This window comes from Poecilia mexicana, unplaced genomic scaffold, assembly GCF_051168715.1.
Source record: "Poecilia mexicana isolate PSO_F unplaced genomic scaffold, ASM5116871v1 scaffold_20, whole genome shotgun sequence".
Lineage (NCBI taxonomy): Eukaryota > Metazoa > Chordata > Actinopteri > Cyprinodontiformes > Poeciliidae > Poecilia > Poecilia mexicana.
The window spans coordinates 25,119,421-25,191,509 of record NW_028263389.1 but is presented as its reverse complement, the minus strand read 5'-3'; the positions used below and the strand labels follow the sequence as shown (position 1 = coordinate 25,191,509).

At 39.5% G+C, this 72,089-nt stretch overlaps 1 long non-coding RNA gene across 1 annotated transcript; it reads right to left on the bottom strand.

Annotated features, from left to right (window-relative positions):
• Positions 1 to 48,878: 48,878 nt before the first annotated feature.
• On the bottom strand, positions 48,879 to 50,486 carry LOC148153523 (uncharacterized). The gene is made up of 2 exons (XR_015761682.1): positions 50,160 to 50,486; positions 48,879 to 49,922 (listed from the first exon to the last, which is right to left on the bottom strand). It is a non-coding gene; the product is annotated as an uncharacterized LOC148153523 (long non-coding RNA).
• Positions 50,487 to 72,089: the final 21,603 nt, after the last annotated feature.

Genomic DNA, 72,089 nt, shown 5'->3' with positions numbered 1-72,089 from the left:
TTATCTTTAAAACTGATTACACAGGTGACATCAAGACCCAACAGTAGAGTCAGATGGTAATAAAATTAATCTGGTTGTGTGTGTTGTTATTGTGTCCTGCTTTAATTCTACTTTTTTCTATTTAATCATAAAAAATCATAATCAGGCAGAAAGACAGTTATGAAACAGGAAGAGCAGGTTTCCTGGAGAAAGAGGAAGTTTCCAGCCTGCAGTGAATAAAAATAGTTCAAACTGCTCATTTTGGGCATTAAAGGTTTAAAGAATAAAATCTAAACATTTTGAATAATTGGATAAAACCCAGAGTAAAATACTTGAATTAATAATGATAACTTATAATTAAGCTAATAATTAATATTGGTTGATGTTGGTTTGATTATAAGAATATTTAACACTTACTCTTACACTTATGGAAGTACTTAAAGGTGAAACAAGTAACTGTAACATGGTGTCAAATGATTAGAATAATGAATTATTCTTGGTTTCTTTTCAGAAATGTCTGTAATAACACATTATGATTATAAGAGTAACTAATAAGTAATGGTTATTATAATATTATAAGTGAATGCTAAATCAGAGAAACTAAAAGGTTATAAATGTGATTTTGACATTGAACTTGAAATGGTGTAAAGTGTGTAACTGTAACTAAAGGTCACTGATGTTGTGTTGGAGGTAGATGGTAGGTGAAAAGTCAGGGGGAAAGAGGAACTGATGGGAGAGCGGAGGTGTCTTAAGGCCTTATTGCTAAACTTTAAACGTACCTAAGAGAAGGTTAGACACAAGAGGACTGTTGAGCAACTTGGGACATTAGAACAGACATCATGTCATGTCCAAAGATGGTGATGGATATGAGATTATCGGTCCAAGCAGTCAGCCAATGAAACAGGCACAGCAACAAAGCTAGCCAATGCAAATGCACCAAAAGGGTGGATAAACCCTTTATAAGGTGAGTGCAAAAGAGGAATCTTTGGTTGGATCCTTCAGGCAGCTTCGAGCCAAGATCGAGATGGACAAAGAACTCTGCAGCTGAAGAAGAGCCGGGGCCACAGAGCCGAAGACTGTTCTGCACATGGGGACCAACCCGTTAGCCCCGCAACATGTGGCTTCAAATTGCACTTCTCTCATCAGCTGGGTTCGAGACCCCAAAGAAAAAGACCAAGGCAAAGATGAAGACAAAGACAAAGACCAAGGCAAAGATGAAGATAAAGACAAAGGCAAAGAACAAAGGCAAAGAGGAAGAACTGGTGTGTGCCTTCTGTGAGACCAGCTCATCTACATCTCGAAGGACCAGAAAGATCGTGAGACGAGGAGAAAGGAGCTACAGAGCTGCAAGACAAGAAGGAGAGGGCCGCTACGCGCATGAGGAAGTCACCCTGAGGCCCGAGATCTGCCGCTCTGACTCAGTACTCTTCCTGTACTGGGAGCCTCCTGCTGCTGCAACACCTTTTTCATCATCAGGCCAGTTCTGGGGTTCAAAATGCCAAACTCCGTCCGTCTCTCTCAAAGTTTTCCTTTTTTAGTTCACAGTGTCAGCATTAGGGAAAGATAGGCTAGATTATTGATTTTACTTATTTGATTATTTCTGCTACTGATTTAAGCTGTACTGACCCTTGCAAAATTGCCTTACTAATAAAATACTTAGCATTAAGAAAATCTAAAAGATGTTGTGGACATTCAGTTAATGAGTCACCTTAAAGTTCTTTGATGGTTGTAAAATAGCTATGAAGTTTGATTCTGGGAGGAGAAGGTGGAAAATGTTTTATAGGTTGCTTTTAGCCAAAACTAAAACAACACCCTTGGGACTCGCCCGAGTCACTAAAACCTACCTGGTTCAATAACAAGTGCAAGTTGTAATAAGAGAAAGAGCGACTGTTAACAGGTGTGCTCTGTGAAACTAGCTGATTCTGGGCTACTCTATCTGGCTAGTTCACAGGGTGAAAAAGGGTGGGACATCTGGATGGAGGTCGTTAGAAACCAGGCTAGTCTTTCTCGCACCCAGCTTAAACAGAGTTTACTTCAGTTCTGGGTAGGGTAAATCTCGGCAGATTTAGGAAACTCAATTCACCCGTTAGACGGAGAGCTGGGAGCAACATCTCCCTCCTCTCAGAAGAGGAAGTAGAGAGAGAGAAGGGGGGGGAGGTGTTGTGCAACAACAAAGCTCAAATTGTAATGCGGACCTTCCAAATAAGGAACACAAAGAAAAAAAAGATGCATCTTTTTATTATTTATTCAACAAAAGTATTTTATCTGTCAAAGACAGAAAATCTGCCAAGTGCAAAAGTATGTGAACTCTTTCAGTTAGTACCTTGTGGCACCGCCTTTTGCAGCCATTACTTCAACTAAATGTCTTCTGTAACCACAAACAAGTGTCTCACATCTGTTTTTTGGGATTTTTGTCCACTCCTCCTTGCAGAACTCTGCCAGTTGAGAGAGGTTGGAAGGACATCTGGCATGTACTGCCCGTTTCAGATCTTGCCACAGCATTTCTATGGGATTGAGGTCTGGACTTTGACTGGGCCAATCCAGAGTGCAAATCTTCTTTCTCTTAAGCCATTCTTTGGTACTTTTGCTGGAATGCTTTGGGTCTTTGTCTTGTTGCATAATCCATTTCCGTCCCAGCTTCATCTCCCTGGCTGATGGCAAGAGATTCTGATCAAGAATTTGTTGATAGCCCTGGGAATTGATGGTTCCCTGGATAATATGGAGTCGTCCAGGTCCAGAGGCAGAAAAGCAGGCCCAGACTTTCACATTTCCACCACCGTGCTTCACTGTTGGGAGGAGGTTCTTCTCTTTAAATTCAGTGTTTACTTTTCTCCAAACATGGCGCCTGTGATTGTGGCCAAATAATTCAATTTTGGACTCATCTGTCCAGAGAATGGACTTCCAGAAAGCCTCTGGTTTGTCCAAGTGTTCTCTGGCAAACTTTAAACGTGCAGCTTTACCTGCATTATTATTTTTCTGGTGCTTCTTTGTGAAAGTTTTGACGGCCGTCCACATCTGGGCAGAGTTGTAGTGATGCCTAGTGCCCTCCATTTGTAAATGATTTGTCTTACAGTGGATGGATGAAGCTGGAATCTTTTGGATATGGTCTTATAGCTTTCCCCAGTCTGATGGGCTGTCACCACCTTCTTCCTGACGTCCTCAGATGTCTCCCTTCCTCTCGGCATTGTTGATCTGGTCTTTATGCCTTGACACAACAGTGGTTTGTTTGGTTTCGTCTCCCTTTTAACCAGTGCACCTCCAAACTTTTCCCAGGGACGTCTCATTTGATTGGTCTGCTTAATTGATTACTCAAGCACTCACATGTGCTTCACCTGAGTCTTTTACCTGATTGTCTTTATCAGTGCAGCTGTGGTTCATTTACTTTTGCAGATGCTCTGATTCTGTTTTTCATTTAGTTTACTTTCAACTCCCACATTTTCCTCAAAACAAATGAATGGAATTGATTAACATAAACCTGACATTTCATATACAAAAACTGGTGATGAAAAAATAAGAAAATCATGGTAAAAATAAAGAAAAATCTAAACTACTCAACTAGTTCACAAACTTTCAAGCAGCACTGTAGATATTGAAAAGAAGAGGTCCTAGGATTGAACCTTGGGGTACCCCACATGTGACCTTTGACCTCTCTGATGAGAAGTTCCCAATGGAAACAAAGAAATCCCTGTTCTTTATGTAAGATTCAAACCAGTTGACCACTGGACCGGAGAGTCCGACCCAACTCTCCAGTTGATTCAGTAAAATATCATGGTCAACAGTGTTGAAAGTTGCACTGAGGTCCAACAGTGCAGCAAAACATGTCCTTCAAGTTAAAAATAAAAGTAAGAAAATCTCCCGGTCCTTAGGTTTGAAGTAATCCACTTATGATGTCGATAATGTAAATATAACTATAAAAATTGTGAAAAATAATTCACAGGCAAAGTTATCAGTAAGGACGAGAGAGCAGGATAAGCTGTTCCTCCTTCTGTAACAGTCTTCCCTTGATACGACCACCATCAACAATCCCCTTGAGCTTGTGCTGAATGCATGCTACTGTGTGTGTGATTACGTGTGTGTGTTAGAGGTTGTCGGGCAGCAGAAAGAGAGGTCACAGTGGTAATGGAAAGCTGGAAGAGATTGACAGGAGTGTGCATGTGTACATAATCTATTAATTAAAGGAGAGGCGGCACAATAAATTGTGAACCTTTTTTCCGTTATATCACCCCCACCCCCATGCACCCACACACTCTACATCCCTCCCTTCCCCCAACTGCTGCTCCTCCTCACTGACGCACACTTTGACGGCAGGCAAAGAAAACATATAGCGAGTTATTTATTGAGAGATTAAAACAAAATCTTCTAGATTGCCAAATAAAAGGGTAATTTACAATGTTGAACTGACTTTTATCTACATGTAAATTAACTCGTCTTCCACAACCTATTTTAATATTTTTTGTGATTGGTTTTGGAAAAATAAAGTGATGCCTCTCTCCACATAAAATCCCCAGTTATGCTATAAAAGAAACTATCAAACTTCCTCCTTCTTTCCCTTCATCTTTATTTCTTAGAGTTAATTTCTTTCAATTACACCAATTGCCTTCCCTGCAGGTGGTACAGTGAGGGGTGCTAACATTGACAGCTTATTGAGCTACTAACTTGATTTTTTTTTTCCATCCTGCAGGGCTTATGCTTAGCTTTTCTCTCTCTTTAGCCATGGAGTACAGTGGCAATCATGTGCAACAGGCTCCTCCGGGCTCTGTCCTGCTGAATCTCTCTCAAGAAAAATGTCATTTCATTTCATCTCCCATGCTCATTGCTGCTGTTTGTTGTCATTCCTTCTTAATGGGTGCGACTATCATCATTTGTTTGTGGACTGCCAGTCTGGTACCTACTGATCCGAGTCAGAGCAGCTCCACTTTTTGGTGACTGATCAGATCTCTGCTATCTTTGTAAATAGCTGCAATTTACAGACTCAGAGCCATCAGTCTAAATCTTCTAGCTGATACTAACTACTGGGTACAGTTTGATTCATATTAGGGTTGCCACCCGTCCCTTAAAATATGGAATCGTCCCATATTTGGCTGTTAAATGTTGCGTCCCGTATTGAACCGATAGGTGACGCAATTTGTTCCGTATTTCTATAAATGTCCGATAGACACGCCTATCACACACATATCAACACTAAGTGTAACAATAATGACCAAAATAAAACACAGGAAATATTAAGGTCAGCTAAATTCTCGTTGCGGGAGCTAAAGGACCCCAGAACGCTACGGACCGACGCTGTTGTCACGGTTGCCTAGAGACGGACACTATGTAGCCGCGGTGAGCTGCTGTCAACCCGGATCTTTTTAAAACATCCTGACCCGATACTCCACCTCCTTAGAAGCAAAACCTCTCGTAAAGATACAGACGTGAGAAGGAAGACACAAATCCCAGGCTGAATAATGTTAGTGAGGATGAACACAGGCAATGAAAAAAAAACAGTATGTGTCCATCTTGGCGCAGTGTGATACTAGACAGAATAGATCAGGAGAGGAAGACAGCAGATCCTGATATGGTAACATTTTGCTATGATTAAGTTTCTTATTGTGCTTTTAGTCGACTACATTGGTTTGATTATTTGCTTATTTAATGTATAATAATATCAGCCAAAATAATACAAATGATCATTTGAAGAACAAATCATTATTATTATCATTATTATTATTAATGCACCAGATCCAGACCTGCAGCCAGAGGCGGTTCTAGGTGGGGGCCAACGGAGTACCAAAGAAGTTACACTAAATAAATGTCTTATGTTAATAATCGGTGGTGGATCACTTTTTTTTAACCTTCACAATTTTACTTTAACAATGAATTAAAAATTCTAGTGCTGCACTTTTAGCTGCTGTATAGGATCACAGTTTCATCTGCCAGGGATCAGCAACCTGGATCTCTGAAGATGCAACTGGCTCTTTGGCTCACTTATTATATTAAATGATGAAATATTGCTCTGTTTTTTATTGTTTCTTTTTTCATTCTTTTTCAAGTGTTGCCATGAAAAACATTGACTATCCTGGTCCCTGTGGTAAATCTGGTCTAGAACCAGCCTCCAAACCTAACACCTTATTTATATAAATATTTTGGTAATACTCTGTAAAATATCAAAATGTTCACATAACTTTTAGAGTTTTCGTTTGTCTGAGGACACATTTTGAATATTAAATCAGGTGTTATGATCAGTTACTCAGTGGTTTACCAAATACGTTTTACACTTGCTTAATTAAACGTATGTAAAGTATACTACTCTGATTGGAGTGTAATTCTGAGGTACTCTAACCGACCTCTATGCATGAACAATTGCTCTATGGATCACTTTTAAAGACAAAAAAACACTGCCATAAAATATTATCTATCACTGTAGCAGACGTCCCACCACATGAGAGTAGGACGACACCCCGTGGTGGGCGTCCCTTATTTGGATTTCTGAAAGGTGGCAACCCTATATCATATGCATGCAGTGTTGTGGATAATGTGGATAATGGATAGCTCCATCTCCATCAAAAGCATATCAGTCACAGCTTGGGATGTTAAACTTGAGAGTTTTGTACAAAAATAGGTCAACAAACACACTGAGCCATTAACACTCAACTAAACTAAGTACAAGATTAAAAAACATAATAAAAAACAATAAACTACCAAATGTTAAAATAATACAAATACACAAGGGAAAAACATACTTATAAAAACTAGAAATTATGTCTCAATTTTATGAACTGTAAATGTTTAAAACCCAAGTTTATTGAAGAGAATTTTGGAATTATGAACAATTTGATCTTTAACTAATTTAGATTGGATTCCACCATTAATATATTGTATTAACATCTCGCATGGTGGCATCATTAATATATAAGATTGGTGATGGTCAGGAGTCTGAAGACAGGTCATACAGGACTGACTGAAGGTAGAGGCAACTATTGAGGACAGATGATCTCACTGGAGTCACTGCAGAGCAAGAGTATACAGTATATGCAGCAGCCAGCAGGGACAGAACGTACAAAAGAGCAGAGCAGCATGAGACATGGCAGGAACGGAGAAAATCATGACAGACATTACCTTCTCCTTTCTCTTCCTATCTATATGGTGTGATCCTACCCAGGCAGAGGCAGAGACAGCAGGAAAAAGTATTTTCCCTCAAAAAAAGGAAAAAAAAGAGAGGAAGATGAGATGTCTCTTTTTTTTTTTGACAAAATAGTTGTTTAAGTGAATATCTGTAGCATAGTACACAATACAGACAAAATGAATCTGTCAATAAAAAAGAAAGCCCTACACAGACATGAACATCAATCTTCAAGCAACCTCATGATAACATTGACTGACATTGTTATTAAAACAATGCAAGTTTGTATTGATAGCTGAGATTAGCTGAACCTGGCTATGAGCCGGGTTAGCCCAGGTGAAAAATGAGTGTACTAAGTATGTTAAATTTTAACACACTTAAGTATACTTTTAGTAGGACTAATCATGAACATAATTCAAGTATACTTAAAATGTGACGTTTTTGAAATACCAATTTTGTGCTTAATGTACTTAAAGAGTATTTAAGTAGTACTTAAGCACTATGTAAAGTGGACTAAGCATACTTCAATGTACGTTTTTTGGACAAACTTAAGTTGTACCTGGTGTACTTTAAGTGTACTGTTTTAAATGTACTAAAAACATGCTTGATTAATGTATTTTGAGTGTACTATTTTAGTGATTGAATTAGCTTTAACATATACTTAGATTGTATTTTAAGTGTATTGTAAATACATATTTAATATTAGTAGTGTGATTACAATATGCTACAATTACACTTTTGGTTTATTATAATTGCTAATGAAGTACACTTTTTAGTTACTTTATGTCTTTTATTATTATTCTTTGCCACTTTGTACATTACATGCTTCATACACACATCAGTACTGCCAACACCAGGGCCGTGCAGAGCCCACTAAAGGGGCAGGTGCTCAACAACAAAAAAAGGGCACATCTAACCTCCTTCTAGGACAGAATATTAACAAAGCCACACAGCTTGCAGAGTTTAATAAACAATGATAAATTACAAAATTGTGAGATATACAATCAAATAGGGCTGAAACGATTCCTCGAATGATTCGAGTACCTCGATTACTAAAATTCCTCGAGGAAAATTTACCTGCCTCGAAGCTTCGTTAATTTATGTTTTATTATTTAGCGCACCGTGTTCCGGCCGGGACTTCATTTGCGTTGCGCGGAGCTCTCACTTCCGCCTCTGAGTTGTTGACAAAAGCTAAGTCTCAGCGGCATAAAGTCCAATCTTCAAGATTGGCCCGTGGGGATTTTATTGATTGATGATAATGCCCGACTTTTTATCGTTTTTTGGGGAACCAATAAGCATCCTTAAAATGACTTGGGAATGCCTGGAGTACGGCAGCATTTCTCCTCCGGGGCTGCTGGTTGAAAGCGAACGGCGGGAAGAGCGCTGAGGTGAGCGGATAGACTGAACAGGGCGGGCGGCTGAGTAGCTTATGCTTACCGTGTAAATTTAGCTTTACCGACGAACAGCACAATAAATTTCATATCCCGGTCAGAAGAAACGGGTGGCGGAGCGCATCGTACATGGCTGGTATTTGAGTTTCTGAGTGTGACCAGTGAAGGTGTCGTAAATATCCCGTATTGCTTCCCCCCGTGTTCGTCCCCCGGTCTAACGGTTCGTCAGTCCGCTGGTCTATTTCCTCCACCCCATCTTACGTTCGTTCATTCGCCCTCTCCTCCCACTCCAGGCGGCATTTCCCGTATTTTCAAACCCAAAGCGTGACAGGTTAGGTGGCAAGGTGAGTTTAATTAATCTATTAAACTCACTGAAGATGAATACATAAACTAAAAGCTGGATTGTAGACATTTTTTATAAGCATATTTGTGAGCCTGCCTCTTTGTTATTACATTCAATATAATTTCAGATTTTTCTATAACTTTTCTTCTGGTTAACTTAGAAAGTGAGCTATTATTGTTACAGGTTAGTTTTCTAAACTACAAAAAAGCAACTGTTAGGGATCCTCAAATATGAAAAATTGGACTGATATTGATATCTCATAGTAACACCGGTATTATGCCAGATTTACCAATATTTCATTTTATAATTTTTTTTTTATCCGATTACTCGATTAATCGTAAGAATAATCGATAGATTACTCGATTACTAAAATATTCGTTTACAACAGCCCTACAATCAAAGCTAACGAACATCTCTATATAGAGCATACAACTATGCATATGTAAGATATTTTATTAGTAATTTCTTTCTGCAGGTCTATTTTGTTATAGGAAAGTACTGCAATATTCAAACCCACAATTTAGCAAGATATGTAAATCAGAGCTGGACCACCAGACATATTTTGTCTTTACAGAATTACACTATTAAAAATAAAAACAAGGGCACAATGCAAACTTTTAGTGAACAGTACTGTATAAAAAAGAGCTGCCTGTTTGCTGAAGTGGAGATGAAGATGGTCCATTCAGGAAAGCAGAGCTGCATCAAACTTTAACGTGGAACTGCAGAAAAACGAGAAAAAAAAAAAAAAAAAAAAAGTAAAAATTGAATTGTTAATGCATGCCACCATGAAAAACCTACTGAGTTTTGCTTAATTTTTTTTTATTTAAATCACACATTTTTGACTCATGAAGTTAACTTTCTTTTTTGCAAAATAAACTTTTTTGCGCTTGTCACAAATCTTTTCTTGCTATTCTAAGTTTTTGTTTGTGATTCTCACATGATATTGTGGGCAGGGCCTAAAATCACAACAAAAGATTTCTGATGTGTGCAAATAAATGTTTATGTTTGGTAAAAATGAGTTATTTAATTAAAAAAAGTATTTTAAAAAACTTTTTTTTAAAGGAATCATTACAATTCCAAAAGTTTTGATTACAATTTTATTTTACTTAACTGAGGTTAGTTTTTTTTTTTTTCATTGAATAATTGGGGAAAAATTTAACTACATACTCTGTGAACCAGACCCTAAACTTAAAGTCTGGGTTGAGTTTTTTCCCCTTCATTAATGACATACATTATATCCATCATGGTAGTTCAGGGTGAGTTATTTTTAATTCTAAATTAATATCCTTGTTGGACTTTTAAGTGCTATTCTCCTTCAAGATACATTTACCTAAAGCTAGAATAAATGCAATGTACATTATGCAGCAAAGGAAATTAGAAGATCAGATATATATCCATTATGGAGATGATCGGTTTTGGATGGCGATGTGCCTCGTACACAGGGAAGAAGCTTTTTAGTTATCTAGCTTTGCTAGCAAAGTCGTTGGCTAGCAGCTAGCTAATAGCACAACAACAACAGCCTAATGTCTGTATGATAAAAATACTGAATCGATAGATAAGAACAGTTTTTCCTCACCTGTCTGTCTCCTCCCCTCAGTAGTTCTTCAGAGAAAGGCGGACTAGAGGCCTGTCGGTGTCTGTTGTATTTCATTACCTCTCTGCTTAAACCGCTACTCCGGGCTGAAGCAGAAACGATACTTCAACGTTTTCCGTCATCTGACAAGAAGCAAGTCTACTCCACTTTATTCACCAAAAACGTTTTAATTCACCAAAAACTGATCTGTAATCTGGAACGTTCGCTACGTTGAGATCCAGTTAGCTGCCTTATCTCACAGCGTGAGAGACAGCTGCGTCATGCGTCACGGGCAAAAGGTCAAAGGTAACAAGGTTACCGGCTTATTATGTTGTACAAAAAAGAAACAAAAAAGCAAATAATTTTAGTACATGTTTTTATGTGTCAGAAGAAGGCTTATGAAATAATAATACCAAAAAAAAAAAAAAAAAAAGAAAAAAAAAGAAAAATTGACCAAAAGGGCACTTGGGGGCAAGGAGCAAAAAGGGCAGGTGCTCAAGCACCTCCAGCTCCCCCCTCTGCACGTGCCTGCCGAGCTCAAAGGATGAAAAAAGAGACCACCTGTGGAGGATGAGAAGGGAATTATATATATATATATATATATATATATATATATATATATATATATATATATATATATATATATATATATATATGTTTTTCAGCCGAGGAGTCCAAAGATGTGAGATTCATCCGTGCTGCAGTGAATCCGTCTCTCTTTATAGATTTCTCCCTCTTCTTCCTCACATTGTGTCTTTAGGAAACCTTCAAAACAAAAACGGAAGATTTAGGATGTATCTTACTTTGGACAGAGTGAAAGAATATAAATAATAGTCTTTACCACCTGTGTAAACTTTGCTGGTGTATGTTATAACACATAATATAAGTTTTATAATATGTGTTATATTGTTTCATTTCTAATATAGACTCTTGTGTCAGATAATCTAAGTCAATGTTACAGAATAATTAATTTTTTTAGATTTATGGAATCTCAGTTAGCCTTCATAGCGGGGCTGAACCCGTATTACACCAAGCACTGTAGCTAATATTAGCTGGTATCTCGCCGGTGGACATAAATACAGTAAAGTAATATTCTAATCACAATATATACACAATAATATGTCCATCTTACTTGTGAAATGTTGTCTGTGGAGCCCTCACATCAATAATCCATAGATCCGAACAACAATATTCCTCAGTGCTGAGGCATCTTCTACTGTTTTGATTGAGCAAAGTAGGAGGGACGACCGCTCCAAGATGGCCGCCGTATTTCCTGCGCCGGAGGGCCAATGCGGGGTCTACTCTTATATTATGTCTGGTTGCTGCTGTCACTGTGGCTAGCTGCTTGTCTTGGCGTCTTCCAAAATCACGGAAGAATATGGCTGGATCGAGCCTTATTAACACAGCCGAAGGATTATATTGGGTGTTTTCTGGCAACAGCTCGACGGTGAGTCGTTTGTTTTGTTTTCTTTTTCTTAAATAGAAATGCGGTGGTGACACGCCACCTTATTCTATGTATTAGTGATTTAAAAATGGTCTTATTGATTAAAAGGTCATTCTCTTTTTGTTAATTTTGTGGCCGAATAGAGAATATGTCCTCAAAATATTAAATAGTCCCTTTGATTTTTGTAAATTCATCCTTTTAGGATAGTTTTAGTTACTTTTCATTGATTTTGTTGACGGCCTATAGAACTCTGGAATTGGTTAATTTCTTTGGAGTTGCGCAACAAAACAAAAGAAACAATTAATTGTTTATTGAAACAATACTCAATTAAACTTAGATACAACTTGAAAGTGCACTTTAATTTGATCTGTAACTTTATTTGGATCTGTAACATTAATGTGATCCTTAACTTGAAATTCATTTGAATGATTCCTGAGAAATACTTTATGGAATATAGCTATTTTTTTTGTAATTATTGAATGTTTAGTTATTTTGGATAACTGTTTAACCCTGTTTAAATGTGAACGCTAATTTGTTTTTATTTTTATTTATGACCTTGTTTAGGTCAGGTTTTTTTTTTTTCCTTTTTCCACCCCCTTTTCAACCCAGGATGGCGAGCTACCGGATCACCGCAGCTTTGCGGTAGGACTTAATTGAACCAAACTACTTTATTCATTCTGGACTTATTTACCTTGGATCATGGACTAAAAACAGTCAGATTATTGATTGATGGACTATTAATCACCCTGGGTTCAAGAACAGATTTAAAATGGCGAACAAAAACTCTTGGGTGTCATCAGGGTTTATTATTTTGTTGTTTTGCTTTTTCTTGTTGTGTCTTTTGGTTATATTCATAGGAAATCACTATTATTATAAATATTATTGCATACCTTCCTAAATATATAAAATATAAGCTTGAATACAATAACTTGAACTTATTTTCTGTCTAATGGTGTTTTATTCGCACACACAGGCTCCACAGCCGAACTTTTCTGACTGCCGTAGTCAGGCGCCTAGCCTTAATTAGCGTTACATCAGGGGCGCCGCCAGAAATCTTGAACCCCCTGACAAAAAAATAGATTGGGCCCCCCTGTGCAGCTGCTGTTACAATTTTTTGAATCTTTTTGATCCGTCCAAGTAGAGAGACACATGTAGGAATCACATTTAGGGGGTGAACCACTTAGATTTGTGTCATAATCTGTAGGGATTAATAGAAAACAACAGAAAGGTTGTTTCTTTGGTTCAATTCTGATAATTAGCACAATATTTACTGCTCATGAATCTTACATCCAACAGTCCACATCCAGTATGCAAGTAGGTTGCTTAAATTTTTTTCTTAGTTTTAGATACTGAAATGTCTCTCCCCATGAGCAACAGTCAAAAGCAATGTGCAAAATACACATAAAGCAATCCAGACTTCTCAAAAATGTAATCTATGTAATTGCATTTTATTCAAGCTGCATTACATAACTTTAATAAAAAAAACTATGTTTTCTCCATAATTGTTGAAGCTGTCACCAAGTTGTAGCAGTTTGTTATGAGACAGATAATCTGTGAAAACGATCAATCTCCTCCATCTCCTTCCTGAACTACTATTACTGGTTATAGTAATGCACCGTTCTGACCAAAACAACCAATTAGAACTATGACGCTCTTAGCGCTGTCAATTAGCCTCATTCACTCACTGCTAAATGTGCTAATGGTGGAGAAACAACTGATCATTACAAGAAACCGTTTATCTGCCGTCATTGGTAGCTATGCTAACTAGACTAAGCATTTCTAACAGGCTATGCTAGCTACAGAATGGCACAGAGGAAGGATGAGCCACATGAGATTGTGACTGACGGCACTAAAACTCTTCTGCCACTGACTGGTTGTAAATTAACACTCTTGCCTATGAGAGGCCCCATGGGCCAAAACTTACAAACTCTCTCACATTCACTATCACAATGGAAGTTAACTTAAAATTTCAGTTTCTGATTGGCCCCCAGGCAGGAGTAGGCGGGTTTTCACGGACAGAAAAATAGCTGAGCAGCAGCGACTAACAGAGGCAACTAATATTTTAAATGACATCGTTAGCGCTCCTACAGTAATGTCAGCATTATCAGAAGTGTTTAGAAGCCGACAGCCAGCATCGGAAACCCCATCTATCAGTGGGATAAAGCTAGCCATCTCTTCGGAAATGGCAGTAAAGCCAGCCTGCACTCGATTTTAATGTGCGCGACAGCACAAGTTATGGCGCTCTCTTTTCAAAATAAAAGCGGATCTCCAGTTTATGTTTGATTCACACATCAAGTTTCTCTCCTGCGGCTATAACAGGCTAAAGCTTTGTGTTAATTAACCCTCTATGGCATGACTTTTTTTTTTTTTTTGGGGGGGGGATATTTTCCTGCATTCTTTGGGAGCTTGTTGGTCCCTAATTACATATCAATCATAAAATCGGACCCTGACACCTCCCGGAACCGGATTTGGGTTTGTTGCCTCAGGGCAACATTGAGCTACAAGGGGTCTAAAACACCAAGTTTCCTACAGTGATTATGAGAAATGAAATACAAATCAAACAAAAACTATATTCATAAAAAAACTTTTTTTGACAAAAATAAATCAGACATGGTTCCAACTCACCAAATATAAAATAAACAACTAACTTTCATTAATGATTGGTACATTTGCACAAATTACTAAAACGAGCATTTGTGTGTTTGGCAGAGTTAGAATCACTAAGGATGTTGAAATTAGTCTTTTTCCCCATTATATGTTAAACATCAGGAAGGAATTGCTTGCTGATGTGAAAAAAAAGTGTGCATCACATTTTTAGCACTTGATTATTGGCGTACCTGGGAATCACCATCTGTTTATCTGATTATCTATGGGTTGTAGTGACCAGATTCATATCAGTGACGGGATATAGGGCTGCAGGTTCTTTTTTATAAGAGTTTGTAGTTCTGATTTTTTGTTAGAATTTGAGTCAAGCAAAGGACAACATTTCCACCAGCTCCCATATCTGGTAGATTTGGCCCTGTGTAGATTTTCAAGTTGTAAGGAACACCATCTGCACCAGCCATATGAAGTTCCCTGCAGACCCGTATATTTGGGTTTAGCAGGTATTGCTTCAGTCTTTGCCTGCCTTGGAATGGGGTCATTTGTTCACTGATGACCAGCTCTTCACCCTTTGGGACTGAAGTCAGTTTTGAGGATAAACAAACAATGAAATAATAGTTTTACAATGGATCCTCATGTTTTCATTGGGAATGACCCCAGCTTATGAACCATGCAAATTTTGTCCATGAAACGATCTTGCATCCATCTCCTGTTGCTGTTAGTCAATAATAAAGTAAAAAAATTGGCTTTGATAATTATTTTGTAATCAATTGCATATCATCACATTAGAATAATGTCTGAGCAAAAAGGCCCTAACTGTGCAATGTTGCCCTGAGGCAACAAACAAAAAAAACACAGTTTTAGCATATAAATTATAAAAAAAATTGTCTTGAAATGATCTATAATGCTTCTTTACATACTCACAGATATTAAAATATTTTTAGAGTGGCCCAAATTTAAACATGAAGAAAAGTGATGTATAACTTACAAGTAGGAGGCAAGGTGTAGCATGCACCTCTGTGTCATAAAAAGGACTGCTCCTCTTCTAAGTAAAAGGTCACATGAACCTCAATACCTCTTTTATTTGGACAAAAATATGTCTGGAGGTATTTTAAATCATTCCCCCAAAAAATAGAATAAAGGAGCAACGTGAGGTACAGAAATGTGGTTTGTTGCCTGAGAGCAATGCCATGCCATAGAGGGTTTTAATTTGCAAAACAACATTATGTATCTGAAAAAAAGTATTGTGTGGGCAAAAAAATCCTGTAAAGCACATATGTGCAACCTCAGTTAAAATTGGTCTTATAGGTGTCCCTGTGTCATCCTGAAGTGAGAGAAGTACCTGGTAAGGTATTGTTTATGTAATCTGAAAGATTTTTTGCATGTCAAATGTCAGCAATTTTGATTGAGGTAGCACATATGTGGTTTACAGAATTTTTTGCCCACATAATATGTTTTAATTTATTTTCAGATACATGATTTCCTTTAGCAAATCAATTAACACAAAGTTTTACATTTTTAAAGCCGCAGGAGAGAAACATGAATCAAACATAAACCGGAGGTCCGCTTTTATTTTGAAAATCCTGTCTGGGGTCCAACCAGAAACTGAAATTTTAAGTTAACTTTAGTTGCAGAGACTCTGTCAGAGAGTTTAATAGCGAATGTGAGAGTTTGTAAGTTTTGGCCCATGGGGCCTCTCATACTTGCCTTTTTATCTCTCTCCCTCTCTCTATTTTGTTTTTGAAAACCTGATTTTATAATTTTTCTTAGCAGCATAGTAACTGGGGTAACATAAAATTTTTACTGCTAAAAACAATCTTTGAAAATACAATCTAATTAATTTTGTATTTGACAGGACCCTGATTTTTTTACATTTTATTTCTATAAACAAAATATAAATAATTAAATTGTGGAGGGCCCCCTGTTGGTCAGGGCCCCTAGAATTGTCATCACTTTTCACCCCTGTACCGCGCCCCTGCACACAGATGAAAGGTTGGAGGTCAGCCTGTAATTCTGTAGTGATTTGTCCAGATTGTTTTTATTTTTATAGGTTTGCTAACGGCTGTTTTTGGAGTTGCTGGTATATTCCCCCTCTGTTTTTATGTCCATTGGCAAGACACTTCAAAATAATAGATCAAGGCAAGTGGAGTTATTTGAATAGATATATGGTATGAAATAAAAATACAACCAGCTTCTCTCAAATACAAGAGTTTAAAAGAATTCAAATTTGCAGTTAAAATATTTCAATTGACAAACTTGTGGATGCTAATAACGCACCACTAGCATCGGTGGTGCAACTACACATTATTCAGGTGGATGCGAAAACATAAATCGGCGCCAATTAGCTCAAAAGACAATTTCACCATAAAAAGACACTTTATTTTGTGAAAGTCATGCTTTATTAGCTTTTAATTAATAGTAACCTTTTCAGAGTTGATTCTTAGTCTGTTTCTATATAATATTTGGAATACCAAGAAAGGTGGCTTAAATTTACACAAAGAATCTAATATTTACTGTTTGCACAATCTTCATGTATAAAACATTGTAACATTAAAATTTTTTATGAACATCAGTGGTCCGGTACAACTGATTTTAGGAGCACAGCAGCTATGTGTGGCTTTTAGCTGGCATTAGCTTTCAGAAAACTGGATGTTTTAGAAAGATATTTAGGGCTGTTTTATGTAAATTAGTGGCATGACAGGGAAAGAAAAATGCCCATAAAATAGATAAGCTCAACATTACCAGACTCTATGTCAGGGGTCCCCAAACTTTTTCCTGCGAGGGCCACATAGCTGTTCCTTTCTCTGGTCGGGGGCCGGTCTTAGGTTTTTGGAGAAAGAAACCTTCGAAAATTCTTATCGACGGGGGGGGGGGGGGGTGCGCTGTTCTGTCTTTGAAACTGTCGAGCGGGGGGGGGGGGGGGGGGGTGCGACGACACATTCGCGCTTTTAGATAGATTTTTACCCAGAATGCAAATGGAAAAAAACCGTGAGTGAAACGGTGACTGGGACTGACTAGTATATATTCCACTGAGGGAAAGTTAGTTTCACTTCTGCTCAAGAGCCCCCCTGGTGGTTGAAGAAAAATCCACATATAAACCGGAAAATACAATATATGAAAAAAAAAAACACTGAATGCTCTCTGGTATGAGGAGGCGGGCCAGATCCGGCATTGTTCAGGGGGCCGGACCAAACGACGTGGCGGGCCGGATCCAGCCCGCGGGCTGTAGTTTGGGGACCCCTGCTCTATGTGGTTAAAATGAGCTTTTAACAAGCTCTACTGAAAATGTAGCTGAAGCACATGCGGTCTGCTCCACTTGGAACAATTCTAACCACCATAAAAATACATTAAAATATTTACAATGGTCATCATAAGCTATTATACATTTGACTGATGTTACTGTAAAACGCTGTTCCTTGTAAGGGGCTGTCCCCTGTGATGAACCTGTGAGTCCTGACCAGTAGTTAATCTGTTCTTGGCCATTATTCATTTTAAGACTGCAGAGAGGGATTATAAACAAGGGACTGAAGAAAAACTAAGCAGAACTGGATTACTATTTGAATTGAGCTGTTAGTACATGGCTAATTTCAGCAAGATTACAATAAGTACCAGAGACTTTACCCCACATACTTCATAGGTCTGATGTTGTTCCCAGACTCACAAGCTTCCCCCTTTTTCTCCAGATGTTACAATGATAGAAATGGTAAAATGGCCTACACTGGTGTGGAGTTTTATTAAGTCTGAGAAATTCAAATCATTTTACATTACAATTAGTCATTCCACCACTCCTGTCCACATTCACACACTTATAGTATTAAGCAAGGGCGCTGCTAGGAATCTTGGGCCCCCTGACAAAAAATTTAATTGGGCCCCCCTCACTCAGCTGTTGTTACAGTTTCTTGAATCTATCTGACCCATCAAAAATGTCACAATTTCAAAGGCTTGCAACTGCCTTGCTTTCTTTGGTCCAATACTGATAACTAGTACAATATTTACTGCTTATGAATTTTACATGCAAGAGTAAAATTCAGTATGCATACAAAATGCAAGTAGGTTGCTTGAATTTTTTCTATTAGTTTTAGATTACTGAAATGTCTCCCCATGAGCAACAGTCATAGGCAACATGCAAAATATACATAAAGAAATCCAGACTTCTCAAAAAATGCTATGTAGTTGCATTTTATTCAAGCTGCAGTATACAACTTTAATAAAAAATATGTTTTCTCCATATTTGTTAAAGCTGTCAACATGTTGTGCCAGTTTGTTATGAGACAGATAATCTGTGGAAATAATCAATCTCCTCCACCTCCTTCCTGAATTACTATTACTGGTTAAAGTAATGCACCGTTCTGACCAAAACAACCAATCAGAACCAGGAGGACGGTCTTAGCGCTGTCAACCTCATTCACTTACTGCTAAATGTGCTAATGGTGGAGAAACAACTTATCATTACAGGAAAATTGTTTACCTGCTATCACTTGTAGCTATGCTAACTAGACTAAGCATTTACAACAGGCTATGCTAGCTACAGAATAGCACAGAGCGAGGTGGAGGAAGGATGAGCCACATGAGATTGTGACTGATGGCACTAAACCTCTCCTGCCACTGAGTGGTTGTTTCTAGCACTGGGAGAAAGCAGAGGAAATAGATTTTTCACAGATTATCTCTCATACCATACTGTCACAACATAATGACAGTTTTAACAAATATGTGGAAAAAATATATTTATATAAAAGTTACATACTGCAGCTTTAATTTCACTTAGGAGAGGACGGGTCAGGAGGGACGTGGGTTAGAGCTGCTGCTGACTGACTCATCTGTTGTTAAGTGGTAAAAGGAACAAGGGACAAGTTAAATATATGAATATGTTGGGGGTTTTTTCTCCTTAATTCATTAAATGCTAGTGAAATGGAGGTAATCAGTAGTCTGTAGCTAAGCTAACTATGCTAAATGGTTGATAATCTCATACAGTCTACCCACCTCTCGGAGAAAAACTGAGCTATACATTGACACTCTTGCCTTTTTCTCTCCTTCTCTATTTTTTTTTATTCTTTTGAAAACTTGATTTTATAACTTTTATTAGCAGCATAGTAACTGCCACAGTTGTTCGTGCTTTGTTTTAAACTGTCTGCTGTTGAACAGCGTCACGGTGAAGCGCTCCAAGCAGGAACGAACCATTTCATGCAGGGGGATTCAGCGCAAATACGGATGTGTGTTTTTTGGTCTGGGAGTGGGAACATAAAATTTTTACTGCTAAAGACAATCTTCAAAAATACAATATGATTAATTTTGTAATTGACAGGGCCCTAATTTTTGTTTTTAATTTCTATGAACAATAAACAAATAAATAAATTGTGGAGGGCCCCCTGTTGGCCAGGGCCCCTAGAATTGTCATCACTTTTCCCCCCTATACCGCGCCCCTGGTGGTAAGGTGCCCCGTATCCAGAGCAGAACCATTGCTGGCATTCAGCAGCACCGGGTCTTCTGACCGCCACCTCAGAGGCAGGTCTGAGGCAGATGGAGTGGGGGTACAACCTGGGAAACCACAGATTAGAGGACAAACCCTAACTGCTGAGCCACTGTTGCACCTGATCATTATTGCTAAACAGTAGTTCATTAGTTTCATTAGACTACAGGACATTTTCCTAAAATTGTAGATATTTATCCCTATCAGAATCAGTGTTGGATCAATACTAGCATGATAGATTTCATTCTTCAAAATGAAGAAAGAGTTTCAAATGTGTGCTTAGCAGTTTTTCAAAATTAAATTCAACCTCTTATCTGGGTCACTTAATAAAAGCTCAGTTATTCCATCAAATTAAATCAGAAGTAGGTAGCAGCTGAATAGTACTTCACATGACAGGGTTCACTTTGACAAAGAACATTATGGGCTATGATCACAATACATCGCTAGTCAGGCATAAGACACTGAAAACTCCCAATTTATCCACAAACACAAGAAGAACAGATAATATATACAGATGGAGAACGGGTGCTGTGCAGGATTGATCTACAAATGTCAATCTTTCAGGAATACAGAAATAGTGTTGAATCAGTAGTAAGGAATCTGCCTCTTGTTTTGTTTTTACTAAATATCTACATTGCAGTTTCAATAAATGAATGCAATGAGAAGATAGGAGCTTAATGTACACAAAAGAGAAAGCTTTAAACAATAACTGCATTTGTCTGCCTTCACCTCCTGACTCCTCTTTTTTCTTTATACCTTCATGCTTTTTAATTATAGGAATAAGAAAAGAAAACTCCATCACATGAAAACCTTCCATCATAAATGATCAAGCAGCTGGAAAATACTGAACAAAGAGCATTTCATCATAGCTCTCTGGGAATCTGATTAACCTAATGCCGATGTTTCAGTACCCATTAGGGCCCAGAGACTAGCTGTGATCATGAGTGAGTCACACTCCCCATAATGAGGCGGCAGCAGACTCTTAGAGGTTAGCAGAGGTGCCGTCTCGACGCCAGTGGCTAATTGACAATTATGTACAGTACATGGTCTGGGTAAAATCATTCATTTTAATGGGGTGATTATTGGCAGGAAAGGCATGTTGCCAAGAGGCCTCAATGGTGGCCTCTGAGGGACAATCTGACACAAAAGAGGTTTACAGTGAGTAAGGTGAGTTCACCATGGTGATCTAATCTCCTGGCAGGAAATATTAGGGAATGAAAACAGGTTTAATTTCCTGTGTCTTAGAGCCAGGATATGTACCTCATGGCTGAGAGGTGTTACAGAGGCCAACAGAAAAAAGGGCACAGCAGCCACATAGGCACATGTTGCTGATAATATCACATTTTAATATCCCTCTCCACAATACTGCACTGCTGTTCTAATTGGAACCAAAGCAACATACAATGTGGAGGATACTGCTACCTTAAGCTCCATAGATGGAAAATAAGGCACTGCTATATTCAGACACACAGAGGAAAGGGATCCAAGCTGATTCATCACACTAAAAGTTGGACGAAAACTGATTTTAGAATTTAAACTAGCAAGCTACAAAATCCCACACCCACAGTCATCTGACTATTATTTAAGAACTCATTAAAACACAGCAGCTGGCTTTATGTCTTTAGCAGAAGAGGTCAGAAGAAGTCCAAACCCTCAAGCAATTTAAAGTGAAAACTTTCAAACTGCAACACTTCTTTTGTGTGTAAAATCTACTGAGTTTCAGTGTCATTAAGTTTTCAACTTTTCTTCACATGCAGGTGTTTTAAAAGAGAATACTTGCCCTAAAATAAATCAGCTTGTCAGCAGTCAAATCATGGACAGAAAGCTATTCTATGCTCATTTTTAATTCTTTGTTGTCTGGACTTTGCTGTTCTTAGTTCCTCTAGGAGCAACCACAACTTGAATATCATGTATACATATCAGCAGAGCCTATATCATAAATGTTAAAAGTAGTTAGCATGGCCACAGATGATGGTGCATAAACAACATTCCTGTAACAGTAAGTCATTTCTACATTAGCACATTGAGCAGCAGGTGTACCCAAAGTTGACTGACAGCAATAAAACTTTCCTTCAGGCTCTGATTGTGTAACGATTGGTTTTTTTGGGTATGTTTCTAGTTAATTGAGTCTCTGTGTTGTTGTATCTTCCCCTTGATTGTCTCCAGCTGCCTCTTGTTTTCCCTTGATTACACCTGTCTTCGTTTCACTGTCGGGTCCTAGTCTAAAGTTGTGAGTCGTGTTGTGTGTGCCTGTGTCTGCCTTCCCAGTGCTACCAGTGTCTGAGTTTCTTGTATCATATGTGCTGCCTTGACTTTGTACTCATCTGTGATCTAAATTAAAACAATCATTTTGCACCTCACCCCTGGGCCCAGCCGCGTCAGTCCTCACCATCAACCCTCAAACCATGACAAACTGGTTGTTTATCCTATCAAACACACTGTAAAAACTAACTAAAACCAATTTAATTAGACAAACAAAATGTTAAAATAAAACTGAACTATAATGAAAACCCCCAAATTATTAGTACCATTATTAGTACCCTATGGAGACCAAGACTACTAAATTACCCCAATAAATACCACAGTGAAATGGGAATTATTATTCAAAGTGTTTAAATTGATTTGAAAGGTGACAGCCAGTTAAAGGATTTTGGAAAGAGGCAGATTGTTAATGTTAGCTAGCTAGATTTTCTAGCAACACTTGATTTCTTTCTAAGCAGTTCAGAAATCTGCCTTTTAGAAGTAGCATCAATAGATGCAGTAAGCTTTGTTTTCTTTGCTGGTAGGATGTCTTGACAAATTTGAATAGCTTTGGCCTAGATATCCTCCTTTTCAGAACAGTCTTATGCCCTATCATCTAAACCATTTCTACAGGTTAGAAAACCTTTGTAGACAAACCTTTCCTAAGGAGCAGCCTCCATTTCATGTGGGAGATTTTTCCTTTGGTGCTTTATCATCTCCTTTTTGTTCACATTCAAGATGAGAGGATTGTTTCTGCACCACAATGTGGTCCACCACTCAGCTTCTTGTCCATCTCTGATACCCCTGACAAGTACAGAATCATCTGAATATTTCTGCAGATGACAGAAGTGATGGAAGTCTGTTAATTGAGGGCAGAGAATGACGCAACAATGGTATCGATTACACATTTACTTGAAGGAAGGTTGTAATTCCAGTTACTCCAGAACTATCAACTTAGCAGCTGTCCATAAAAGTGTGCACTCAGTCAACTATCTTGGCAGCCCTCCTTCCTTTTTTATCCACCTTGTTTTTAACCAGCTTTTATGTTTTTTTATATGTAGATTTTGTTAAGCACTTCGGTCACCAATATTGTTAATATGAGAAGGATTATATGAGCAAATCATTAATTGAATGACCTAATTTCTAGTGGAACAAATGCTGAAATAAAAGGAAAAACACTGTATTCCTACATCATAGTCAGTGGTGAAACAAACATTTTCATGTTTGGGTTGCCACCTTTAACAGTAAATGATTGGTACCTGAATGCAAAAAATCATTAAACATCAGGTCATCTATAAGAAACAAATGCACAGAGATTATGGAATTAGTATGTTTAACATACCCGATTAAAGATGAGAATTCATATCCATGTGTGAAGTCACAAAGATACAAACAGCCCACGTTCATTAAATGCGTATCTGGTGAAAATCAATGCTATGTGGAATCAAAGATTTGGGAAAAAGATAAATGGTCTCTTTTTAAGGAGCCAGCGTTACTGCACAGTCTGATTTATTTAATGTGGCCCTCCTGCAGGGAGGATGTTCCCTGGAGACACCGGCTGGGTTTGTTGGCTAATTGGAATGATTTAACCAGAGAAATCTGTGGGAAGAGTTTGGGGTTGGGAGGAAATGTCATAGACTCACTCTGTCCTCTGTGCTGAAGGAAAACTAAACATTTACATGCTCATTATCATCTGTCAGAGACCTAAAAGTAATTGTAGCAATATGGAAGGGTTGACTGAACTGACAGTCTCCTTCACATTCTGTTGTCTCATTGCACATCTACATCTGAGCACAACACTGCAACACTGTCTGCCTGTTTAGTCTTTGAATGCTGTAAACATTTCAGCTCAACTCACTGTGTGTGCCGGTCTTCTAAAACTGAATCCAACTACACCAGTGTTTGAAAGAGAACTATATAGACCCCCATTACTGTCTGAGCATTAGAGAAAACCTCTTAAAATCATAAAATTATTACAGAATTTAACAAGGTTGTCGTTTCAACTTAAATGAATAAAGAGCAGAGGGAGCAGGATACTTAACGGTACAAAATTATAATAAAACTACATGATAAACATAAAATAAGAACTATCAAATAAAATTTTAATTTGAAACATCAGTTAGACTCGTGTTGATAGTGCCCTCTGTGGTAAATTTACATCAGGGGTGTCAAACGTACGGCCCGCGGGCCAGAACCGGCCCGCCAAACGATTTAGTCCGGCCCGGGGGCTAAATGCATTATCATTATTCATGAAAAAACATATACTTCGTTTAATTGAAAATCTGAAGTTCCTATACTGTCCATGAGGGGTGCTGTCTTTTATTCAAAGCACACAACATGATGCAACACTGCAGCTGAACTAACAGCAGATGGCAGCACTGAGCTTCAGGTTCTGTAAACAAGTTGGATTCTATGCTTTACCAGCTTTTTATTTTGGCCCTGGCAACCTCATATTTCTCGTGCATGCTAACATACATACATGTTATGTATGCATGTTTTTCTATATGTATGCATTTTATGCATCAACAAATGTACTTAATCAAATGTCTGTTTAAAACAGCTGACACTTAAGATTTCAAATGTGTGAAGCCAGATAACTTGTTCAAATTGCTTCCCAGATTTTGAAAATTGATTTTAAATCTTTTCTTAATTTTTGTTGTATTTTGTGATGCAGGACAGTGTTTTTAAGTTCCAAAAACTGTGAATAAATGTTTTGCAACATTGTGCAATCACTGAGATCAGTTCTTATGCATAATGCACTTAAATAAATGCTTAACTGAGTAAAAGCATTGTTGAAATTGCAGATACCTTTCTTAAAAACTGAGATTATTCATAATATATTTTGTAAAAGTGAAATTTGTTTAATATAAAAATAAGCAAGTCCACTTTTATTGATTCTATTTAATCTTGCAATGAGTTTACTTGTGTGGCCCCCTGCAGATCAGATTAAGCTGTATGCGGCCCCTAAACCAAAATGAGTTTGACACCCCTGATTTACATGGTGTAATTTTGAAAAACTAAAAAGGACATGTAAATATGACATTGGGACTCCAGGTTGATGAGGACAGGAAGTAGAATCAATTATTAGTGCTCCCTTCCTTTTTATTTCCAAACACACTCCCTAACTCTTTCAACCCACAACATAGTTCTGCACTTCTGTTAGACTTTCTATTTGCTTCCTCTTGCTGTGAATATGCCAAGTATCAATGAGTTTAAAACAGCTAACCCTAGCTGACAAAAAGAGCAAACTGTTCGCAGACCTAACAATGGCTGTTACCTAGTACCACACTCCTGAAGCCACCCAGTCCTGCACCGGCAGGGTTCACTTAGCGCTTTGGAATCCAACCCCAATGATGGTCAGTTTGCAGTAGATTACAACAATTAGCAGCTGGAATCACTTAAGTTCACTTTAGAGATGATCTAAGCTATCAAACCGTGTTAACTCATTACAGAAATGGATACATTATGAGCTTACCTCATTAAAAGTGATGGGCTATTGGGTTAGTTACCAACCGGGAAGACCAAGCAGGTGACAGAAGTTACACATCCTGAGTTGGACCATGGAGAAGCAGCATTCAGTGTTTATAATTAGACCACCTATTTAAATTAAGTCTACAGACTCTTTTGCTTACAGCCACCTTCCATTAATAACAACTAGAACATCATAAAGTTAGGTCTGTTTTTCAACCTGTCATTGTTCTCCCTTACTTTGTTACTACAATGCTTGTCTGTTTTATTTTCCTTCTATTGACGTAAAGCACTTTGAGTTGTCTTGTTGCTGTAAATGTAAGTTGCCTTACCTTCCTTGTGATTATCCAAAGTGTGGACTTTTTGTTGAACTGCCTTAAATTTTTGGGAAAGGATACCTTCTCTCCACCGGAGATGAACAAAGCCCACCATTCAGTTGCAACCAGACATGCTAATCATGGATTTGAACTCCACATCTCATCTCAAATTTTGGAGAAGCTATGATTTAAAATTTATTACCATTTAAACATTATTGAACAATTATTATTGATAATGTCTCAATATTGTTTGGCATGCAATTTTTCCAAAACACTGTTTTAGCACTGCATGTCCACAGAAATTTATAAAAAATAACCTGAGTGAGAAAACTTGAATCGTTGTTTTCTAAAATAAAACTAAATGGTAATCAACCTAAGTGTTTCCAAAGTACATCACTACAACCCCTGGCAAAAAGTATGGAATCACCAGTCTTGGATGAGCAGTCATTCAGACATTTCATGCTGTAAAACAAACTCGGATCAAAAACATGATACAATATTAAGGTCATTCCAAAGTGCAACTTGTTGGCTTTCAGGAACACTCAAAGAAATGAAGAGAAAACATTGTGGAAGTCAGTGAATGATACTTTTATTGACCAAACACAGGGAAATAAATATGGAATCACTCAATTCTGAGGAAAAAAGTATGGAATCACTCAAATTGGAGGTAGAAAAAAGGACACACCCAGTCTATTTCCTTTCCCTAAATGGACACCTGCCCCAGATTAGATGTGCCCGTTAGTGTGCAGTTCAAAACACCTGCAGTCATGACACCTTGGAGGGCTGCTGGACGAAGTGGAGTGGCGAGAACCATGACTCCAACAAGAGAAATGTCCCTTGAAACAAAAGAGAGGATTGTGAAACTTCTTGAAGAAGGTAACCCTTCACGCATGGTTGCTAAAGATGTGGGCTGTTCACAGTCAGCTGTATCCAAGATATGGTCCAAACACAAACAGCATGGAATGGTTGTTAAAGCCAAGCGTACTGGTAGACCAAGAAAGACATTAAAGCGTCAAGACAAACAACTAAAGGTCATTTGTCTTGAAAACCAAAAAAGTACAACTAAACAGATGAAGCATAAATGGGAGGAAGCTGGAGTCAATGTATGTGACCGAACCGTAAGAAATCGCCTAAAGGAGGTGGGATTTCAATACAGGAAAGCTAAATGAAAACCAGCATTGACACCTAACCATAAAAGAACAAGATTCCGATGGGCTAAGGAGAGGCAATCATGGACTGTGGATGACTGGATGAAAGTTGTCTTCAGTGATGAGTCAAGAATCTGCATTGGACAAGGTGATGATGCTGGAACTTTTGTTTGGTGCCGTTCCAGTGAGATTTATGAAGAGGCCTGCCTGAAGAAAACAACCAAATTTCCACAGTCCTTGATGATATGGGGCTGCATGTCAGGCAAAGGCACTGGGGAGATGACTGTGGTTAATTCTTCTATCAATGCACAAGTTTACATTGACATTTTGGACAGTTTTCTCATCCCTTCAATTGAACAGATGTTTGGAGATGATGAAATGATTTTCCAAGATGACAATGCATCGTGCCATAGGGCAAAAACAGTGAAGGCATTCCTTGAAGAAAGACACATTCAGTCGATGTCATGGCCTGCAAATAGTCCAGATCTCAACCCAATAGAAAACCTGTGGTGGAGATTGAAAAAAATGTTCCACAAGAAGGCTCCAACCTGCAAAGCTGATCTGGCAACTGCTATCAAAGAGAGTAGGCACCAAATACTGTTTGTCCCTCATCAAGTCCATGCCTCAGAGACTAAAAGCTGTTATAAAAGCCAAAGATGGTGCAACTAAATACTAGTGATGTATTTTGAATGGTCTTTTGTTTATGTGTTTTTCATGATTCCATACTTTTTTCCTCACAATTGAGTGATTCCATATTTATTTCCCTGTGTTTGGTCAATAAAAGTATCATTCACTGACTTCCACAATGTTTTCTCTTCATTTCTTTGAGTGTTCCTGAAAGCCAACAAGTTGCACTTTGGAATGACCTTAATATTGTGTCATGTTTTTGATCCGAGTTTGTTTTACAGCATGAAATGTCTGAATGACTGCTCATCCAACACTGGTGATTCCATACTTTTTGCCAGGGGTTGTATAACCAGCAGTTGTCTGACAATGTGATTTTGGAGACACAAAAAACAGTTTTGGTTAAACTATTTGATATGGATCATACACATTCCTCATATTGCAGGATACCACCGTCTCACATGGGGATATGAGTGCAATAAATGAAGTGGTAAAATCTTCGAATGTTGCTTTAACATGAAGCTAAAAATTAGATGACTTTTCATTAAAGAAATAAGTTCTAATGTCTCATGTTAAATGCCTTTGGGTGCTGTGGTGGCACAGGGGCAAGGCATGACCTGCGTATGGAGGCCTTGGTCCTTGTGACAATAGTCGCAGGTTCAATTCGCGGCCTGGTGACATTTGCTCCATTTCTTCCCCTTCTCTTATTGCCCGCTTTCCTGTCAAACTGCTTTAAAATAAAGGTCACTAGAGCCAACAAAACCCTTTCATGCATGAATTATGATCCTGTAAGTAAGGCATAAAAATAGGATTTATCCAAATGTCCACTGAGGTGGACAACCTGCGTTTACACTTTTTTAACGACTGAAATTCTGTATATTATGATGTGATTATATTTTGACATTAGTTAACAGAACGCATAAATATAGAACATGGTATGAAACTCTGATCCTAGTATAATGTTCACTACTATCTCATCTCTTTATTCAATCTCTCATTTAACTGCTTTCTCTCATTTTAGTCCTAATTTGGTTTCTTCTCAAACAGTGATATTATTATGGATAGCTTCCATCCATCCATTTTCTTCCGCTTCATCCGGGGTCGGGTTGCGGGGGCAGCAGCTTCACAAGGTAGGCCCAGACTTACCTCTCCCCAGCCACTTCTTCCAGCTCCTACGGGGGAACCCCAAGGCATTCCCAGGCCAGCCGATAGACATAGTCCCTCCAGCATGTCCTGGGTCTTCCCCGGGGCCTCCTCCCAGTGGCACAGGCTCGGAACACCTCACCAGGGAGGCATCCAGGAGGCATCCTGACCAGAGGCCCGAGCCACCTCAACTGGCTCCTCGACGTGGAGGAGCAGCAGCACTACTCCACTCTTTCCCGGAACACTGAGCTTCTCACCCTATCTCTAAGGGAGAGCCCAGCCACCCTGCGGAGGAAACCCATTTCGGCCGCTTGTATCGGTGACCTTGTTCTTTCGGTCATGACCCAAAGCTCATGACCATAAATGAGGGTGGGAACGTAGATCGACCGGTAAATCGAGAGCTTCGCTGTTTGACTCAGTTCTCTCTTCACCACGACGGACCGGTACAGTGCCCACTTCACTGCAGGTGCTGCACCAATCCGCCTGTCGATCTCCCACTCCCTTCTTCCTCCATTCGTGCACAAGATCCCAGGATACTTAAACTCCTCCACTTGGGGCAGGACACCCCCCTGCGACCCGGAGAAGGCAATCTACCCTTTTCCGGCTCAAGACCATGGCCTCGGATTTGGAGGCACTGATCCTCATTCCGACCGCTTCACACTCGGCCACGAACTGCTCCAGCGAGAGCTGCAGATCACGACTTGATGAAGCCAACAGGACCACATCATTTGCAAAAAGCAGAGTTGCGATCCTAAGGCCATCAAAACGGATCCCCTCAACACCTCAGCTGTGCCTAGAAATTCTTTCCATGAAAGTAATGAATAGAATTAGTGACAAAGGGCAGCCTTGGTGGAGTCCAACTCTCACCGGAAATGAGCCTGACTTACTGCCGGCAATGCAGACCAGATTCACTGGTCATACAGGGACCTGACAGCCCGTATCAAAGGGCCCGGTACCCCATACTCCCGGAGAACCCCCCAGAAGGCCCCCCGAGGTACACGGTCGAATGCCTTCTCCAAATCCACAAAACAACACATGTAGACTGGTTGGGCGAACTCCCATGCACCCTTCAGGACCCTGCTGAGAGTGTAGAGCTGGTCCAGTGTTCCACGACCAGGACGAAAACCACACTGCTCTTGAATCCAAGGTTCGACTATCCGACAAACCCTCCTCTCCAGGACCCCTGAATAGACCTTACCCTGGAAGTTTAAGAGTGTGACACCCCGGTATTTGGAGCACACCCTCCGGTGCCCCTTTTTGAGCAGGGGGACCACCACCCTGGTCTACCAATCCAGGGGAACTGCCCCCGATGTCAATGCGATATTGCAGAGTCACGTGAGCCAACACAACCCTGCAACATCCAGAGCCTTAAGGAACTCCAGGCGGATCTCATCCACCCCCGGGGCCCTGCCACCGAGGAGCTTCTGAATCACCTCAGCGACCTCATCCCCAGAGATTGGAGAGCCCAACCCAGAGTCCCCAGGCTCAGCTTCCTCAATGGAAGGCATGTTGGTGGGATTGAGAAGGTCTTCCAAGTATTTGGCCCACCGGCCCACAACGTCCTGAGTTGAGGTCAGCAGCACCACCATCCCCACTATAAACAGTGTTGGTGCTGCTTCCCCCGCCTGAGATGCCAGATGGTGGACCAGAATTGCCTCAAAGCCGTGTGGAAGTCTTTCTCCATGGCCTCTCTAAACTCCTCCCACCTGAGCTGCATGCCGCTTTGCCTGCCAGTACCCATCAGCTGCTTCAGGAGTCCCACAGGCCAAAACGGCCCGACAGGACAGCATCCCTCATCGAAGATGTCCACCAACGGGTTTGAGGGTTGCCGCCATGACAGGTACCGACAACATTCCGGCCGCAGCTCTGATAAGCCGAATCGGCAATGGAGGCACTGAACATGGTCCACTCAGACTCAATATCCCCCACCTCCCTCAGGACATGTTCGAAGTTCTGCCGGAGATGGGAGTTAAAGCTCCGCCTCACAGTGGACTCCACCAGACATTCCCAGCAGACCCTCACTACACGTTTGGGTCTGCCAGGTCTGACCGGCATCCTCCCCCACCACCGGAGCCAACTCACCACCAGGTAGTGGTCACTGGACAGCTCCGCACCTCTCTTTACCCGGGTGTCCAAGACATGGCGCCGCAGATCTAATGATACAATGACAAAGTTGATCATCGAGCTGCGGCCTAGGTTGTCCTGGTGCAAAGTGCACATTTGGAACACCCTTATGCCTCAACATGGTGTTCAATATGGACAATCTGTAATGAGCACAGAAGTCCAACAACAGAACACCACTCGGGTTCAGATCGGGGGGAGGGCCGTTCCTCCCAACCACGCCCCTCCAAGTCTCACTATCATTGCCCACTTGAGCGTTGAAGTCCCCCAGTAGAACAAGGGAGTCCCCAGGAGGGCCACTCTCCAAGAAGGGTGGGTAATCTGAACTATTGTTCGGCCCGTAAGCACAGACAACAGTCAGAACCCGTCCCCCCACACGTAGGCGCAGAGAGGCTACCCTCTCGTTCACCGGGGTAAACCCCAACGTACAGGCGCAGAGATGGGGGGCAACAAGTATGCCCACTCCTGCCCGGCACCTCTCACCTAGGGCAACTAACTTTAATTTTACAAAACTAATAACACTGAATATGACACTTCAGCCATTCTGTTGTTTTCTGTAACAACATTTCAGGAGAAATGCTGAGGAAGGATGAAATTGCTACCACCAGGCAGAGAATTTGAACATGCAGGAAGCTGGGCCTCAAAGACCAACTTTGGACACGACTGCCTTAGAGACCAGTCTGCGTTTTAACGGTGATGGGATGACAGTCTTTTATTAGCACATAAGCTACAGATTCACCTTTTTCAAGAAGTGAAAAAACACTTAGCATCAGGTCAAGGAGAAAACCTGACTGATGACCAATACATTCTTGACCTTGGGTATCTGAGATATGACATGATTCCATATTTATGACTGGAAATGTCTTCAATTCCTATTCTGTCAAGGCCAGATTTCTTTTCGTTTTTGGAATGCATACAGGTTTGCATTCTGTAGATGCTGCATCTTCAGTTATTTCATGTCCGTCAACATCTTGAATTACCTCAGTCATCACAGATTTTTATCTTCATCTCCACTGTAGCTACTGCTAGTATTGGCCAGTAAAAGATGAAAACTTTACTTTTTAATGGCAACAATGGACATCAAGTTAAAAACTAAAAGATGTCAGTTTATTCACAGTCAAACTACTTGCTGGAAATGTTGCATGTTGTAGATCTACAGTCAGAGTATTGATATCAGTACCTGTGAAAATATTGTCACTGATGCATGAAGTCCACTTTAGTGGACAGTTGATCAGTTATAATTTTCTCCAAATATAAAGTTATTTGGAAAATACATCAGTAGTATTAGTCTTTAGGGGTTACTTGATGTCATAATATATTTTTTTTTACCAGCAAGAGTTTTCCAAAGTAGGAGGGGGAACTGGATATTTTTCTGAGATAGGCTGATATGCTTCCGTCTGTCTGCTATATTGGATTTAACAAAAGATTTCTTGCACTTGCAGTGTTTGGACAGTGTATTACTTGATGCACTAGTGGCCACTTTAGAGGTCTGTGTGCATTTATAACATAAAAATCCACAAAAAATGCAAGATCCAAGCTCTTAGAGGGCTGTCCACTGTAGTGACTCCCAGTGTTGTGGTCAAGACCACCTAACCCGAGACCAAAACAAGACCAAGACCAGAGTGTATCGAGACCGAGACAAGACCAAGACTTTTAGGGTTCAAGACCAAGTCAAGACCAAGACCAGTGGCCCGTGCTACATGACACAATAAAATGTAAAATATGATCAACATTGCTTCTCAAACTGATCTGAAAGATCCACATTCCCATAAAAACACCTAGATATTAAATACTTAATACATTTTACCAATATTAAATATTCCATCTCTGTGCTACAATGCGTGGTGTTCTGGTGACATCCCTAAAAAGATAACGCCCTGGGCGTTTGCCCATATTGCTCATGTCAGAAACCACCACTGTCTGCACCATTAAACATAGCAATTGAGGCAATGCCCTGACGGTAAATAACGCTCAACTATGAACACTGACCAAGGAGCAACAAGTAAGAAGTAACCAAGCACAAGGTGCTCACCGTGACTGTTCCCACCCTCTCTCCCGCTACATGAAGCCAGGCAGTCTGACACCATGGCACAGATTACAGCTGCCACTTTGAATGCTCTGCATGCTCTTTCATTCTTGTGTTTTATTTATTTAAGAAAATATCAACTTACTGTTGTTGCGCAACACCCCCCCCCTTCTCTCTCTCTCTCTACTTCCCCTTCTGAGAGGAGGGAGATGTTGCTCCCAGTTCTCCGTCTAACGGGTCCGAGAAGCCTCTAACTTTGGAGTATTACTACAGATGAGAATATAGAGGACATTCTGTTTAAGCTGGGCGCGAGAAAGACTAGCCTGGTTTCTAACGACCTCCATCCAGATGTCCCACCCTTTTTCACCCTGTGAACTAGCCAAATCGAGCAGCCTGCAATCAGCTAGTTCCACAGAGCACACCTGTTACCGGTCGCTCTTTCTCTTTATTACAACTTGCGCTTGTTACTGAACCAGGTAGGTTTTAGTGACTCGGGCGAGTCCCAAGGGTGTTGTTTTGGCTAAAAGCAACCTATAAAACATTTTCCACCTTCTCCTCCCAGAATCAAACTTCATAGCTATTTTACAACCATCAAAGAACTTTAAGGTGACTCATTAATTGAATGTCCACAACATCTTTTAGATTTTCTTGATGCTAATTATTTTATTAGTAAGGCAGTTTTGCAAGGGTCAGTACAGCTTAAATCAGTAACAGAAATAATCAAATAAGTAAAATCAATAATCTAGCCTATCTTTCCCTAATGCTGACACTGTGAACTAAAAAAAGGAAAACTTTGAGAGAGACGGACGGAGGTTGGCATTTTGAACCCCAGAACTGGCCTGATGATGAAAAAGGTGTTGCAGCAGCAGGAGGCTCCCAGTACAGGATGAGTACTGAATCAGAGCGGCAGATCTCGGGCCTCAGGGTGACTTCCTCATGCGCGTAGCAGTCCTCTCCTTCTTGTCTTGCAGCTCTGTAGCTCCTTTCTCTTCGTCTCACGATCTTTCTGGTCCTTCAAGATGTAGACGAGTTGGTCTCATGGAAGGAACACACCAGTTCTTCCTCTTTGCCTTTGTCTTTATCTTCATCTTTGCCTTGGTCTTTTTCTTTGGGGTCTCGAACCCAGCTGATGAGAGAAATGCAATTTGAAGCCACATGTTGCGAGGCTAACGGGTTGGTCCCCATGTGCAGAACAGTCTTCGGCTCTGTGGCCCCAGCTCTTCTTCAGCTGCAGAGTTCTTTGTCCATCTCAATCTTGGCTCGAAGCTGCCTGAAGGATCCAACCAAAGACTCCTCTTTTGCACTCACCTTATAAAGGGTTTATCCATCCTTTTAGTGCATTTGCATTGGCTAGCTTTGTTGCTGTGCCTGTCTCATTGGCTGACTGCTTGGACCGATGATCTCATATCCATCACCTTCTTGGAAACATGATGTCTGTTCTAATGACCCAGGGTTGCTCAACAGTCCTCTTGTGTCTAACATTTTCTTAGGAAAGTTAAAGTTTAGCAATAAGGCCTTGGTCCTCCTATCAGTTCCTCTTTCCCCCTGACTTTTCACCTACCATCTACCTCCAACACAACATCAGTGACCTTTGATTACAGTTACACATTTTACACCATTTCAAGTTCAATGTCAAAATCACATTTATAACCCCTTAGTTTCTCTGATTTAGCATTCATTTATAATTTTATAATAACCATTACTTATTAGTTACTCTTATTATAATCATGATGTGAGTTATTACAGACATTTCTGAAAAGAAACCAAGAATAATCCATTATTCTAATTATTTGACACCATGTTACAGTTACTTCTTTCACCTTTAAGTACTTCCATAAGTATGAGTAAGTGTAAATATTCTTATAATCAAACCAACATCAACCACTGGTTAAACCAATATTAATTATTGGCTTAATTATAAGTTATCATTATTAATTCAAGTATTTTACTCTGGGTTTTATCCAATTACTCAAAATGTTTAGATTTTATTCCTTAAACCTTTAGTGCTCAAAATGAGCAATCTGAACTATTTTTATTCACTGCAGGCTGGAAACTTCCTCTTTCTTCAGGAAACCTGCTCTTCCTGTTCCATGACTCTCTTTCTGCCTGACTGATTTTTTATGATTAAATAGAAAAAAGTAGAATTAAAGCAGGACACAATAACAACACACACAACCAGATTAATTTTATTACCGTCTGACTCTACTGTTGGGTCTTGATGTCACCTGTGTAATCAGTTTTAAAGATAACTTTATTTATTGTTATTATTAAACTAAAATATCCAGCATGGGGAAGTGGGCTGAGCTCGACTTTTTCTCGACAACCCCTCCTCGAGGTCAGACCTTTCACATGCTGGGAACCCAACACCCTCCTGCAGGTCTGCGTCATCATCTGGAAAGAGAAGATGGTCCTCTGGGATGTGAAGGATGCAGATTCTCAAAACTCCACTGCTCTCTGACACCCCCTCCTTGGAGTTTTGATGTCTCCCAGGAAGTGACGAATGTCGAAGAGAACCCAGGTCGCTCTGATCCTCAGCTGGATGAACTGTCGGTTCTTCAGGATGTGGAAATTCCTTAGGAACATATTGATGGGTTAATGGGCTGAGGCAGAAATCTCCAAAAAAAAAAAAATCTGGCAGTTCAGCAGAACAAAGCAAAACCCATAAGCAGCATGATTCTTTATCCACAATCGTAATCCTTTTCCATCGCTGGAGGTCATTAAGGGGTACTGGAGTTGTCGGAGGCATCAGAAGTTGTCCAGGTCCTGGGAGGAAACTGTTGACCCTTCCCCTTCCAGGTGTTGAATGTGACTTTAATGCTTTGTTGCAGGATGATCTTGGTGGTTGTCTATGATGCCACTCCTTCCTTATGACTTCAGTCTCTTTTCCAATTTAATCCATCCGTTTGTGACAGGAGTTCTTCTTTAGCATAATCCAATTTTTCAGGGCCCTCCCAGTCAAAGCCTTGAAGTTGTTCTTTGAATGGCAATCATCCTGTAATAGTGGCAGTCTAACACAGGATGGCATGTTGCTTGATTCTTGCAATGTTCTGGTTCGCTTTAGCTAAGAACTGAGCATTGACCTTGTGGACCCCTTTCTTCATTAGAAGTACTGTTTTGCAGTGCAGTACTTGCTTCACAAAATTAATTCCATTGAATTTCAGCTTGATCACCGTGATTACAGGCCGATGTTGAGCTTTAATCCAAACTTTCTGCCCTGTTTTCAATGACACTGCAAACTGCAACTTCCCCTTTCCCTCTCTGGACCAAAAGGAGATGTGCCTTCGCCTCCCTGCTTTCCGTGACGTGAACGGAGTTTCTCTGCAGGGGAAGACCTGCTCTTCTGCAGCTGTCACTGTCACACCATGTCCATCAGCACCAAGAGGTACTCCTGACCTCTCTTTTCTGTTATCCATGGGGCCTGCTACATCCATGCAGACTGAACCCCCTGGGTAATGTGCTCTTTGATGAACAACCCTTCCATCCGCTGCCCTGAGAGCCCTGCTTATGGACCACATACTCACAGTCCCGCAGCTGCATCGGATGGTCTGAAGGGACGTCCAAAGGTCTTGTTCCACCAGTTCCTCACGTGTAGACCGTACGCCTGCATGTTCTAGGGCCTCATGCACGCCTCATCTGAGACCTCCCTTCCCTTGGGAGAACTGTCCCACTTCTCGATTCCGACAAAGACAACCTTCCTTTGATTCACTCGAGTCCATGTCTCAAATCCCTCTCCATACAGAATCACTCTCACTGGGGCTGACTGGAACAGGGATTTAGACAGGGATCGATCTTCATCTTCTCTCCTGCTCTCATGATTGTCTTTGTCTTCGAGTCACCTATCCCCCAAAGCCTCCCTTAAGCTATCGAGCAGGGATGGGTCTAGGCTATGTTGGCTACTGGCTTCACGTCTGGATACGATCGCTTATCCTCAGTAGAAGCTTTCCCTCACCTGTATGCTATACAGTTACTGCAAGGGTTGTGACTGACGGCCTTATCAGTCACCACTAACTCTATCCCTTAAGAGCTAGCCTCCCAAGTGAGGTATTCAGATCCTCACATCTGCTCGACTTTTTCTCGACATTACATAATTAAATAAAAATAATAACTACTGCAGTGTACGCAGAGCATTACAAGAACAAAGAACGGGTGTTCCGTCAGGTCAGATTGTCATACGCTTAGCATGAACTCACGGCTATATCTGTCAGACAGGTCATTACCATATGATTTCATTTAATGAGCAACATAGAATCATGACGTAGATCGTCATACACTTTGTTATTAACAGCTGTATGGCATCCTGACTTAGCAGTTAAGCAGGTTAATGAGTTCTACATGAGCGTGTGTTGTAGTTGACTGCAGCTGCAGCCAGACCCTGCTTTAAATACACTTTGAAACCATGACAACGCATGTATATCTATATAGTTATCACTGAAAACAATTTAATGACTTATTTTCATCATAACTTGTTGCGTATGGTGAACTGACAACTCCTCTGATGGTCGGACTTCTTAATGCGCATTCGCAGGCATGGTACTCACTGCATTTGTGCTATTCTGACAGCGTATGATAATCTGATAGAACAACGGCTCTCAGTGACACTCCAGTCCTATCTAATAAGTAAAGAGCCGTGCAGAAGAATCGGACTGTTTCTGAATGCAACATCACTATATTGCAGACTTTTGGACACAGCGTTGTCCCATATATGCGACAAGTCAGTCAACACCTCTGCACAATAATTCAGCGCAGTGACTGACTTTTTTTCATCACAAATGCTTATGTGTCTATACAGCTAGCTTTGCTAGCATCATGTTAACGGAGCTTATCTTTCTTTGAGCTACTTTTCTAAGTGACGAAAAAAGTTAGACGTTGTCCCCACCAGGGCCGTGCAGAGACCACTAAAGGGGCAGGTGCTCAAAAAAAAGGGCACATCTAACCACATTCTAGGACAGAATATTAACAAAGCCACACAGCTTTCAGAGTTTAATAAACAATGATAAATTACAAAATTGTGATATTATATTTTGTCTTTACAGAATTACACTATTAAAAATATAAACAAGGGCACAATGCAACCTTTTAGTGTACTGCAATCTATGAAAAAAGCTGCCTGTTTGCTACACTTGCAGTGGATATGAAGATGGTCCATTCAGGAAAGCAGAGCTGCATCAAACTTTAATGTGGAACTGCAGGAAAAAAAAAGAAGCAAAAATTGAATTAGTTCATGTCACCATAAGAAAAGCCTACTGAGTTTTGCTTAAAAAAACTTGTTTTAAAATTAAAACCACACATTTTTTGTCTCATGAAGTTAAAAAAATTATTTGCAAAACAAACTTATTGGCGCATGTCAGAAATCTTTTCTTGCTATTCTAAGTTTTTGTTTGTGACTCAGTTTTGCTTGTGATTCTCACATGACATCGTGAGCAGGGCCCAAAATCACAACAAAAGATTTCTGATGTGTTCAAATAAAAGTTTGTTTGGCAAATAACTTTAAGTTCACCAGACAAAAATGAGTTATTTAATTAAAAAAAAAAGTTTTTTAAACAAAATGTTTTGTTTTTTTAAAAAGGAATCATTACAATTCCAAAAGTTTTGATTACAATTTTATTTTACTTAACTGAGGTTAGTTTTTTTTTTTTTCATTGAATAATTGGGGGGGGGGGGAAATTAACTGCATACTCTGCGAACCAGACTCTAAACTTACTTAAAGTCTGGATTGAGTTTTTTCCCCTTCATTAATGACACTTTTATTACATACATTATATCTATCATGGTAGTTCAGGGTGAGTTATTTTTAATTCTAAATGAATATCCTTGTTGGACTTTTATTTAAGTGCTATTCTCCTTCAAGACACATTTACCTACCGCCAGAATAAATTAAATGTATATTATCCAGCAAAGGAAATTAGAAGACATATATTCATTATGGAGATGACAGGTTTTGGATGCCGATGTTCCCCTATTGCATAAGCAATACTGAAGAATGACTGATATCATTAACGACACAGGGAAGAAGCTTTTTAGTTATCTTGCTTTGCTAGCAGAGTCGTTGGCTAGCAGCTAGCTAATAGCACAACAACAACAGCCTAATGTCTGTATGATAAAAATACTGAATCGATAGATAAGAACAGTTTTTCCTCACCTGTCTGTCTCCTCCCGCTCAGTAGTTCTTCAGAGAAAGGCGGACTAGAGGCCTGTCAGTGTCTGTTGTATTTCATTACCTCTCTGCTTAAACTGCTACTCCGTGCTGAAGTAGAAACGATACTTCAACATTTTCCATTATCTGACAAGAAGCAAGTCTACTCCACTTTTATTCACAAAAAACTTTTTTTTTTAATTCACCAAAAACTGTTCTGTAATCTGGAACGTTCGCTACGTTGAGCTCCAGTTAGCCGCCTTATCTCACTGTGTGAGAGGCAACTGCATCATGACTCATGGGCAAAAGGTCAAAGGTAACAAGGTGACCGGAAGGCTTATTATGTTGTACAAAAAACACCCCAACAAAAAACAAATAATTTTAGTACATGTTATGTGTCAGAAGAGGGCTTAGGAAATAATACAAAAAAAAAAATTGACCAAAAGGGCACTTGGGGACAAGGAGCAAAAGGGGCTGGTGCTCAATCACATGGCCATCATGATCTGCATAGTTTTGTTTAGAAATTATAGTCTGCATGGTGTGAAAGCAAACCACACCAAATAAAAAAGTCTGTTTTTGGTCCAGACCCAACAAGCAGACCAAAGAACTTTTATGTTGTGAATACAACCTAAAACAAGTGACCACCTGGAAGGCTAATTTTATAGCTATTTATCTACATTATAGCTACATCCAGATGGAGAGAAGATGAGAAAAGAAAAGAAAGCACATGAATGGATTTTGCCCTTTTCCAAAATTATTTAATTTACAGATTAAATTATGTATATTTGTATTAATAACATAATTATGTATGGAAATGTCTGAGTTTGAGGAGAGTTAAAAAAATAATCTAAAATCTTTGTCTTATTATTCCAACATCAGCGATCACTTTGGAAATGGCAGCATTTTAGAAATTAGGTTGATGCAAATAATTGTGAACATGATCTTTACGGTATAATAATATAGTCAGAAAGCTAAGAGCTCTCCTGTATGTCTTTAAGATACGGGGTATCTGTAAGAGCATGTATCTGGTGCTCCTCATGCATGCTTTTTACACATATAATTAGTCTCTAATTAGCAGTCTGGTGTTTGACAGCACAGAAGGTGAGTCTAAGAAACCTCAAACAGCAGGACGTCCACAAATGAGACCATTTTCTATTTAACCATAATCCTCCACCAGCTACCCAATTATTGACCTCACTGTTTTTAGCCAAGTTAGAACAAGTCAACAGATTGAGACTCAGTGAATCTCTAGATTCCTTAATCATCCTACATGAACTGTGACCTGCAGCTAAGTCAAAATTCTGAAAGCTCTCATCCTAATTGGAGAGTTCAAAACAAGAGTTTTCGACTCTTTTTCGACTGGACATTTAACATTAAAATAAGCAAATAATGCATTCACACTTATTACCCATCTTATTACAGTGCAGCCAGATATATGAAAAGTTAAACCTAATTGCTACTTAAATGGTCAAAGTTTATGTCATGAAAATAAATCAAATGTACAAATATATTTTATTATTTCACAAACAATAAGATAAATGAGAAAAACCCTATAAAATCATATAATTAATAGAAAAAAAATGTACATGTATTTTTATTTTGTTCAGGGTTGATGTGGTTATGGTGGTTAAGTGTCATGGTGGTTTAAATACTACCCAGGTGGAGGCAAGTTCAGACACAAAAAGTATTAATGAAGGAATAAACAGTAGTTGGCATTATTGAAATCAGGTTTTGACCTGGGTAAGAAGGCAACTGAAGCAGACCATAAGGAAGCAAAAGACAGAAGATGAGGGAAGAATAATGGAAGGATCCAGCAGTGAGTGGAAAATCAAGAAGAGCTTTAATACTAAGAGAGAGGGGAAAATGACAAAGGGACACAAAAGGCTCACGACACAAGTATTATATGGGTTTACAATTTGGCTACATTTTCTAGATGCCTTAAGATGAATTGATCTCTTCAAACTCATCCAGTGTTCTGAGATGAATGTGTTTTGGTGCGAAATGTGTGAATTAACCCCTGAATTCACACAGGGGGTGAATATTTGATTTTGAAATCTTCCTCTCATGTGTTTTTATTTTGAAAGCACAACACCCCCCATCTGAATGGCAGTAGAACACCCACTAGAGAGGCAGGAGGCAGCATTGGGAGTCAGAAACTTCATTTGAATGAGGTAAAAGGGTCTGTCGGGATTGTTGCCATGGATATTGACTGTATATGACATCTTTTCAGTTTACTTTCATATATAGGAACTAAATCTTTTCAGCTAACTTGTTTTAGTTCTGGAATAGTCACACGTCCAATATTTTACTGCTGACTTTGTCTAAAAGTACTCTAGCCACAGTGTTTTATTTGATCACAATGAGACTGAAACAGCAGCAAAGCTACAATATTTTTGTTGCTTGAAGTGTAATGTCAGGATGAGCAGTGGCTGCACAACACCTGATGATACTCAACTATTTATCAACATTTATAACATTATATTATCTGTAATATGTCATTAGGAGAATGGCAGTACTAGAATAGTGATGCTGTTGAAGAAACGTGAAGAGACTGAAAAGGCTCAGGTGAGGTCTTCAGTTAGTTTATTGAAAAATGTTATTACTTTTTAAATAAACGAAACAATTTTATTATGAGAAGAGCAGAACAGGGGAGAGATAGGAGAGCCAAGTGGAGCTTCAGGGTGTGAAGATATAAAAATCATATTGCCGTATTTTTTTAACTGTAAGCCACTACTCTTTTCCCCTGCTTTGAACTATGCGGCTTTCTGTGGATTTTCTGTGGATTTTTCAACCACCAGGGGGCTCTTTAGCAGGAAGTGAATCATTGGAAGTCAAAATTGGAAATCAAACAAATAAGCACAAATTTTCATTTAGAACAAGCACATGTTAGCAGCCATGAGTGAAAAATATTTACAAACTCTTACCCCCACATGAAGAAATTCATATGATGCATCTTTTAAATTGAGGGTTGGGTTGCCGTAAAATATGTAATCATCCCGTATTTGGCTGTTAAATGTTGCGTCCCGTATTGAACCGATAGGCGACGCGATTTGCTCCGTATTTCTATAAATGTCCGATAGACACGCCTATCACACACATGTCAACACTAAGTGCAACAATAATGACCAAAATAAAAGACAGGAAATATTAAGGTCAGCTAAATTCCCGCTCCCGCTGATTGGAGCGGTTGACCACTCCAATCAGCCTTATATGTTTAGCAGCACAATGACGTATCAGCACATTTAATCGATCATAACACGCATTTTTGTTATTTAAAACCATATTCAAACATCTATCAAAGCTACATTTGTAAACAACTGTATTTTTTAGGTATTTTTTTAATTGTATTGATACATAGTTCAGCATATTTAAATATGCTTAGTGGGGAAAACGTTAGAATAGGAATAGAATATTGATGTAATATTGAAGTATGATGAGCATATTACAAAGCACACAGCTGTTCATAATTTATTTAATTATTTAGTAATATCAATACATATTTATACAAACACAAATAATGATTAATAATGACACAAATAAATAATGTAATAATCTAATATTATTCATCAGCTGTTTTCCAGCTTCAGTGATTCAGTAGCTGAGATTGAGTCCAAAATCCGATGTGAGATTCATCCGTGCTGCAGTGAATCCGTCTCTCTTTATAGATTTCTCCCTCTTCTTCCTCTCATCGTGTCTTTAGGAAACCTTTAACAAAAACGGAAGATTTAGGATGTATCTTACTTTTGACAGAGTAAAATAATATAAATAATAGTCTTCACCACCTGTGTAAACTTTGCTGATGAATGTTATAACACATAATATAAGTTTTATAATATATGTTACATTGTTTCATTTCTAATGTCAGCTCTTGTGTCAGATAATCTAGGTCAATGTTAGAGAAAAAAGAAAAAAAAAAAAATATATATATATTAAGATTTATGGAATCTCAGTTAGATCACAAAAAGTCAGAGGATTAATCTGCACATCCACTCTAAAACCAGTACCAATGCTGTACCCAAACAAAACAAATACAGGAAAAATGACCCAATTTTAACTACTTCATTATAAAACCCTAGAAGAAATTATAAGTCAATTAAGCTCCAGTTCCTTCTGTCTGGATGTCCTACCCTCACATTTCTTTAAGAAAGTCCTGCCTGTCATTAATGATCTGATCCAAATAGTAAACTCATCGCTCTCATCAGGTGTTCTCCCCCCAGGCTTTGAAAACAGCTGTTATCAAACCACTGATAAAAAAGAACAATCTGGACAAATCACTACTGCAGAATTACAGGCCGACCTCTGACCTCCCATTCATCAGCAAAGTTATTGAAAAAGCTGTTTAAACAATTAACTAACTTCCTAACAATAATGAACCGCTTTGACTCCTTCCAGTCTGGTTTCCGATCTCACCACAGCACGGAGACTGGCCTAGTCAAAGTGTTCAATGACATCCATATAAATACAGACTGTGGGAGAACCACAGTGCTGGTTCTGTTGGACCTCAGTGCAACTTTCAACACTGTTGACCATGAGATTTTACTGAATCGACTGGAGAGTTGGGTCGGACTCTGCGGTCCAGTGCTCAACTGGTTTGAATCTTACATAAAGAACAAGGTTTTCTTTGTTTCAATTGGAAACTTCTCATCAGAGAAGTCAAAGGTCACATGTGGGGTAGCCCAAGGTTCAATCCTAGGACCCCTCCTATTCAATATCTATATGCTCCCACTGGCTCAGGTTATAACAGGAAATAAGATCAGCTACCATAACTCTGCAGATGATACACAGCTCTACATCACAATGTCACCAGGTGACCTTTGACCCCATCCAATCACTGAACAGATGCTTAGAACAGATAAATATGTGGATGTGCCAAAACTTTCTCCAGCTGAACAGAAACAAAACTGAAGTTATTATCTTTGGACCTAAAGAGGAGCGAACTAGAATCAATGCTCAGCTTCAGTTATTACAACTAAAACCAGCGATCAGCCCGAAACCTGGGAGTAGTGATGGACTCTGACCTGAACCTTCAGAGCCACATTAAGACAGTCACAAAGTCGGCCTTCTATCACCTGAAGAACATCTCCAGGATTAGAGGACTGATGTCCCAGTGAGATCTAGAGAAACTCATCCATGCGTTTATCTTTAGCCGCATTGATTACTGCAACAACCTCTTCAAGGTCTGACTAACAAATCAATCCTCCAGCTGCAGCTGATCCAGAAGCTGCTGCTCGTGTTCTCACTAAAACCAGGAAGTCAGAGCACATAACACCAGTTTTAAAGTCCCTACACTGGCTCCCTGTAGCTCAGAGGATAGACTTTAAAATACTGTTAGTTTATAAATCACTGAACGGTTTAGCATCACAATACATTAAAGATTTACTGTTGTTGTACCAACCATCTAGACCCCTCAGATCTTCTGGTTCTGGTCTGCATCCCCAGAACCAGAACCAAACGAGGAGAAGCTGCATTCAGCTTCTAGGCACCACAAATTTGGAATGAACTTCCAGAAAACTGTAAAACAGCTGAAACACTAACTTCCTTTAAATCTCAACCTAAAACCCACCTGTTGAGAGTTGCTTATAGCTAAATTAGGATTAGAGTGTGGGTTTTGATGTCTTTGATGTTTTTGATGTTTTTAATGTTTTTATCTTTACTTTTTATCTTTGTTTTTTATCTCTTTATGTAAAGAAGTTTTAAAGGTTTGAGTCCTTGTCAAATGGTGGTTTGACTAAAGTCCTACAGAAGGAAAGGCTTGTAGAGCTTCTTATTTTGGAGGAGACCCCATCAGGGCAAGTCCTCATGTGGATGTTTTTATTTCTTATTTTATTTAATTTTTAATTAAATCTCTATCTTTACTTTATTTTCTTTTTATTTCTCTTTCTCATTGTCTATTCAATGTCACATGCTGTTTTTATTTTAATTATGTAAAGCACTTTGAAATGCCTTGCTGCTGAAATGTGCTATACAAATAAAATTTGATTGATTTGATTGATTGATTTACAATTCCAGAATTTTCACATAACTTTTATACTTTTGAAGCCCTGTTTGAGGACCCATTGTGATTATTAAATCAGGTGTTATAAGTTACTCAGTACTTGAGTAGATTACCAAATACTTTTTATACTTGCTTAATTAAACTTGTTTAAGGTATGTTATTGTGATTGGAGTACAGATAAGGCTTCTGCATGTTGGTGTTCCCGCTAAATCCTTAATATACCCAATTTGGGTTGTCTTGGCCCTTTTATTGCAACCTGTGGGGTTTTCCCTGACTGGGAACGAGAATACAACCTGTTGAATGAGACAGGTAGCCAATCAGAAAGCGCGGTGACGTAAGAACAGAGGGGAATCCTAAACAGCTGATATATCGCGCAACTGAGAGTCCGGTGGATATCGGAGATGATATGTGGAAATGTTTATTATTATATGTAAAAGTCATTATTATATATGTTTATTATGTTTATTCAGTTAAAAATGTTAACTATGAAAAAACATAGTCACCTCCAAATCATAGTGCAACAAATAGAGCGGCTGCTCCTGTCGTCTTTTATCCACCGTCTTTTCTTTATGTTACGTCTTTTATCTCTTAAAATGACTCTATCACTATTGCTTCTACATCGTCATCCGTTTTTGGTTATTCTAAATTCCCGTATGCTATGTTGGGAGATTTGTGGATTTTCTTCTGGAATCACGATATTCGTGACTGGAATCGGTTCGTGTTGGTCACAGAGGTTTGGAGAATCGGCCGACAATTCTTAAATCTTGCCGTCTAAACCAGACTTAAGACTCACAAGCTCTACTCATCTCCTCTCAACCACTGCCCAAACGCTCTCTGACTCTGGTCGCTATAATAACGTTTGCATATCCCTTCAAAATAAGATACAGATGCGCCACAAAAACGAGCATTTTACTTTCGTAAAAATTTTAACTCATGATAACGACTAACAGGAGCCCTGAGCTTGTTTCTCTGCAACCAGATGGTTCCATCTGGGAGTGATGGAGACAATGACACCTGAAGTGTTGCTTATATCCACAGCCTGCTTGGTCTCTACGTGGTGAAGCAGTTTGAAGCTTCATTGCCTCATTAGCAGCCGGTCGCCACATGTTACACAGAGCGGCTTATAATGTGGGACTCACCTACCGGTCCGGGATAAATCCATCCTCCTGTCTCTTCTCTGGGCCTTTTCTCCTTTACAAAGAAACTTTCCAAAGACATCTGATCTGTTTCTTACTCATTTTGCTGCTTGTGGGTTCAGTGTTGGCGCGCAAGTAACCGAGAGAATCCGGTTAAAGGATTTTCAAAATAAAAGATCCTCCAGACTCAATACATAAAACGGAAATATTTAATTATTTCTTGCGCGGCCCGGTACCAATTGGTCCATGGACCGGTGCTGGTCCACGAACCAGGGGTTGGGGACCTCTGGTCTGTAGTATGGAAAATATGATAATTAGCCAGAAAGGAGAACTGATGAGGACTGATGTCAGGTTGACTTTTTTTTTTTTTTTTTAAGCTTTTCAATATTTTTTCATTATGTCCACACTGTTTATAGTGGTCAGGTTATGATTAGGTCATCAGCTGCAGTAGAATACCCTGCTTGTGTTCTGCACATTTATATAGTGAAATGTTTCTCTATAGTGACCTGTCAGTGGATTTTGTTTTCCCGTTTGGCTCTAAAATAAACGTCTTTACAGGGGAGGGGGGCGGAGTTTTGACATTTCTAAGGCCCCCTGGCTGACAGGGGGCCCTCCACAATTTATTTATTTATTTATGGTCGTAGAAATAAAAAAAATTGGGGCCCTGTCAGTTACAAAATTAATCATATTGTATTTTTCGAAGATTGTTTTTCGCAGTAAAAATTAATGTTCCCACTCCCAGACCAAAATACACACATCCATATTTGCACTGAACTCCCCCCTGGATCTGCATGAAATGTTTCATTCCTTCTTGGAGCGCTTGAGGTGACGCCGTTCAGCTGCAGTCAGTGGAAGACAAGAACAACTGTGGTTGTTGCTATGCTGCTAAAAAAAAAAAAAAGGTTTTAAAAAAAAGAGGGAGAGGGAAAAAGGCAAGAGTGTCAATTTGCAACCCAGTTTTTCTCCAAGAGAGGTGGGTAGACTGTGTGAGATTATCAACCATTTAGCATAGTTAGCTTAGCTATGGACTACTGTTTACCTCCTTTTCACTTGCATTTAATGAATTAAGGAAAAAAAGTACCAAGATATTAATATATTTAACTTTCCCTTGTATCTTTTACCACACTTAACAGATGAGTCAGTCAGCAGCAGTTATAACCCACATCCCTCCTGATCTGTTCACTCCTAATTGAAATTAAAGCTGCAGTTTGTAACTTTTATAAAAATATTTTTTTTCACACATTTGTTAAAACTGTCATGTTGTGACAGTATGGCACGAGAGGTAATATCAGTGATTCTTGAGAATAGGGACAAAACAGGTCCTATGGATAAAGCACAAAATTTGAATAAAATATACACAAAATATAATTTTTCAAATATCTGACTCAACTAACCTGAGTCATGTGAGCACAACAATGTATATTTTCCAGGTATTTGCTGAATATTTTTTTATTTTAAACATTGTAGTTGGTGGATGATGCCTGTAAAAGCCCTTGTCCTGGAGCAGAACTCAATACATTATAATAGTTTAAAATAATTAAAGAAATACTAAAATTATATATTGTGACAATTAAGTATAAGTACTCATATAAATAATTATAGGGGTATCAATAAATTGAATTAAAAATCATTTTTATATATTTTCCAACTCCAGTGAAATTTGTCCCTAGTTTTTGTCAACACCGTCAGAAATGAAAAGAATGTAAAAACAAATCAGGCATTATTGGGGGGCACCAGAACTAATGAGGACCCCATGACGTCGTCTTTTCCATAGACATCAATAGAGCTTTGGAGTTGACGTCACAGGATATGACGTTTTCGTTGCTCGGCGCCATGTCTGGGGTCCACAGACCAAAACAAACTATTCAGAACACCGGTGTTTTCATTGTGTTACCAACCGCAGTAAAGTTGTTTTCAAGTTGGATACTGGATAAACCGAGCTCCACGGAGTAAGAGACGTTCAGCTCAAGGTTGATCCGATTTATGAACGCTAATTTCGGCCAGCTGTTCTTAAGTCTCTCCACAAGCGCTCGGAGTTTCACATTGCTGCTGTCAATTTCCGAACACTCCTGTGCATAAATGCTTTGTCTTGTGACCAACTGATACCAAAAAGTGGACATTCATGCTATTACACGAGGCACACTATCTTCTATTAAAATTTTAAGTCATATTCAATAATTTTAATATTAAATGTTTTCTTCAGTAGCTTCCAAATTGTGTCCCATTAACTCAATCTGCTTGAAATTGTTCTACTAGATTGTATAGATGAGGCACACTCACCTTTATTACATCTGAACACCTTTTATATATTTTTTAGCTATTTCTGCAGTCAAAATTTTTTATTTTTCTTAGCTTGTAGGTCATGTAACCTATTAACTCAAAATCTGTGTACAATTATTCTATTAAACTATAGATTAGGCATATTTTTATTCCATTTTGACCCCTTTTTTAACCAGAATTATATTTTAAAAAAAAGAAAATTCATAAAATGTATTACCTCAGATGATCATCACTTGTTACCTGTAATGTTCAATTGCATAAAATTCTAGGCCAGGATCTATGTCATTACATGTTCACTTACCTGAAATATGTTAAATACAACAAATATTTATTAAAGTGTGGTCTATTTCATAAAATTTGTCACCTTTATTGTTTAATTACACATTAAATGTTTAAAGATGGGCTCTTTCATCTGGTTTGTGTCATGATGTGGCGGTGGACACAAATGCAGCAGGCAGTGGACTTACTTTATGTGGATGTAGAAACAAGGCTGATCTAACAATAAGAACTAAGGAACACAGAGCAAGAGAAACTAGAAGATCTAAACAAAGAAATAACCCAACTAGAATGACACAGAAAGATACAGACTCAGACATGGAACAATAACTGAACCTATGGTGATCAAATTAAGAAATAAACATTACTAGAAACCCTGCAGGGAGGCTGAAATAAGAAATAACTAGAAGGATAAAATAGAATAGTCATTAAAGAAGGCTTGACATGGACTCAGACAAACAAGGAAAAGCAATAATATTATTCTAACTACACTAAATACCATGAACCACTTAAGTGAATTGAAACACAAAGTTAATAAAATGAAAAGCAAAACAAACCCAAAAACCCAGTGTCTTGACAGATGTCTGATTATATAATTGTTTCCTTTAATCACATAAAATATTTATTTAAAAATATAATCTCATTACATGTATGTTTATTACTTGAATATTTAAATATCAAATTGTTACTTAAAATGTGATTCTTTTCTTCACGTTTACATGCAACTTGAAGTGCTTGAATCAAACGATTCATGAATGTTTAATACATTAAATTATTAAATGAGAGAACAGCCACTTCCAACTGTATTTCAACACAAATGGTTCCTGTTCCTCTTCAGAGTCTGCAGCCTTGCTGAGCTCCTCTCCTGGGGTTTCCTCCTCAGCCTCTCCAACTTGCTCCTCTTCTGTTGCCTCTGCTACTGTGTTTTCATTATTTATCTCTTCTGGGGTAAATAATGAAATCAGTCTCAGTAACCTGTTGATGGTTTTGCTGTATCGCCTCTTTAATTGACGCCCATGTCGGTCCGATGTTGTGGCGTTTACCTCGCAGTGACCCACATTCAGCGCTGGACCCCAGTCAGGATTGAGCTCATCCATTTCATACGTCGGTTTGCCTTTAAGAGGACATATCAGAACACATCGCTATTAAAGCTGTAAATTTGATAACACTAGTAAAATAGTTTACTTCACAATAATGTAATAACCTCGATGTCCACTGACAAAACTCGGACTATGCTACATAAACAATATTAGCCCGAGCTAAACAACAGAAACTGAACGTAAGAACACTCGGACAAAATCATAGAACAACATTATGACACAAAACCAACAAAGCAAATTTAGACACTCACCAGAAAGGAAATGTCTGGAGGAAACTTGTAGGTATCTGGGGATTTTGGAGAACGTGATATCAAGACGTGTCACCGCTGATACAGGACATTCGTCTTCTTTTCGTTAGCACCGATAGCTTAGCCTCCTCACGTTGTTTCCAAGCAGGATAATAGTGAAACCAAAGTCCGTCTTATATCCTTTTACCGTTTCAGTCGTGTGATCGGACATTACAGACAATAACGTAGCAAGTTCGTACCATAGCTAAATTATTTTAAGTAACTTGGATTGAAAAAATCTGCGAGACTGTTTTTTTTTATACTGCGAGACTGTTGTCTATGGACCCCTAAGATGGCACTGATACCCCTCCGACTAGAGCAGTGACGTCACGCTCCAAAGCTCTATAGACCCTTTTCACATGACGTCACACAACCTCCGATTTGGCTCGAAGCTGTGTATCCTTAGTTCCAGTGTACATAGTAAGTAACGATAAAGTTGTCTATTTCATATATATGTATGTAAAATGGACACATATATATCTATATATGTCAATATAGAGACATATATATATAGAAAGAGAGATTTAGATATTTATATATATGTATATATCTGACAGCTGATCAGACAGAACACCGGAGCATGGAGTTTACACAGTCTCTAAAACATTTGCCTAAAATAAGATTTGAAGATAGATCACGATTTCCAAACCAATTTTCTCTGACAACAAAATCTAAATTAGACAAAGGCTAGAAATTCTTTACCGAACAATACCTGTTTGACTATGAAGGTAGGTATTTTTGTTTTGCGTAACCGTTAGCTTAGCATTAGTGAATTTTGTTAGCTAGCTAACTACGTGACATAACTGTTCCTTAACCAGAACTTTTTACTGTTTTTGAACTATAACGTTTTAGGCTCTAATCTTGATCAGATTCTTAAATTATAGACTGGAGTTGCCACTCATCCCATAAAATAGGGGTTTGTTTGTTATAAGCAGAGATGTCCGGTGCCGCCGCTGCTTTGTAATGCCTTCCTCTAATCGGACCACTTTTTCCGGTAACGAATAATCTAACGAGCTCGTATTTCAAATCCAGTAATCAGATTAAAGTTATTTTTATGTCCTTTATTTTCCATTAATACAGAAAATGAACCTCTAAACGTTACATCGCTGACAGGCGGCGGTGTATATGTTTCCTAACTGTGGCTAAAGCTGCTGCTAGCTGGTTTACTCATGATCGGAGGCTGGTTGGAGAATGGTAAATTGACAATGACTAATAACGGTTATCTAACACGTAAACACTGTTTTATAAAATACAGAAAGTGAACCTCTAAACGTTACAGCGCTGACAGAGAGTATATTTTTTCCTAAATGTGGCTAAAGCTGCTGCTAGGTGGTTTACTCTCCGATCGGAGGCTGTTTATTTTATACACAGTTAGAGAATGGTGATTTTACAATAATTAATAACAGCTATCTAACACTTAAATGCTGTTATTATTAAACTTACCTTTTATTATATCCTTAAGATTATGAGAATGCGGGAATTTTTCAGCTTGGTTCCCAAGGCAAAATCACACCGGAAGTAAAGATACCCAGGTTTGAGTTATGGCGGCCATTGTCTGACGTCACTGTGAAAAGGGTCTGTACGTAGATGCCTCATGGAGCGCTGAGCCGTACGTAACTGCGTCCGCCATCTTTTATGTGGCAGCAGAGCGATCGGAGCTCCTTAATAGTCCATGGGCCAGAGGCCAAAATTTGACATTTTTGTCCATTTCAGGGTGGCAAAGTCTATCAATACTTTTTGAAAAGATACATGTCTCTAGTTAATATTTTGGTATGATAGCCCTTCCAAAATGGTAGCTGAGTCATCGGGTTTGTTTACATGAAGTAAACAAACCCTTTGGAAAAATTCTGTTTTTTGAGACTGCTGTATCTCTGGTTTAGGGTCATGGTAGGGGCATTTGTCAAAGGTCTATAATGCAATATTTGGTATCATCTTAAAGGGGACACTCTTGGCTTTCATTTAAGCCATGTTTTGAGTTTCTCTGACCAACACAGAGGTCATTAGAGGTCGTTAAACCAAAATTATTACACATTTTTCCACATCTTTTGACCAAACTAGATACACTTCTTTCATCCCAGCGGTATCCAGGGACATCAGGGACACAAGAGTTAATGACTAAAATACTCAACAGACTCTAAGGAATCAGAAAATGTATGATATGCCTACACTGTCTGTCTATGGGAGGCGAATATGAGCTGTAATTTGAAGTTACAGACTTGGGCTATAACCTTAACTGGTGTATATGTTGGGGGTTTAGTGGGGGTTTGTTTAGCGTGTCACTCATGTCTAGTTTGTTAGTTATAAAAAAGTTAATCAATAATAATAGAAATGTACACTTACATATAGACTTTAGGATGCTGTATTGGCCTATTTATCAGATTTTGTGAGTTTTTCCATCCTGGGCTACACAATAGTAGCCCAGGATGGCCACATAGAGACATAGCAGAATGAGAGAGGATACCACCCTCATTAAATGACAAATTCTGAGGTAAAATAAAAAAAATGTTTATTTTTAGATGCTTAGGCTACTATTGACAGCATTATTCAGATTATTGTATTACATTTCTGCCAACAGATGATAACCTTAGGCCAGTGGTTCTTAACATTTTTTGAGGTACCAAACCCATCAGATTCATATGCGCATTCACCGAACCCTTCTTTTGTGACAAATAAAATGATTTTTTCCAAATTCACTCCAAGATCACCAAGTCTTCTTGAAAGGTAGAGTCTCTGACAACAGTTCTTCAAAATATAGTCAGTGTTTTCACCAAAGTTGAGCAGACTGTCCAGGAACGACCCAAGGAATTTAAAATGTGCCACAGTTTCAACAGGTTGGCCATCGAGAGAAACTGGAACCACTTTAAGGTCTCGTTTAGATCATTTAATTAGCTCTACATTCTTAAGAGAATGAAAAATTAATAATAAATAAAGACTTTGCGGTATTCTGATTTAGTAATGTAATTATATTAGTTGTGTTACCACCCCCACACCACTAGAGGCAGTACCAACCCCAAAAAGATGCAACTAAGGAGCAGATTTAGAAGTACACCAAAAGCCACAGAAAGCTTCAGGTGACCAGCAGCATTGAACAGCCTTTGTTTGTCTGCTATTCATTTACTACCACATTTCTTTTAACCCAGCTGTACCTGAGAGGAAGTTAACAACTGCAATACTTAACAGACTAAGGCAGTGGTCTCAAACTGCATTCCTCAAGGGCCAGAGTCCTGCAACTTTTAGATGTGTCCCTTTTTATACACACCTAAATTCATTGGCTGAACTACCTCACCAGCATGCAGTCTTATATTTCAAAACAGTCTTGGTGCAACATTAGAGCTTGCACATTTCTGAGCTCTTCAGCCTGTTTGCACATCAGGTAGCTTGCATGCTACCCAACTGTTCCTGATGCTGGGGGTCCTCACATACATAGCAAGATAGTAGGCTATTAGACTATTAGATGTGAGGACATAAACCTGTACCAACTAGCTGGCTATGTAGATAGGCAGACCATAGTCAGACAGAAAGACAAAGAACTTTACTGTCATCATATGCTGACATTAAAATTGATTGCCTTGAGTAATAGAATTGCCAATAAAAAAGTGAAAAATTGCTCAAAGTATAAAAGTTTATAGTCAAATAAAAATAAATATTTAAAAGGAAAAATATGTAAATGTATAACTTTAAGTCAATTAATTTGTATGTCCAGTCAGTTCAGTTTTTAATATATAAAAACTCCCTTAGGATCTTCAGCATGACTGTCTCCTGCTCTCTACATAAAGCTGCAGTATGTAATGTTTATTAAAAAAAATATATTTTTTACTTAACTGAAATTATCACTATGTCCTGAGAATATAAGATGGATAATCTGTGTAAAGAATTAGCTCCTCTGCCTTCTCCCTCTGGACCTGCTGTCATCTGAACAAATATTCTGCTCTGTCAGACACAACCAATCAGAGCGGGAAGAGGGTCTTAGCGCTGTCAGTCATCCTCATATAGGTGCTGCTCTACCCTGGTTTTCCTGGAACATTAAGTTGCTTCTCCACCATTAGCATATTTAGAAGCATAAACATGAGGTTGATTGACAGTGCTAAGACCCTCCTCCTGACTGGGTGTTTTTGACTGGTTGTTCTTTTAGCGCTGTCAATCAACCTAATGCTCATGCTTCTAAATATGCAAATGGTGGAGAAGCAACTTAATGTCCCAGGAAAACTGGAGTAGAGTGGTGCCTTTGTCTGCTGCTGTACAGTTGGAATACCTTCACTGTACAGCAGTAAGTCAGTGACAGAATCTGGTCATCAGCTTCTTGGACAGACGACACTGCCTGAGGGTTCTCAGAAAAAATGAGGCTCTTCTGGGCTTTTTTTAAAGAGGTATTTGGTTTTAAAGGTCCAGTTGAAATCCTTTGAAATGTAGACTCCCAGAAATTTGAAACTACTGACCCTTTCTACTTGCTCACCATCTATGCTCAGCCCTGGATGGATTGTCCTCTTTGTCCTGAAGTTGAGGATTATTTCCTTTGTCTTCTTGGTATTCAAGGTAAGGGAATTCTCGCTTCACCATTGGTTTACCATGTTATTAGCCTTTGAACATCTTCTGTATGTCATCCGCATTTTTGAACAAGACGATATTATTCTGGGTGGCTTTGCAGTCGTGGGTAAATTGGAAGTAAAGGATGGGGCTGAGGACACAGCCTTGGGGCATACCTGTGCTGAGTGTGACCGCGGAGAAGGTAAGGGAGTTGATCTGGACATGCTTTCCTGTGTAGCAGCAGCCAAAGCAACATATTCAGCTTCACATGTAGATAAAGAAACTGTGGACTGTTTTTTAGACTTCCAGGAAACAATAGGTCCAGTTTCTGATAAACAAAAACAGTAACCAGTCATACTTCTTCTGTCCTCGTCTCCCGCCCAGTCAGCATCACAGTATGCCGTAAGTTTAAGATTTAGATCCTTTTTCTTGAAACATAATTCCTGATCTAATGTACATTTCAAATATCTCAATACATGCTTTGCTGCAACCCAATGTTGTTCTTTTGGTTCAGACAAGTATTGTGACAACAAAACTCAAGTCAGGTCTAGTGCTCATCATCACATAGATCAAACTCCCTACGACTTCACGATACTTTTTATGATCAGCAAGTCGACCTTCACTGTCCAACTTCATTTTATTTTCACTGGTTGATCTTGGTTTGCAGTCAGTCATGTCAAACCTTTTCAAGATTTTCATGATGTATCTTTTCTGGTTCATTTTCACTTGACCATATTTCTGAGTGAAATCAATACCTAGAAAATATTTAAGTTTTCCAAGATCTTTAATTTTAAACTTAACAGCCAACATTTTCTTCACACTTTGAAGTATTTGATCATTACTAGCTGCAAGAATAAGATCATCAACCCAAATAATCAAGATCACCCTCTCATTTTCATTTTCTTTGTTGTAAACACAATAGTCAGCAGGATTCTGCACAAAGTCATTTTCAATAAGGAAATCATGTAACATTTTATTCCAATTTCGCCCAGACTGTTTCAGACCATAAAGTGACTTATTAAGTTTACAGACTAGTTTCTCCCCAGTTTCTGTTTTCTCCTCAAATCCTTCAGGTTGTTCTAAAAAAATCTCACAATCAATAGGGGCATGTAAATATGCCGTTTTGACGTCCATTTGGTGTAAATCCAAATCATATTGAACAGCAAGTTGCATTAGAACACACACAGATGTCATATCAGCTGTAGGAGAAAAAGTCTCATGGTAGTCAATACCAGCAATCTGACTATAGCCTTTTGCTACATATCTCGCTTTATAAAGTGTCTCTAGAGGATTTTCTTTAACAGTAAATATCCATCTACCCCCCACTGCTTGTTTACCCTGAGGCAATAAAGTTAGGGTGTAAGTATCATTCTCTTTTAAAGAATCCATTTCCTCCTTCATAGCTTTAGCCCATAATTCTGATTGTGGTGAACTCGTAGCTTCTTCCACCGTCTTGGGTACATCACATGCAACCCTATAGCAATAATCAACGTTAGCATCTGCATAATCATCCTCACATTTCATTTCATAATCTTGATCTGTATAGTACTTTGGAGATTTTCTCTCTCTCTTAGGATAACGTGCACCAAGGTTACCTCCACTTTGACCCTCATCTATGTCACAAGTCTCAGTTTTAATGTCATGTGAGACAGTTGTTTGCAACTCAGATTTTAATTGCTCACTTTCAACTTTCTTTCTAAGTGAGATATTCTCATCTATGTCATCAGTTTGGGTGTCACATTCGTTGGTACTTTTTGTTATAAATTTTACCAGTCTGTTCCTAAGTACTCTACCTGTGTCAGGATAAAACACAAGATATGCAGGACTATTCTTGTCGTAGCCAACAAAAATTCCCTTTTCACAACGTGAATCCAACTTTTTCTTGTTGTATTTATACGCATAACATCCAGACCCAAAAGTTCTCATTTTAGAAAGGTCAGGTTTTTTTCCAGTTAACATGTAATATGGAGTCTGCCCAGTACGTTTGTTGTAACATCTGTTACGGATAATAGCAGCCGTCTGAACTGCATATGTCCATAAATCTTTAGGCAGATTGCTCTCAATCAACATGCATCTTGCCATTTCAAAGATAGTTCTCCATGTTCTTTCAGCTGTCCCATTCTGATGGGGAGAATAAGGGGCTGAGGTTTCATGTCTAATGGCATTTTGACTGAGCAATGACTGGAACTCACTAGATAAAAATTCAGTTCTATTATCAGATCTTATACATTTGATTTTCCCATAAGGTGCCACATCTGCAATAAACTTCTCTGTCCCTTTAACAGTGTCACTCTTAGCTTTCAGGAAGTAGGTAAAAATAGTACCTGAATAGTCATCTGTAAAAGCTAGTGTGTATCTAAACCTATCTTTAGCAGCTGGCTCTATTGGGCCAGCCAGATCTGCATGTACTAGATCCAATGCACCTTTAGCTTTTCCATCAGGCTCTCTATTTCTGGTCTGAGTAAACTTGCCCCTTGTGCACACTTCACAGTTTAGATGAGGCTTTTCAGTTTTACCTTTAATTTTCATTCCATCTGCAACACTCTCCAACTTTGACACATCTTCATAATTACAGTGACCTAATATTTCATGTCACGTTTGGATGTCATAACATGCATTGCATTCATCAACCTCATCTGCAAGAGTATTTAAATAGAACAGTCTGTCATGAACATCAATATCAAAAGCCGTACCATTTTTATGGATGAGCCTGTTCTGTCCATCTTTGAAGATGACCGTCGCTCCTTGGGCTGTTGCGGCTTTAACTGAAAAGATGTCCTGGGAAAATGACGGGACGTACAAGGTGTCCCTCAACATCATCTCCACAACCCGTCCATTATTGTGTCTCACACGAACTCTGGCGGTGCCTTTCTTCAGCGCGATGCCACTGGCCCTCACGCCATCAGCTAACTCCAACACATGGCTCTGAGGCTTAAACGTTGAGTCGAAATCCTGGAACTTTGCCGCGTCCGTCACAATGTGCTTTGTTGCACCGGAATCAATCATGAGGCCCTTCATCTTCGTGCCATAAATCTGGGAGTCGTCAATCTGCTTCACCTTGAAAGCGAACATGTGGTCTTCCTCATCCCTCGCTTGTTTCACCTTGTCTCGCCTTTTCCGCCGGCAGTTTGCGTCTTTATGCGTGGCGCTCTTGCAGAAACTACACCACTGTCTCGACTCTCTGTGCTCGCCCGAGGTTGCAGAACAATCCAGGGCTTTGTGACCTCTCTGGCCGCAGGTGTAACAGGTGAATTTCGTGCTCCAATCGTCTCTTCCTTTAACTTTCATCACGCAGTCTTCCGCGGAGTCCGCAACACACAACTTCTCGGTGCCCTCATAGCTCCACAGCTTGGTTTTAAATTGGGCAAAAGTTAACTCTTCATCACTCTGTGTAACGTAAACAGAGAATGGCTTGAACTCATCGGGCAGTCCTTTTAAAATCATTGCAGTCAACAGGCCATCGCTTAAAACTTCTCCTGCATTACGCAACGCTGTAATTGCAGTTTCTGCTCGTATAATATAATCAGTGACGTTCTCATTGACGGCTTTCTGAAGAGACGTCAGTTCCGTATACAAACTGATCACTCGTGGCTTACTAGAACCAGCGTAGTGATCTCTCAGGATCTTTAAGGCTTTTCTGCCATCATCTGCAGCATCTCTCATGACAAGGGACAGACTCTTATCATCCAAAACTTGGATTAATTCTGCATACGCCTCTTCGTTCTTGGTGGCGTCTTCTTCCGCATCATCGGGTTGTCTTTCAATAATATGGTGCTCTTCAGCTCAAGCAGACGTAAGTGGGCTAAAAACTTGGTTTCCCACAACTCATACTTCTTCTCATCTCCGTCAAAACATAATCGGTTCCATCGGCCGCCAAGCTCCTTCCTTGGCCCATAACCTGTAGACGCTGCCATTAGTAAAGGCCTGGAAATGCCGAGGACGGACGGAGGAAATCAACCCACAGAGCCACCAGATGCGTTTGGCCTGAGTGCAGTGCTCATCAGAGCGACCTGTGGCCTTTTATTGAGAAACGATGTCACCTGTGCAAAACTCCGCCCACAACAGGAAGTCAACATGAAAACACTATTCAACACCACCAATGACGGCAGATAAACAGTTTTCCTGTAACAATAAGTTGTTTCTCCACCATTTGCACATTTAGCAGTGAGTGAATGATGTTGATTGACGGCACTAAGACCCTCCTCCTGGTTTTGATTGTGTTTTTTTTGGTCAGAACGTTGCATTACTTTAGATAGTAATAGTAGTTCAGGGAGGAGATTGATTGTTTTCACAGATTAACTGTCTCATAACAAACTGCAACGACATGGTGACAGCTTTAACAAATATGGAGAAAACATTTTTTATTAAAGTTGTCTACTGCAGCTTGAATAAAATGCAACTACATAGCATTTTTTGAGAAGTCTGGATTGCTTCATGTGTATTTTGCACGTTGCTTTTGACTGTTGCTCATGGGGAGACATTTCAGTAATCTAAAACTAAGAATACATTTAAGCAACCTACTTGCATCCTGGATGCGGACTGTTGGATGTAAAATTCATGAGCAGTAAATACTGTGCTAGTATTAGTATTGAAACAAAGAAAGCAAGTTGCAAGCCTTTAAAATTGTGACGCTTTTTATGGGTCAGATAAACTCAAAAAATTGCAACAGCAGCTGCACATGGGGAGCCCAATCTGATTTTTTGTCTGGGGGCCCAAGATTCCTGGCGGAGTCCCTGGGTCTTTATGTTGGTTTTATGTACCTTAGCTGATCATCTCTGAAGCCATTTATATTTCGTAAGTTTAGGATTAGCAGAGAGGAAACATGAAAAATAAATAAGTTGTAAAATAAATGAGTGAAAGCCTCTGCTATAAGAAATGTAAATAGAGTTGACAGCATATGAGATGTATAATAATGTTTACATCTGCAAATCAGTTGTTAAAATAATTTGTATGATAAAAAACATTTTTATCTTTAGTTCACATTCTGACACTGTACATTACTGTAGTGTCTGTTGTAAATATAGATGCTATTTGTCTGTATTTACAACAGGGACATCAGAATGTGAATGTCATGCATCTGGATTCTTCTGCAGATGCAGATGCAGGGACATCAGGATGCAGAGAGTCAGGAGCAGAGCAGCAGGTAAGAGACAGTAACACATAACAGTAGATATTTTAATTAAATATTTGTGACTGAAAATGACAGGAGAAAAAACATTTAGGCTTTTTTGCCTCAGTCTGTGTTTTCCAACCCTTTGAGAGCCATGGCTCATGTTTGGCAAGTTATTGGATGCAGGGCTGGAAAGTGAGACAACACACTGAGTTATCAGTGAGGAGCTAAGGTGTCTGTTAGATGTGAAAAGTATCATTTTTATTTATTTTTGTGGGCAAACTGTTGCACTGATATACAGAGTTGTTGAAGAACAAAGATTTTCTTTTTAGATTTTATTTTTGTTGGTCAAACTGCTGTATTGAGATTAAAACTGCTGAGTCCCATTTTACCTGCTGTTTTTTACTTAAGGTTTTAGAAAGAGACAGAACCAGTTCAATTGCCAGTCAACATATGAAAATGTATTTTTGACCAATAAAATATATCAGAATCTGGTAGCTAGCTTATGTGTGCTACCAGAGTATTTGTCTGCTAGTTGTGAGGCAAATGATAAAGCAAGTTTTCAGTCCTGGAAAGAAAGTCATGTTACTTGACTAAAGTCATTTTACTGAAGAGGAAATATGTTTTTTGGGGCAGTTTCCCACCTTGAGATCATAAAACGTATGATATATAGTGCACTTAATTTATTACCAGGAATGGCATAGTTACTTTGAAAAATTAACTTGACTACTCATTGAAACATCCATCCACCATCTAGAATTTGAAAAATCAGACTTTTACCTAAGAGATGCTAGAACAATTGGATGCTTAACAGCTACAAAACTAATGAGCTTAGGTGTGTCAGCTGCACTGAGAGTAAGTAGGAGCAGGATGAGTAGAAAGTGCAGCACCCTCCAGCAGCGCTCAGTGGATGCTAAGGTACTTGGAGTTTTCTCTTGTAGCTTCTCCCATTGGCTCAGGGCTCATTGACTCCACAGCACTGACTGCAGCTCTTTCCACACTACATTTATCAGCCCCAATCCACAAAGCCGACTATCCTTCTTTCTATGCCACCTCCCTCGGCCCCCCACACACGTACGCACACACACAATGGATGCTTGCATTGTTCTGACGAACACAGCCATAAAAGCAGAAGGAAACACATTTAAAAAGATCAAAACAGCAAGAGTTTGAGATCCAAACAATTTGAAAACACACTGCTGTACTTAGTTATTTGTCTTCAAGGGGTCCACACATAAAGCATACAATAAATTTAGTAGTTGCATTAATGAAGTATAGAAAGTAATATATTTGTTATAAATGTGTTTTTAGACCCCATACAATACCAAGAAGACTAAAAACCTTTTTTTTTTTTTGCTCACTCTGACAAGCAATATGTTTAGAGCAGCAAAGTGACACAGTTCAATTTAATCACAGAGGTAAACAGTTTTGGAATATAAATATGATTTACTGAAAACAAAGTAAGAATTTTGGTATTTAAACATACTCTTTATGGGTTTATTAACTCATAATAAACTTATTATGAGTTTATGAAGTATTAAGTTACTAAGCATTGTCCAGAAAGAAGGGAAACAAACAAATAAAGAGTTCGAAGTACATGCTGCACCAAGGCAAAAAAAGATGAAGATGGCTGGGTGATATCTTCATATATCGCTCTAAAGCAGTGGTTCTTAACCTGGGTTCGATCGAACCCCAGGGGTTCGATGAGTCGGTCTCAGGGGTTCGGCAGAGCCTCTGCCGCGGAGGTAAAGAGACACTTGTGTAAAGTCGTGATGACGCACCCCGCTTTGCCATCACTTGCTACAGAGGATCACGTTACATTGCTGAGCCAATCAGTGCTGCGGAGGAGCACTGATTGGAGGAGTTTCACTCTCAGCGTGGATTTGAACTTGTGTCTTTAATTACTTCAGCAAAGCTCACCATTTTTACCAAATTCTGTAGCTTTCGGTGTACTTCTAAATCTGCTCCTTAGTCGCATCTTTTCAGGGTTGACACTGCCTCTAGTGCTGTGGGGGTGGTAACACAACTAATATAATAACATTACTAAATCAGAACACCGCAAAGTCTTTATTATTTATTATTAAATTTTCATTATCTTAATAATGTAGAGCTAATTAAATGATCTAAACAAGACCTTAAAGTGGTTCCAGTTTCTCTCGAAGGCCAACCTGTTGAAACTGTGGCAAATTTTAAATACCTTGGGTCGTTCCTGGACAGTCAGCTCAACTTTGCTGAAAACACTGACTATATTTTGAAGAACTGTTCTGAGAGGCTCTACCTTTTAAGAAGACTTAGTGATCTTCAGTGTTGTGGTCAAGACCACCTAATCCGAGACCAAGTCAAGACCAAGACCGAGGGAAGTCGAGACCAAGTCAAGACCAAGATCAGCAGCCCGCGCTACATGACACAATAAAATGTAAAATATGATCGAAATTGATTCTCAAATTGTTCTGAAAGATCCATATTCCCAAAAAACACCTAGATTTTAAATACTTAATACATTTTACCAATATTAAATATTTCATCTCTGTGCTACAATCCGAGGTGGTCTTGTGCCATCCCTAAAAAGATAACACCCTGGGCGTTTGCCCATATTTCTCATGTCAGAAACCACCACTGTCTGCATCATTAAACATAGCAATTGAGGCACTGCCCTAACGGTAAATAACGCTCAACTATGAACACTGACCAAGGAACAACAAACAAGAAGTAACCAAGCACAAGACGCTCATTGTGACTGTTTTCTTCCTCTCTCCCGCTACATGAAGCCAGGCAGTCTGACACCATGGCACAGATTACAGCTGCCACTTTGAATGATAACAATCAAAGAGCAATGTGCATTCTCTGCATGCTCTTTCATTCTTGTGTTTTAGTTATTTGTTAATTTAAAAAAATAGCAACCTACATAATTAAATAAAATAATGATAGCTACTGCAGTGTACGCAGAGCATTACAAGAACAAAGAACGGGTGTTCTGTCAGGTCAGATCGTCATACGCTTAGCACGAACCCACGGCTATATCTGTCAGACACGTCATTACCATAAGATTTCATTTAATCAGCAACATAGAATCATGACGTAGATTGTCATACACTTTGTTATTAACAGCTGTATGGCATCTGTGGTGTGCTGTAGTGGCGCAGGGATTAAGCACAACCCACACATGGAGGCCTTAGTCCTCAACGTGGACGTCGCAGGTTCGATTCCCGACCAGGCGACCTTTGCCGCATGTCTTCCCCCTTCTCTCATTTCCCACTTTCCTGTCAATTAACTATCAAATAAAGACCACTAGAGCCAATAAAACCTTAAAAAAACTGTTGTATGGCATCCTGACTCCAGACCCTGCTTTAAATACACTTTGAAACCATGACAACACATGTATATCTATATAGTTATCTTTTTTTTTATTTTATTTGTTGGCTCTAGTGGCCTTTATTTAGTAGTTTGACAGGAAAGAAGGTAATGAGAGAGGGGGAAGACATGTGGCAGATGTCACCAGGCCGGGAATCGAGCCTGCGACTACCGGCATGAGGACTAGGGCCTCAATACATGGGTTGTTCTTTGCCCCTGCGCCACCACAGCACCCCCTATATAGTTATCATTGAAAACAATTTAATGACTTATGTTCGTCATAACTTGTTGCGTATGGTGAACTGACAACTCCTCTGATGGTCTGACTTCTTAATGCGCATGCAGGCATGCTACTCACTGCATGTATGCTATTCTGACAGCATATGGTAATCTGATAGAACAACGGCTCTCAGTGACACTCCAGTCCTATCTAATAAGTAAAGAGCTGTGCAGAAGAATCGGACTGTTTCTGAATGTCACATAACTATATTGCAGACTTTTGGACACAGCATCATCCCATATTTGTGTCAGTCAACACCTACGCACAATAATTCAGGCAGTGAGTGACGACTTTTTTTCATCACAAATGCTTAAGTGTCTCTATACAGCTAGCTTTGCTAGCATCACGTCAACATAGCTTACCGTTCTTTAGAGTAGGGCTGTTGTAAACGAATATTTTAGTAATCGAGTAATCTATCGATTATTCTTACGATTAATCGAGTAATCGGATAAAAAAAATTATAAAATGAAATATTGGTAAATCTGGCATAATACCGGTGTTACTATCAGATATCAATATCAGTCCAATTTTTCATATTTGAGCATCCCTAACAGTTGCTTTATTGTAGTTTAGAAAACTAACCTGTAACAATAATAGCTCACTTTCTAAGTAAACCAGAAGAAAAGTTATAGAAAAATCTGAAATTATATTGAATTTAATAACAAAGAGGCAGGCTCACAAATATGCTTATAAAATGTCTACAATCCAGCTTTTAGTTTATGTATTCATCTTCAGTGAGTTTAATAGATTAATTAAACTCACCTTGCCACCTAACCTGTCACGCTTTGGGTTTGAAAATACGGGAAATGCCGCCTGGAGTGGGAGGAGAGGGCGAATGAAGAAAGTAAGATGGGGTGGAGGGGAGGAAATAGACCAGCGGACTGACGAACCGTTAGACCGGGGGACGAACACGGGGGGAAGCAATACGGGATATTTACGACACCTTCACTGGTCACACTCAGAAACTCATCTACCAGCCATGTACGATGCGCTCCGCCACCCGTTTCTTCAGACCGGGATATGAAATTTATTGTGCGGTTCGTCGGTAAAGCTACATTTACACGGTAAGCATCAGCTACTCAGCCGCCCGCCCTGTTCAGGCTATCCGCTCACCTCAGCGCTCTTCCCGCCGTTCGCTTTCAACCAGCAGCCCCGGAGGAGAAATGCTGCCGTACTCCAGGCATTCCCCCAGTCATTTTAAGGATGCTTATTGGTTCCCCAAAAACGATAAAAAGTCGGGCATTATCATCAATCAATAAAATTCCCACGGGCCAATCTTGAAGATTGGACTTTATGCCGCTGAGACTTAGCTTTTGTCAACAACTCAGAGGCGGAAGTGAGAGCTCCGCGCAACGCAAATGAAGTCCCAGCCGGAACACGGTGCGCTAACTAATAAAACATAAATTAACGAAGCTTCGAGGCAGGTAAATTTTCCTCGAGGAATTTTAGTAATCGAGGTACTCGAATCATTCGAGGAATCGTTTCAGCCCTACTTTAGAGCTACTTTTCTAAGTGACGAAAAAAGTTAGACGTAGTCCCCACCGTCTGTGAAAGCGAAGCGCTGCTGAGTTAGCTCTGGCCATCGGATTTCTTATGATTTATACAGCGTTATTCTATTACTGACGATTAGACAGACATCTTCTGCCACTGAGAGAAAACCACTGCGCATGTCTCAGAGCGCTGCGTGCGAGTGAAAGGTGGGGAGGGGGAGTAACAGAAACACGTAATTGCTTGGATTTTAATTGGTGCGTTTTGCATCCACTGAAAACAAAGATGTTAACAAATAAACTGGACAGTATGCTGTACGCTTAGTGATATTTTCACAGTTGCGGTCTCGACTGGTCTTGAAATAAAATGCAGAGTCCTCAGCGCCCGAGACCGACAAGACCGAGACCATCAATAAATGGTCTCGAGACCGGTCTCGAGACCAAGACCGATCTCGAGTACTACAACACTGGTGATCTTGACTATGTCTTGAATTTGGGGGGGGGGAATCATATGTTATTTATCACTACAGAAGGGTTCAGTGAATGCGCATATGAAACTGGTGGGTTCAGTACCTCAAAAAAGGTTAAGAACCACTGCTCTAAAGCCTAATTCATGATTTTATAATGCCATTTAAATTCCAGCAATTTACTCTCATGAGTGAATGCACTGTTGCACCAAACAGTGCAACAGTGTTTTATGTTGAGTTTTCCAGCTAGCTGAGCTCTGTCTTCCTTCAAGGAACAGGCTGGTGTTGTGTTTGAACAGGAAAGTGTGCAACTAAAGCAAAACAAAATAGATAATACTCAGTCCACAAAACATAATTTAGTCAAATAAACAATCTTATATGGATAAAATGGTTTAAATCAGTGGGCCCCAACCTTTTTATTACCGTGGACCAGTCAAGACTTGGCAGTTTTGCTGTGGCCGGGGGGGACCGTGAGATAAGGCTTCTGCATGTCGGTGTTCCCGCTAAAGCCTGAATATATCCAATTTGGGTTGTCTTGGGCCTTTTATCGCAGCCTGAGGGTTTTCCCTGACTGGGAACGAGAATACAACCTGTTGAATGTGACAGGTAGCCAATCAGAAAGCGCGGTGACGTAAGAACAGAGGGGAATCCTAAACAGCTGGCATATCGTGAAAATGAGAGTCCGGTGGATATCGGAGATGATATGTGGAAATGTTTATTATTATTATTATTATGTAAAGGTCGTTATTATATATGTTTATTCAGTTAAAAATGTTAACTATGAAAAAACATAACTCACCTCCAAATCATAGTGCAGCAAATAGAGTGTCTTTTATCCACCGCCTTTTCCTTATGTTACATCTTTTATCTCTTAAAATGACTCCACAAACTATCACTATTGCTTCTACATAGTCACCCATGTTTGGTTATTCCAAATTCCTGTATGCTATATTGGGAGTTTTGTGGATTTTCTTCTGGAATCGCGATGGTCGTTGATAGGTATTTTTACTTGAACCTACATAAAAAGACCACAGACAACGTATATGAATTTTATAGACAAAGCTTTTGCAAAAGGAGAACTTTCCATCAACAACCTCATTAGCCGTTCACAGAAAGTTCTGATCTCCTTCCACGCGAGCCCCTGTTTTATTGTCCAGCAGAACAACCAAAAGGGGCAGTCAGGAAGAACAACAAAGGTCGTAAAACTTCTAACCTAAACAAACCAGCAACTCAGTTCCAGGTGTGATATCTGATCTACGGTCTGAGCCCAGTTCAGCTCTAGGTCAAACTAACACAAGAAGAATTTAAGATCTGGGAAACACAGAGTTAACTGTCTCACATGAAGATAAACAGACAGTCGTAACCTCCAGGTCAGTTTATACACACATAAGGAAGAGAACACTTTAGACTAAAAGTCACAATAATACTGATTAACATTAGACTGAATATGTACTAAAGTAATAACAAAATGATAATACCAAAAAATATCTAACAGTCGTGACTGGAATCGGTTCGTGTGGTGTGTTGCTCCTGCCGTGTGGCTGAACACGAACCGATCGAACCTGTTGTACTTTTATCAGCTCTGTGAAGTTTGGAGAATCGGCCAACAATTCTTAAATCTTGCCGTCTAAACCAGACTTAAGATTCACAAGCTCTACTCATCTCCTCTCAACCACTGAACAAACGCTCTGACTCTGGTCGCTATGGTAATGTTTGTATATCCCTTCAAAATAAGATAGAGATGCGCCACAAAAACGAACATTTTACTTTCGTGAACATTTTAACTCACGATAATGACTAACAGGAGCCCTGAGCTTGTTTCTCTGCAATGAGATTGTTGTGACTTTTTTACACTTATGTTGTTCGGTATATTTGCATGGTAAGTGACTGATTTACAATTATATGTTAAGCATAATTTACATGATGATTATTATTAATTGTATTGAACATGATTGTATATAATTACAAAGGTGAAGTGAAATATATTTAAGTGCAAGACATGATTTATTTGAATAGAGGAAGTCTTTTATTTTGAAGAATGCTTAAGGATTCTGTTACTGTTTTGTCACTGTCTTGCTTTTTTGACTTTTGATTGCTGTTGGTAACGAACAGCTGTTGCCCGTTATCAGCTGACGCTGTTCTTTTCCTCTTCAATAAATACTGAACAGAAAGGTTCAGTAAAAGAAATACGAGCCTCCGTCTTGTTTGAGAAGAAGCTTTACTCCGTAACATTTTGGTGCCGAAACCCGGGAATAAGGATTTTTTTGATTTTTCTGAACGAAGTGAAGCTAAGGCTCAGTTTAGCAGCCAACATGACGGAAGGACTGGAGCGATTAAAGAGGAAACGGTCGACTATCCGAACAGCAACGACGAAGCTGTTAACTCGACTAGAGGATGAGGTGGGCAAAGAGAGTCCAGGTATAGATAGACTGCGTGAGTTCCTGGCAGTTTTATCTTCTAAGGAGGAAATTTTATTGGATTTGGACAAGAGCATAGAAGATGAAACGTCATGGACTGACAATGACAGATGTCAACTATGATGCTGCAATAGAGTTACTCCAGAATCGTTTTGGAAGGAAGGATATTGTGATAAGTGCTCATATGTCTAAATTGCTGAACTTGACACCTGTGAGAAGATCATCTGATGTTGCAGCTTTGAGGCACCTTTATGATGAATGTGAGATCCAGATACGCAGCTTGGAGTCTCTTGGAGTGCAAAGTGATACTTACGGCTGTCTCCTATGTCCAGTGTTGCTACAGCTTATTCCAGGAGACATAGCACTTGCTTATACACGGCAACAAAACTCAACTAACGAATGGAAAGTCCCAGAATTGATTCAGTTTCTGCAAAATGAAGTGCAAAGCAGAGAACGGGTGCTTCTGCTGACCAGACCAGGCCACACATTGAAGAGCCCGAGCCCACAACACAAGCATGTGGGTAAGCCATCCTATGCCTGTGATCAACCTAGAAAGTGGAGCATCCCATCAGCGACTGCTTTGCACACAGCCAGTGTCGTGCCACAAACCTGTGTGTTTTGTGACGGTAATGACCATAAACCAGAGAACTGTCCTGGTTTTACAATAAGTGCACGCAGGGAGAAACTTAAAAGGCTTGGACGGTGTTTTGTCTGCCTGGGCCCGAAACATATTGCGAAATACTGCAGAGTGAAGATTTTGTGCAGACAGTGCAATCGAAAACACCACTTGTCAGTTTGCGAACAATCTGAAGCTAAACCAGAAGTCGAAGTGGAAATGCAGAGGCTGTGTTGTCTTCGTTGACCAGCTCAGTCAAAGTGAAGACAAATACTCAGAACACAGTATTGCTCCAAACGGTTAAGGCATGGGCTGTAGGACCAAAGGAGAGAAAAATATCTGTCTGTTAGATGGAGGTAGCCAGCGTAGTTTTGTTCACAGAGACATTGTCCGAGCCCTAGGACTGCCAGTTGTGAGGCAACAACATAGTGAGAGTTCAACTTGAAAATGTGTGGAACACTGAACGGAAAATCGAAATAGATGCTGTAGAGACCCCCGAGGTGTGCACTGCTGTAATAAAGGTACCAACTGAGCCCATTCAAGCAGAGATTAAGAAAAGAGGACTGCAGCTTGGAGACTTTCTACTAGAGGGTGCTAATGAACAAAAGTTGCAGATGTTAATTGGAGCAGATTACTACTGGCAGGCTGTTACTGGAAAGGTCCAAAGGGTTACAGATTCATTAGTGGCAGTTGAAACCCTCTTTGGATGGGCTTTACAGGGACCAGTGACTACCTCCAGTGTTACAGACACCACGTGTATGCACATTAGTTTGAACGAAGACACCCAGCTGTCTAAGCAGTTGGATGCATTCTGGGAGGTGGAGTCCCTGGGTATTGTAAATAAACAGTCAGAAAGCCCAGAGGACTCAGAAATTATGCAACGTTTTGAACAAACAACATTTGAAGACGGAAGGTACCAAGTTGAGTTACCCTGGCAATGTGACAAAGACCAGCTTCCAGACAACTTCAGGGTAGCAAAAAAACGCTTTGAGAATCTAACGAGAAAGCTGAAGACTGATGTAAATTTATTTGCCAGATACAACGATGTAATAGAAGACTATCTTCAAAATGGTATCTGTGAGGAGGTTGCAGATGGAAAACCAGAAATTAATCAACAGACTGTGAAATATTATATGCCCCATCATGCTGTAACAAGAGAAGAAAAGGCCACAACCAAACTTAGAGTGGTATTTGATGCATCCTCACATGAGGCAAACAGTCCATCCCTCAACGACTGTCTGTACACTGGACCTAACCTGAACCCAAACCTGCTAGATGTGCTCATAAAGTTCAGATTGCACAAGATAGCATTTACTGCTGATATAACTAAGGCTTTTCTTCAAATCTCACTAGCAGAAAAGGACAGAGATCCTGTCAGGTTCTTGTGGATGCACAGACCTTTAGCTAAGGACTGGAAAAATGAGGTGCGTGTCCTGAGGATGAAAAGAGTTGTTTTTGGAGTAACTCCCAGCCCATTCTTGCTTGCTGCCACCATCAGAAAACATCTCAAACAATTTGAAAGAAAACAGCCAAGGGCAGTACAGGCTCTCAGAGACTCTATGTATGTAGATGACTTTATTTCAAGCTCACCTACTGTGCAGGATGCTCTTCACATGACAACTGCAGCAAAGTACATTCTCTCTCAGGCAAGCATGAACCACTGCAAATGGGTTACCAACTCACCTGATCTGAAAGCCATGTGGAAAGAGAATGGAGTAGAGCTCACTGGTGATACAGAGTCCAGTGGAAATGTGCTTAAAGTACTTGGACTGGTTTGGAGACCGGAACACGATGGTTTTGTGTTTGATCAAACGGGGTTAATGGACATTTTGAAAGACAGAGAAAATACAAAAAGAAGTGTACTAAGAACATCAGCCTGTATATTCGACCCTATTGGGTTTCTTACTCCTTTTACAGTCCGAGTAAAGTGCCTTTTCCAAGAGATGTGGGAAAAGGGACTGAGTTGGGATGAACCATTACCTACTGACTTAGAAGAGAAGTGGGAACAGTGGTGTGTGGAGTTACCACTGTTACACCTGGTGTCTATTCCCAGGTGGTACCACACTGAGATTAACAAAGAGTCACACACTGTAAAGTTGCATGTCTACTGTGATGCAAGTGAAAAGGCTTACGGTGCTGTGGCATATCTTCAAGGACAAAACAACCTAGGAGAGACTATTACCAGTTTTGTGGCCTCCAAGTCACGAGTAGCACCATTAAAGAAAATGACATTACCTCGCTTGGAGCTCATGGGTGCACTTATTGGAGCAAGATTAGGATACAGCCTCCTTAAGCCACTGAACATGGAGAAAAACCAGCTCAACATGTGGACGGACTCTATGATCACGCTTCACTGGATCCGCAGCTCATCACGTCGATGGAAACCATTTGTGAGCAACAGAGTGGCAGAAATACAAGGGCTCACAAATCCAGAACTCTGGTCCCACTGTGCTGGCAAAATGAACCCTGCCGACCTTCTTACGCGGGGTTACCATGCTCGGAGCCTTATTGAGAGCCAGCTGTGGTGGAAGGGACCCACTTCACTGTCTACGGATGAGAAGGAACTGAACATTTGTAGTGACTATGTAGTGGATGTAGTGAATGCAGAGCTGAGGTCTGGGTATGAGACTGTCATGCAGTTCACTGGCACTGAGCAAACTGAACCTCTGTTAAACTTAGAAAGGTACAGCAAGCTTAAGACCATGTTAAGAATCACTGCATGGGTAAAGCAGTTTGTTAGTAACACAAGATCCTGTCTGAAGGTTCAGGGAGAGATAAGTACAGAAGAACTTGGTGCAGCTGAAATGTACTGGATTAAGTCTACACAAGAGAGTTGTTTCAGTTCTGAAATATCGCAGCTAAGGTCAAAGCAAAATGTGAAGGTAGATTCTAAAATCAAAGATTTGAAACCATTCTTAGATGAAAATGGTCTAATAAGTGTTGGGGGAAGACTGCAGAATTCAGATCTTAGTTTCAGAGAACAACACCCTTGGTTACTACCGACAAATCACAAGTATTCTGAACTATTAGTTCAGTCATGTCACGAAAGAGTGATGCATTCTGGTGTAAGAGACACATTAACTCAAGTTAGAGAACGATATTGGATTTTGAGAGGCAGACAGCTTGTAAGAAACATTGTTTCAAAATGTTACATTTGCAAAAAACTAAAGGTTAAGGCAGCACAACAGATTACTGCTCCCTTACCTCGAGACAGAGTAACAGAATCACCTCCTTTTGAAGTTACTGGTGTAGATTTTGCTGGACCCTTATATGTTAAAACTAAGGACGGGTCTGTAAAATCATATATAGCACTGTTTACATGTCCAGTGACAAGAGCAGTACACTTAGAGTTGGTCTCAGATCAGACTACAGAGAATTTCTTATTGGCCTTAAAGAGATTCATTGCAAGACGAGGTCTTTGTAGGGTCATTTACTCTGACAATGCTAGAACATTCAAAAGGGCTGACAAAGATTTAAGAGTTATGGCAAAATATCTTAGGATTGACACTCACAGAGTTTTTCACTGACAAGGGAATCACGTGGAAGTTTATCGCTGAACAAGCAGCTTGGTGGGGGGGATTCTGGGAAAGGCTTGTGAGATCTGTAAAAACATGCTTAAGAAAGGTACTGGGGAAAGCATCT